A 72,089-nucleotide genomic window follows, 5' to 3' on the forward strand; every position below is an offset into this window, starting at 1 on the left:
CGTTTCGATCAATAAATCATTAAAAATTTCACATTTCATTTAGGTCGAGCGCGATAAAGCACACACTCGCCTAGAATACTCGTTTTGGAAATCATTGAAAGCACTTAACACATTGTCAAACAATAGCACAAGCCATGAAGTCAAGGAAAATATAACAAACAAGGAACACTCACCTATTTAAGCAAAATAACGTCCAAAGTATGCTTTCGGATAACACCCTCAATCACCAAGGAACCCTAATATAATCAAAAGAACACATTATGCTTCAACCATCAAGGATTTAAGTGATTCAAAGAAAATTCGAATACGTACTAGTACAAAGTATAAATATGGTTTTGGTAGTGAAAAGAGTACATTGAAACCAAAGGACATAAGTAAAATATTTGTAAAACTTAGACTCACATGTAAAACTTTAAAATCGCTATTTGAGTCGAAGTGGCAAAGAAAACGTAAATACCCTAGATGGTTCACGTGGTATTCGCTCTCAAGCCTTACTCAAGTCGCAAGTATATCGACCTAGTTCTCGAGCGTAAATTTGGGCAGCACGCCCTTTGTATTTACCTATTTTCCAGCCATTTATGGCTTCATTATTTTCCTCCATCAATCCCAAAGTCACACACAAAATCATCTCATTTCAATAGCCATTCCATAGGCTCCAAGTCATACAAGTACAAACGCAAGCTAGGAACATGTGCGGAAATGAAGGTTGAGTCAAGAAACAAAAGACAGATTTAACGTTGTTTTACGTAACGGACACAACCGAAGCTACGCTTATCGGATTGGGGTGAAATTTATACTGTTTCGAAGCTAAGACAAAGACCTACAACTTTTATGAATACCACTCAGTCCAATTTGTAGTGTAACTAAGTCAAAATCTCAAATAACAGAACCAGAATCTCACATTCGGGCTTGTTAACCGCCTTATGCGTAAACGACAATAACTCAGGTTACCGAAGTCCAAACGAGGTGATTCTGGGGGCGTTGGAAAGATAAGACATAGAAATAAAACTTTCATGTTTTGGCTGAAAGCTAGTTCAGTACGTATCAAGGTGAAAAGATACGATCAGTTTGGTGAAACGTTGCAAATGTCCACTGGTCCAAACCTGTGGTAGTCAGGGGTATTTCAGTCTTTTCATAAGATACGTTGCTCAGATTGAATTGAAATTTTGTAGAAAGCTATAAAACATCATTCTATACAACTTTCATGTTTCGTTCTAAGCCTAATTTAGCCTCTAACATGGGGAAATAGAACCGAGCAGAACTAAAGCTTCAATTTCCAGAAATCTGGAATTTTGCTACATCAAGCTATAATTCACATTTTTACCTTAAAACCACCACTACTTTCTCCTTTACAAGATTATATACCATATATATACACCATATAACACCTAACCAACAAGAATTATAAGTGAATAAATCAAAACCCTAACTCAAAATTCATCCCTCCAATCATCAAAACCATTTCAAACAAGCATCACAAGCACAATTCTAACATTAATACCCAACTTAATCATGATTAATGGAAAAGAAAGGGTGATCAGCCATTATACCTCAAGACAAGGCCTTGCAAGAGTGATCCTCCACTACTCCTTGAAATTTTTGGTTCCTTAAGCTTCCCAAGCTCTCAAACTATTGATTAATCGGTTTAGCTTTCTTGTTTTCTCACTGAAGTGGATCAAACTCAAGATGGATTATGGTTTCTTTCTCTTGGCTTTTCCTTCTCTTTCTCACGGTTCATATGGCAGAAATGGAGGCTGAAATAAAGTACAATTGAAGCTTCAAGAAGGTTAAAAGGATAGGAATTGATTTGGGTCAAAGTTGACAAGTGTCACAAGTTGATTGGTAGTCAATTTTTTTTTCTTTTCTCCCTTATTTTGGTCTACAATTTTGGCTGACTTGAGCTGGTTTAAGGGCTGATATTTTGCACTAATATCAAGGATATTTTATGATAAGAAAGTGGTAGTCAAGTGGGGTGTTCAATCGGTAGTGAACGGTACCCGTCGGTTCAACCCGTTTTTCCTTAAATCGCGTATACTAGGGTTTTATCTTCTAATTCACTAACTTATTATTACCAATTCTAATCACACATTATTTTTCATCTAAAACTCACTCTAAATCATCAAATTTAGTACACACCCCATACCGGTTAATCACACTACGAAAAGACGTGAAAACCCTAATTCGCACTAACTTAAAAATGGAAAGGGAAATCCTTTACTTTCATGTTCATTTGCACTTATTGTGGGGTGATTGGGTGGTAGGGCTATTATAAAATCATAAGTTCCAAATAAAAGGGAATTTTTAAGAAAAACGTGAGGGGTTTTACAATTCCATAAATTGAATTTAGGGTTTCGGTTGAAATTTGAGAAATTTGAGAAAACGGTCAGTCACAAGTGAAAGTAGGGTTTTGATTAGATTTTTAGAGTTTCTAGTCTTTTGAAACAAAAATAAGGTTTTAAATCAAATCCAAAGAAATAACTTTAGTATCTTCTTTAAAACAAAATAATGTTTTAAAATAAAAATAAACTAAAGAAACCGTAATATCCTCTTTGAGACTAAACAAAAGATGATCCTAAAAGTTGGGGTATCACAATCTCCCCTCCTTCAAAGAATTTCATCCTCGAAATTCATACATTTATTCGTAAATTCATATATTTATTTGTAAATAAGTATAAACAAAATAAAATAGCTATAAGGTTCAATAAAAGTATTTTCAAATCATAAAATGAAAATTAATAAAACACATTGAAAATAACACACTTTATTTGGATATATCATAGCAATTCACACATCCTACGAGACATTAACTCTAGGTATTGCTCAGGCATTACACTCAATCAAAACTTGAAGAAGTATAACCAAGTACGTACACTTGCATGCTAAGGGTTCCAATTCTCACTAATATCTTCAATATATCCCAAGTCCAGATTATTTGCATTCCCCATGCCTTGGCTTTCGCCATCCAACCTTATCCTAATAGTACTCGAGATATCGATTTATCATAAAGGTATCACTCTTTGGTACTTGGGTACAGGAATCCAAAAATATGATCATTCCTCACCCGAGTTAGCTACGCTCAAGAGGAAATCAACCACTTTTGAGATTCCTACCCAACATACATATTTAAGGTCCCCAACAATAGACATTTGTTTCACACTTAACAAGCCAATCCCCACAGTCCGAGAACCTTCTCCCGGCACGAGCTCGATAGGAGCTTTGATACCAACTGTGACAGCCCCACCTCCCTCTAAGGCGAACCAAAGGGTTCGGCGGACCGCCTGCCCAACTCTCGCCGGGACTCAGTCGTTCACTTCAACCCTAAAAAAAAACCAGAATAAACCCACAAGAATAAATATAACGACGATCCAAAACTTATGTACATTACTATCTCAAAAGGGAGTACAAACATCGAATATACAAAGGTTCTCAATTCACCACACATCCAGCCCGTGCCAAGCACTAGGGCGAGAACCATTACAAAATCAAAGAACTAGACTAGGCTAGTCTATACAGAGCTCTCGTCCTGCTCGCCGTCCCCTGTTAAGGAAAACAAAACTAAAGGAATGAACTAAAAGCTCAGTGAGGTTCCGAACACATAATCAAACAATCAATCCAATACATTAATCACAGAGTATCAATAGTTCAAGAAACATTTACAATGGAAAGCGATAATAACACATTCATTAAAAGGATACGGGCTCACAGGGAGCTATTCGTTCGTTCATTCGTTCGTTCGTTCGTTCATTCTCCTGTCATTCCCCTTATTCCTCCAATCGTTTTTAAAATGCATTTCGATAAGTAAAACCCTCGTTCGTTCATTTATTTCATTCACCCCCTCCTGGACGTTGACCAGGCTCCACCCGACAACAAGGTAATACTCGAGTATACCAAATATTCACCCAGGGTCACCATATCGCCCGACCGAGTCCGCTTCTGGCTCGAGTCGATCGGTAACGAAGGGCAGGACCCAGTTCAGCCAAAAGACTTACATCCATGCACATGTAACGTTTCAATCATTAAATCATTAAATCATTAAAAATTTCACATTTCATTTAGGTCGAGCGCGATAAAGTACACACTCGGTAAACCCGAGGGTATCGGCGGGACGCCTGCCCATCTCTCGCCGGGACTCACTCACTCACTACAGTTCTCAAATGAATTACAAGATAAATCCCAAATATTACATCTAATTCTCCAAAAATTACATATCATGAGTACCAGAAAGTAAACCCTAGAAAAGTTGATAACTACAACCACCACGACAACTGTATACATCTTACTCGTCAACTTATAATAAGTACAAGTTCAACTTATCTATAATCAAAACACTAAATTGTAACGGCCCCACCTCCCCCTAAGGCGAACCAGAGGGTTCGGCGGGCCGTCTGCCCAGCTCTCGCCGGGACTCAGTCGTTCACTAAAGTCCTCAAATAAATTGCAATATAAATCTCAAATATTACATCACATTCTCCAATAAATACATGTCAAAAGCAAAGCGGAAATAATTCTCAACTATACATAAAATGATTTCTAAATCCAAATTGTACAAAACATAGGCCATCCAGTCACGTGCACAAGCACTACAAGTCCTTTCAAAATTCGGACAGCACTTCCCCTGAATTTGCTAACTCTTTTAGCCATCATGGCTTCATTATTTCCTCATTCCAACCCAAAGGTACACACACAACAACAAGTTCATCCAATAGCCATTCAGCAAGCTCCAAGTAGTACTAGTACAAGTCAAGCTAGGAAAAAGTCCGGAAATGAAAGTTAAGCTCAAAACCAGAAAAACAGTTTTGACGTCATTTTGCGGTAATGGTACCAAAGGCGCTACGATTGTCGTATGAAGGTGCAAGATACACCATTTCGAAGCTAAAAGACAGGGCTACAACATTGCAGAAGGTTACTCAACCCAGTTTCGAGTGTAACCAGGTCAAAAATGCAAGATACCATACCAGAATCACAAAAACAGATTCACAGAATGCATTCTAGCGGAAACATCATAAAGCAGGCTATCCAAGTCCAAATCCAGAAATTCCAATACCAACTGAAAGCTAAGAAACAGAGATAAATTTCATCAGAAGACCTCAACAACCAATTCAGAAGAAATTCCAGCCAAAACAACCAATTAGAGGCGCAATTCTTACATTCAGGTAAAACCAGAACAGCAATAGTAATTTCGAATTTTCTCATTCTACACTACTCCGATTGACCTGAAATTTTGTAGGCACCTCCAAAATGTCATTACCTACAACTTTCATGTTTTAAGCCAAGGCCAATTCGGCCTATAACTAGGAGCTACAAATTCGGGCAGAATGAAGAACATCAAACCCTAACTTTCCAAGATTTCTTCCAAAACAGAAATTGTTTGCAATTATGTGACGTCCCGAAAAAAATGAGTTTGAGAACCCGAAAATTTTCTAATTTTCTAGGATTTATTTTATTTAATCGCCCGCCTTTTCTACATTTTCTTTATTAGAAAAATTCCCCAGATAAAGTTTATGAGCAAAAATAGTTTTAAAATGATTTTTCTAGTATCGGTTAGTTTTTGAGAAATTAAGAGCGTATTTTGGACGTGGGACCCGCTAGTGCGGTAAATGCATTATATTTTTTGACAACTTGTTGGAATTTTGTATTAAGTGATATTATTTTACAAAGTGTTAAGATATTTGTATTGGAGAGACAAAAAGATAAGTTTTGAACCAAAAGGGTGACAAGTGTCACATTCCTATTCAACCTTGACTTTGACCATTATTTCTTACCTTTATTAATACTCAATTTTGACCCAAAAATCACCTAAATTTCTGCAGGCTTGGCCGAACCTCTTGGAGCAAAAATACAAGAAGAAAGCCTTCAACTCCAACTCCATTTCTTGCTCAATCTTGTGAATCAACCGTTAAACTTTCGAATTCCTCCACAAAAGTCACTTGTTTAGGAAGATTGAAGGTAGTGGTGGAGTGATTAGAGAAGGCAAAGGACTAAGCCATCAACTTTCTTGCTATTTCAAGGTTCATGTCTAGCAATCCTTTCTTTGTTCTTGATTATGCTAAATTAGTGACTTGTGATGGCTAAAGAGATGGTTTGATGGATTATATTTTGAGTTGTGGTTGGATGGATGAACTTTTAATATTTTTGGGGATTTTTCTGTTTTAATATGAGTATGATTATGTGGTTATGTATGATGATTGGAAATGATGTTTAACGATTCTAGAAGGTGGAAAAGTGGACAATTGCAATCAATTTCTGTTTTGGAAGAAATTCTGGAAAAATTAGGGTTCTTGGTTCTTCATTCTGTCCGAAATTTTTGGTCCTACATAGAGGCCGAATTGGCCTTAACTCAAAACATGAAAGTTGTATGGAATGACATTTTAAAGGTGCCTACAAAATTTCAGGTCAATTGGAGTAGTGTAGAATGAGATAAGCCGAAATTACTGTTGCTGTTCTGGGTTCATCAGGATGTTAGAACTGTGTCTGAAATGGGTTGTTTTGACTGGAATTGTTTTGGATTTGGTTGTTGAGGTCTTCTGATGAAATGTAGCTTGATGTCTTAGCTATCGAATGCCTTTGGAATTTCTGCATTTGGACCTGTATAGACTGAGTTGGACTAATTACAGCATAGTGTAATTTGTAAACCTGCAATTACGGTTCTGGTTTGTTATTTGGCATATTTGACTTAGTTGTGCTGGGATTTGGACTGAGTGACCTTCTACATTGTTGTAGACCTGTTCCTTAGCTTCGAAACGGTGGGTCTTGCACCTTCATCCGACCATCGTAGTGCTTTTGGCACCATTACCGCAAAATGACGTCAAAACTGTTTTTCTGATTTTGAGCTTAACTTTCATTTCCTGTCTTTTCCCTAGCTTGACTTGTCTTTGTACTACTTGGAGTTTGCTGAATGGCTATTGGATGAACTTGTTGTTGTGTGTGTACCTTTGGGTTGGAATGAGGAAATCATGAAGCCATGACGGCTGGAAAAGTAAGCAAATTCAGGGGAAGTGCTGTCCGAACTTTTAAAGGACTTGGTTGCGTTGAGTTTGTGATTTAGGACTTGGATTTGAGCAAGGCAATGTTATATGATGGATGATTTCTGAGCCATGGAGGTGAGTGACCCTAAACTATTTCCAAAGTACTTGTGAAACGTTTCTTGCATTATTTACTTTTGAACTGTTTCCAAAGTTACTTCTGAACTGTTTCCAAAGCTACTTTTGAACTGTTTTCTTGCATATCATGCATGCTTATATGAAAGTGTTCCTTGTTTGATATATTTCCTTGACTTCATGACTTGTATTATTGATTGATAACGTGTTACGTGCTTTGAATGATTTCCAAAACGAGCTTTCTAGGCGAGTGTGTATTTTATCGCACTCGACCTAAATCAATGTGAAATTTTCATGATAAATGATTAAATGCTACTTGCGCATGAATGTAAGCCTTTTGGGCTGAACTGACCATTGCCCCTTGTTACCGGTCGTCTTGAGCCAGAAACGGACTCGGTCGAGCGATTAGGGACCTGGGTGAACGTTTGGTATACTCGAGTATTACCTTTGTAGGTTGGTGGAGGTTGGTGGAAAATGATGCAATGTCAAATGAAAAAAAAAGGAAATGACTGGAGAACGAACGTATCTTTTCATGAATGTTACTATTGCTTTCCATTGTACATGTTTCTTGAATTATGGATACTCCATATTTAATGTTTTGTAAATGTTGTAATCGTTTCTGGACTTATCATTTGATTTATGACATCATTGAAAAGAAATATTGTTAAACCGATTTGATTACTGATTTTCTGGTTACTCGCTGAGCTTTTAGCTCACCCCAAAAATATTTTATTCCCCTCCACAGGGCTCAAGGCGAAGGAAGGCTTGTTGTGCTTATTCACGTGAATGGATGGCCTTTATGTTGTACAATTTGGATTTGGAATCATTTTATGTATAGTTGGGAATTGTTTCCGCTGCATTTGTGACATGTAATTATTGGAGACTTGGATGTATATTTGTGGACCATGTGATGTATATTTGAGGTTTATTCTTGTAATTCATTTGAGGACTTTAGTGAACGACTGAGTCCCGGCGAGAGCCGGGCAGGCGGCCCGCCGAACCCTCTGGTTCGCCTTAGGGGGAGGTGGGGCCGTCACAGTTGGTATCAGAGCTTAGGCTTCAAATCTCTGTAGTGTATCCTAGGCTTGAAGTTTAGGATGCCGGACTGTGGGTTTGGTTTTTAGTGATTCTTGCGGGATGTCTCGACTTGATTGGTACAAGATGGAATGTCGAGGACGACATTCTTTTAAGGAGGGGAGATTGTGACGCCCCGAAAAAAATGAGTTTGAGAACCCGAAAATTTTCTAATTTTCTAGGGTTTATTTTATTTAATCGCCCGCCTTTTCTACATTTTCTTTATTAGAAAAATTCCCCGGATAAAGTTTATGAGCAAAAATAGTTTTAAAATGATTTTTCTAGTATCGGTTAGTTTTTGAGAAATTAAGAGCGTATTTTGGACGTGGGACCCGCTAGTGCGGTAAATGCATTATATTTTTTGACAACTTGTTGGAATTTTGTATTAAGTGATATTATTTTACAAAGTGTTAAGATATTTGTATTAGAGAGACAAAAAGATAAGTTTTGAACCAAAAGGGTGACAAGTGTCACATTCCTATTCAACCTTGACTTTGACCATTATTTCTTACCTTTATTAATACTCAATTTTGACCCAAAAATCACCTAAATTTCTGCAAGCTTGGCCGAACCTCTTGGAGCAAAAATACAAGAAGAAAGCCTTCAACTCCAACTCCATTTCTTGCTCAATCTTGTGAATCAACCGTTAAACTTTCGAATTCCTCCACAAAAGTCACTTGTTTAGGAAGATTGAAGGTAGTGGTGGAGTGATTAGAGAAGGCAAAGGACTAAGCCATCAACTTTCTTGCTATTTCAAGGTTCATGTCTAGCAATCCTTTCTTTGTTCTTGATTATGCTAAATTAGTGACTTGTGATGGCTAAAGAGATGGTTTGATGGATTATATTTTGAGTTGTGGTTGGATGGATGAACTTTTAATATTTTTGGGGATTTTTCTGTTTTAATATGAGTATGATTATGTGGTTATGTATGATGATTGGAAATGATGTTTAATGATTCTAGAAGGTGGAAAAGTGGACAATTGCAATCAATTTCTGTTTTGGAAGAAATTCTGGAAAAATTAGGGTTCTTGGTTCTTCATTCTGTCCGAAATTTTTGGTCCTACATAGAGGCCGAATTGGCCTTAACTCAAAACATGAAAGTTGTATGGAATGACATTTTAAAGGTGCCTACAAAATTTCAGGTCAATTGGAGTAGTGTAGAATGAGATAAGCCGAAATTACTGTTGCTGTTCTGGGTTCATCAGGATGTTAGAACTGTGTCTGAAATGGGTTGTTTTGACTGGAATTGTTTTGGATTTGGTTGTTGAGGTCTTCTGATGAAATGTAGCTTGATGTCTTAGCTATCGAATGCCTTTGGAATTTCTGCATTTGGACCTGTATAGACTGAGTTGGACTAATTACAGCATAGTGTAATTTGTAAACCTGCAATTACGGTTCTGGTTTGTTATTTGGCATATTTGACTTAGTTGTGCTGGGATTTGGACTGAGTGACCTTCTACATTGTTGTAGACCTGTTCCTTAGCTTCGAAACGGTGGGTCTTGCACCTTCATCCGACCATCGTAGTGCTTTTGGCACCATTACCGCAAAATGACGTCAAAACTGTTTTTCTGATTTTGAGCTTAACATTCATTTCCTGTCTTTTCCCTAGCTTGACTTGTCTTTGTACTACTTGGAATTTGCTGAATGGCTATTGGATGAACTTGTTGTTGTGTGTGTACCTTTGGGTTGGAATGAGGAAATCATGAAGCCATGACGGCTGGAAAAGTAAGCAAATTCAGGGGAAGTGCTGTCCGAACTTTTAAAGGACTTGGTTGCGTTGAGTTTGTGATTTAGGACTTGGATTTGAGCAAGGCAATGTTATATGATGGATGATTTCTGAGCCATGGAGGTGAGTGACCCTAAACTATTTCCAAAGTACTTGTGAAACGTTTCTTGCATTATTTACTTTTGAACTGTTTCCAAAGTTACTTCTGAACTGTTTCCAAAGCTACTTTTGAACTGTTTTCTTGCATATCATGCATGCTTATATGAAAGTGTTCCTTGTTTGATATATTTCCTTGACTTCATGACTTGTATTATTGATTGATAACGTGTTACGTGCTTTGAATGATTTCCAAAACGAGCTTTCTAGGCGAGTGTGTATTTTATCGCACTCGACCTAAATCAATGTGAAATTTTCATGATAAATGATTAAATGCTACTTGCGCATGAATGTAAGCCTTTTGGGCTGAACTGGCCATTGCCCCTTGTTACCGGTCGTCTTGAGCCAGAAACGGACTCGGTCGGGCGATTAGGGACTTGGGTGAACGTTTGGTATACTCGAGTATTACCTTTGTAGGTTGGTGGAGGTTGGTGGAAAATGATGCAATGTCAAATGAAAAAAAAAAGGAAATGACTGGAGAACGAACGTATCTTTTCATGAATGTTACTATTGCTTTCCATTGTACATGTTTCTTGAATTATGGATACTCCATATTTAATGTTTTGTAAATGTTGTAATCGTTTCTGGACTTATCATTTGATTTATGACATCATTGAAAAGAAATATTGTTAAACCGATTTGATTACTGATTTTCTGGTTACTCGCTGAGCTTTTAGCTCACCCCAAAAATATTTTATTCCCCTCCACAGGGCTCAAGGCGAAGGAAGGCTTGTTGTGCTTATTAACGTGAATAGATGGCCTTTATGTTGTACAATTTGGATTTGGAATCATTTTATGTATAGTTGGGAATTGTTTCCGCTGCATTTGTGACATGTAATTATTGGAGACTTGGATGTATATTTGTGGACCATGTGATGTATATTTGAGGTTTATTCTTGTAATTCATTTGAGGACTTTAGTGAACGACTGAGTCCCGGCGAGAGCCGGGCAGGCGGCCCGCCGAACCCTCTGGTTCGCCTTAGGGGGAGGTGGGGCCGTCACAAATTAACCACTTTTTCCACCTCATAGAGTCCTTAAATATCATTTCCAATCATCATATATAACCACACAATCATATCCATATGAAAACAGAAAAATCCCCAATAATTATAAAACTTCATCAAGTCAACCAGAAATCAAGAAATAATCCATAAAAGTGCATCTTATACCACCACCAATCATGAATTGAACATCATTAGAGGAAGGAGATGGGTCCTTCACAACTCACCTTAGCAATACAAGAGATAGAGCAACTAGTCACCTTAGCTTTCCAAACAACTCCACAAAACACCTCAAGACCACTTAGCAAAGAGATTTTATGGAATGATTTGGAGTTTTATTGGTTGGATTTGAAGATTGAGCAAGAAATAGAAGGAAGAAATTGAGAGCTTTTCTTTCTTTCTTGAGCAAGAACATTTGGCCAAGAAGCTTGCAAAATGAAGCTTATTTCGATCAATTTTTTTGTATTTATTTGGTAAAGGTAAAGGTAAAATCAAATGGTCAAAGTCCAAGATTAAATTAGATGGTGACACTTGTCACCTTTAGGTTTAAAACTTATCTTTTTGTCTCTCCAATACAAATATCTTAACACTTTGTAAAATAATATCACTTAATACAAAATTCCAACAAGTTGTCAAAAATATAATGCATTTACCGCACTTGCGGGTCCCACGTTCAAAATACGCTCTTAATTTCTCAAAAACTAACCGATACTAGAAAAATCATTTTCAAACTATCTTTGCTCATAAAATTTATCTGGGGAATTTTTCTAATAAAGAAAATGTAGAAAAGGCGGACGATTAAATAAAATAAACCCTTGAAAATTAGAAAATTTTCGGGTTCTCACACTCATACTTTTCGGGCCGTCACATAAATACCTTCCCAAGCGATCCCCGCGTCGGCCCCCTGCTAAGGAAAACAAATAGAATGGGGTAAACTATATGCTTAGTGAATAACCAGGGGTAAAAATGTAAACTCACATAATTAAACAAGTAAATCAGGATATTTCACATCAATAACAAAAAAGTAACATCACAATGGTAGGATACAGGTGGCTCCAAAGCCAGTTCAATTCCCCGAGCTTGAACGCCTGTTGACACTCCGTCAACCAAAGTACTCATGGTCCGTAGACTCCACTTAACTTTCCCCGTTCACCTTATCAACCCCCGCTGGCCAGTCAACAGCACACAGCAGCTCGAGCGAAACAAAATAACTTAGCTTTCGTCAAAGCTTTAACAAAGAACTAAATCCCAAGTTTAGCATGGAACTATCTTCGACCAAGCCCTGACTGGCTCGAATAGTTCGTCTACCCTTGGAACAGGGTTGGAACCAAGCCTTGAGATATCCGATCTCTCAATAGATGGTATCTCTCAACAAAGTACACAACAAAATACTTACCCCAAACAGCACACAGCAAATGGGGTTCAATTCAAGTCATGTAATCACCCCCATCAGCACACAGCAAAAGGGTGATACTCAAGTCATGTAATCACCCTCATCAGCACACAGCAAAAGGGTGATACTCAACATAAGGCATGTATTCTCACATAGAAAATCAAAACAAAGGATGGGCTTAGGTCGAGTGAGATAAAATACACCCTCGCCTAAGTACCCATTTAACATATACAAAGCACTTTAACAATTTCACATCAATAACAACCCAATTACTCACTTGATAAAGCTCGACATGAAAAACGATCCAATTCACTGAGCTTGACCGTCACCGTCAAAAGCCTCACAGTCTGAATTGACAGATTATATACACACATAAGTGAAACGGCCATACAATAGCAGTTTATAGCGTAAACGGTCGAAAACGGTAAAAAACGGTCAAAATAATAAAAGACGGTCAAAAATGACGTTAAGGCCAAGAGAATGTCGAAATTGGCCGAAACGGCTGGAATGGTAACAAAATAACAAAAATAATCCTAAACGGTCCAAAATGGCAAAAACGGTTGAGAAATGCACGTGCGCGTGCGCGGAAATGAAAATGGTACAAAATGGGTTACACGATTTATGACCATAACTGGAGCTGTGGTTATCAAATCAAAATGTACTAGGTAGTGTCTCAAAACTTAAACAAAAGGTTACAACTTCCATGAAGACACCTCGACCCAGTTTTTAGTGTATTCCAGTCACATTTGCAAAATATAGAACTAGAACTCCAAAGGTTAGGTTAGTCCTCTAGTGAAACTTTGGCAGCATGTCCCTTTGTATTCACCTATTTTCCAGCCATTTATGGCTTCATTATTTTCCTCAATAAATCCCAAAGTCACACACAAAATTATCTCATTTCAATAGCCATTCCATAGGCTCCAAGTCATACAAGTACAAAAGCAAGCTAGGAACATGTGCGGAAATGAAGGTTGAGTCAAGAAACAAAAGATAGATTTGACGTTGTTTTGCGTAACGGACACAACCGAAGCTACTCTTATCGAATTGGGGTGAAATTTATACCGTTTCGAAGCTAAGACAAAGACCTACAACTTTTATGAATACCACTTAGTCCAATTTGTAGTGTAACTAAGTCAAAATCTCAAATAACAGAACCAGAATCTCACATTCGGGCTTGTTAACCGCCTTATGCATAAACGACAATAACTCAGGCTACCGAAGTCCAAACGAGGTGATTCTTGGGGCGTTGGAAAGATAAGACATAGAAATAAAACTTTCATATTTTGGCTGAAAGCTAGTTCAGTACGTATCAAGGTTAAAAGATACGATCAGTTTGGTGAAATGTTGCAAATGTCCACGGGTCCAAACCTAAGGTAGTCAGGGGTATTTCAGTCTTTTCACAAGATACGTTTCTCAGATTGAATTGAAATTTTGTAGAAAGCTATAAAACATCATTCTATACAACTTTCATGTTTCGTTCTAAGCCTAATTTAGCCTCTAACATGGGGAAATAGAACCGAGCAGAACTAAAGCTTCAATTTCCAGAAATCTGGAATTTTGCTACATCAAGCTATAATTCACATTTTTACCTTAAAACCACCACTACTTTCTCCTTTACAAGATTATATACCATATATATACACCATATAACACCTAACCAACAAGAATTATAAGTGAATAAATCAAAACCCTAACTCAAAATTCATCCCTCCAATCATCAAAACCATTTCAAACAAGCATCACAAGCACAATTCTAACATTAATACCCAACTTAATCATGATTAATGGAAAAGAAAGGGTGATCAGCCATTATACCTCAAGACAAGGCCTTGCAAGAGTGATCCTCCACTACTCCTTGAAATTTTTGGTTCCTTAAGCTTCCCAAGCTCTCAAACTATTGATTAATCGGTTTAGCTTTCTTGTTTTCTCACTGAAGTGGACCAAACTCAAGATGGATTATGGTTTCTTTCTCTTGGCTTTTCCTTCTCTTTCTCACGGTTCATATGGCAGAAATGGACGCTGAAATAAAGTGCAATTGAAGCTTCAAGAAGGTTAAAAGGATAGGAATTGATTTGGGTCAAAGTTGACAAGTGTCACAAGTTGATTGGTAGTCAAATTTTTTTTCTTTTCTCCCTTATTTTGGTCTACAATTTCGGCTGACTTGAGCTGGTTTAATGGCTGGTATTTTGCACTAATATTAAGGATATTTTATGATAAGAAAGTGGTAGTCAAGTGGGGTGTTCAATCGGTAGTGAACGGTACTCGTCGGTTCAACCCGTTTTTCCTTAAATCGCGTATACTAGGGTTTTATCTTCTAATTCACTAACTTATTATTACCAATTCTAATCACACATTATTTTTCATCTAAAACTCACTCTAAATCATCAAATTTAGTACACACCCCGTACCGGTTAATCACACTACGAAAAGACGTGAAAACCCTAATTCGCGCTAACTTAAAAATGGAAAGGGAAAACCTTTACTTTCATGTTTATTTGCACTTATTGTGGGGTGATTGGGTGGTAGGGCTATTATAAAACCATAAGTTCCAAATAAAAGGGAATTTTTAAGAAAAACGTGAGGGGTTTTTCAATTCCATAAATTGAATTTAGGGTTTCGGTTGAAATTTGAGAAAACGGTCAGTCACAAGTGAAACTAGGGTTTTGATTAGACTTTTAGAGTTTCTAGTCTTTTGAAACAAAAACAAGGTTTTAAATCAAACCCAAAGAAATAACTTTAGTATCTTCTTTAAAACAAAATAATGTTTTAAAATAAAAATAAACTAAAGAAACCGTAATATCCTCTTTGAGACTAAACAAAAGATGATCCTAAAAGTTGGGGTATCACATGCCGTCTTTCAGTTTGAGGACCTGCTCGGGCGTGGTGGAATATTATTAGGGCAAAATGGGAGGGAGAACAGACGGCATGGACTTGGGTAAATTTTATGAGAGAATTTAATGAGAAATACTTCTCACCTCTGGTCCAAGAGAAGAGGGAGGATGATTTTATTAAGTTACGCCAGGGAACTCTGAGTGTGGCCGAATATGAAACATAATTCACTAAATTGTCCAAATTTGCTCCAGAATTGGTGGTTACGAAGCAGAGGAGGGTGAGACGGTTTATACAGGGGTTGAATTTGGAGATCCAAGAAACTTTAGTAGCAGTTCAAGTTAATACTTTTACTGAAACTCTTGAGAAGGCTCAAAGGATTGAGAATGCAAAGACACAAGTAAAATCTTTTCACGCACACAAAAGGAGTGCACCTAGTAGTACACATGGGGAACTTAGAGAAAATGCAACGTCTTCCAAAGTAAAAAGAGCAAACCATTCACCCTATCCATCATGGACACTAGGAACACTAGAAGAATGTTCTACAAGGGGAAGTCAAGTGAAAAAAGGGCAACAAGAGGGCATTCCTGAAGAAAGCCAAAAGATGGCTTCTCGTTTGACCTATGGATACTGCGGAAAGACAAATCACACTAAGGATGATTATTGGAGGAAGGGGCGAAAGTACTTAGTTTGTGGGGATACCGACCATAAAATTAGCAATTGCCCGAAGAAGCAGCAACGAGGGAATAATGCTCAACGAGGGGATAAAACTAACCCTAGACAAGCTAATGACAGAGGAAACAGAACAAGAGTGCCAGCGCAGGTATACATCATAGATAAGCAACAGACTCTAGAGTCATCTAAAGCAATGGAAAGTAAAAAAAAAAAAAAAATTTCGAGGACGAAATTTTCTTAAGGGAGAAAGTGTGTGAGGACTTGAAAATTTGCTTATATTTTCTTATAAGTCTCTTTTATTTTGAATAAGTTAATTTATGATTTATTTAATACTAATTACTTCCCTTAATAGGTGTAATAAATAATAGCGTCGAGAGTTTTAATTTTACTTTTAAAGTTAGTGTAAGTTAGGGTTTTGGTGCATTGTGGTAGTGTGATCAATTGGTGAAGTGTGTGTACTAAATTTAGTGGATAAGAGCGGGTATTAAGTAGGAGGAAGTATGTGATTAAAAGTGTTAAGAGGATATTAGTGAATCATAAGTTAAAATAAAAGTACAAGAGAGGCAAAGAAATAGGCTTGAATAGACTCGCGCCATTTGTTATCGGTCGAAGACACCACTTGACCAAGATTTTCTTTCCCTAAATCTTCTTATTTCTCTTTCATTTTTCCTTCCCTAAATTTTTAGGGGTCTTGGCCGAAATTTTTGACCATAAAAAGAGAGGAAAAGCAGGCAAAGCAAAGGAAAAAAAATGAATGATGGATTGCCAAGTGTTGGCTATCAAGACATTCTTTGACTAAGACCACCTCTAGTCTTTATCAAATTTCAGCAATAATTCTTCATTCTTGCACCTTCTTGGCCGAGAGAGGAAAACAAGAAAAGAGAGAAAAACTTCTTTAACTTCACCTTGATTCCAAGCTAGAAGTAGTAGGAAATCAACCTCAAACCTTAAACCAATCCATGGAAGGGAGCAACAAGGAAGGAAGAGACTTTTGTGTGATGTGATTTTTGGGAAGAAAGCTGTAGGCTACTAGTCTCTTCTTTGTGAATCCTGCCTTCATGTGTGGTATTGATGTGAATCCCATTAAATTATCCTATGACTTGGAGGTTAAAACACCCACTGGGGATCAAAGTTTAATTACCAACATGGTTTATAAAAATTGTGAGATTTGGGTAGGAGAACGGAAGTTGGTGGTAGACTTGATAAGTTTAGACCTCAAGGGGTATGACATGATTATAGGCATGGATTGGTGGGCCCGTTATAATGCTCAGTTAAACTGCAAGACTAAGGTGGTGGAGTTTTGCATACCCGGAGAAACGACTCTAAGATTGGATGTGCGAGGTAGACTAGTCTCATCTGCACTTGTTTCGAGAATTCGAGCCAGGAAATTATTGAATAAAGGAGCGCAGGGTTACTTAGCTTTCTTGATTAATACTCCTAGAGATAAGATGAAACTGAAGGATGTGTTAGTGGTAAATAAATTTTTCGATGTTTTCCCTGACGAGTTGAAGTCGATGTCGCTAGAGAGGGAAATAGAATTTAAAATTGATTTGGTGCCTGGAACCACTCCTATTGCGAAAACACTATATCAAATGGCCCCCGCCAAACTTAAGGAACTAAAATTGCAGTTACAAAATTTGTTACAGCGTGGGTTTATTCGAGAGAGTGAATCACCTTGGGGAGCGCCTGTTCTATTTGTTAAAAAGAATGATAGTTTTGCAGACCTTGAGCGAACATCAGTTATATGCCAAGTTTAGCAAGTGTGAGTTTTGGTTGGAGCAAATTTCTTTTCTAGGACATATATGTGAGGATCCAAAAAAAATTTACTTATTTTAAACTCATATTACTGGCTTATTTAAATAATTAATTACCCATTTTCTCCGAATAATTTATTTCAACCCTTTTAAAACCATTTACATGGAACTATGACTTGCATATATTTTTAAAATGTCCCGTTAATAAATTTAATTTTTGGAAGCTCGTTTAGCGAGATTTAGTGAATACGCGTTTGGAGGCAATAGTCGATTTGAGAGTACAGTGACCTTGGAGACTTGAGGACTCATGTGTTAGTCTTAAAATAGGTATTTTTATGATCAATTACCCTAGTATTAGTTAGTTATATCATCGTTACAAGAATTTCTTAGAAATTGTGCTTTATCACGCACTAGTCGGAAGTTCGTGTTCTCACGCGCGTGACTAATTGAAGGACTTTAGAAAATTATTGTTAGACTACTAAGAGTGAATAATAATAGTGTTAAAGGAAGTGCATTAGAGGTTTAGTACACAAGTGAAATGAACCCGAGAGAAAACGGGCACGAAACGCGCGTTCAAAGTTGACTTTTGTGCCAAACTTAAACCACCAACTACCAAACTTCCAAGAGAAGCTTCACCATCAGCCTTTACACTCTCTCTCTTCACTCCATTGGTGGCCAAAAATCCAAGGAGGAAGAAGGAGCAAAGTTCATCTCATTTCACTTCAAATTCACCACACAACTTCCACTTGGACTTGGAGATTCACTTCCAAGAGAAGATTCCACTTCACTCCAAAAATCACTTGATTTGGTTGAGGAAAAAATCGAGTTTTGGTAGGAACAAAACTGGAAAATCGTATAACAGGAGCTCTCTGGCAGTAAACTTTTAACGATCATAACTCTTTGCTCAGATGTCGAAATCAAGTGCCGTTAGTGGCATTTGATAGACATCTGTAGTTTTCTAACTGTGATGCCCCCACTTCTCCCTAAGGCGAACCAAAGGGTATCTGTGGGACGCCTGCCCAACTCTCGCCAGGACTCGATACAATCCACAATTCAAGACTAGGAATACTTCAAATAACTTCAATACAGAACTAAAGTACTCCAAAATATCTCACACTTACAATTATGTAGCTTTCAAGCTTAAATACAACCCAACGGAAAAGGGTACAATAGCCATCCGTTATAATATAACTTGAAGTCTTCAAAAGAAAACAATCTAGTATTACTCACGAGCACCCTTGGTCTCGAACCCTATAAAAGAAAACCACAACGTGGGATGAGCTACACAGCCCAGTGAGGTTCCAAGACACTCTAACAGTTCAAATAAATCAAATAAGTTGGGCATATCATATGCATGGTTCAAGGTTACACAATGGCATGTTATCATGAGGTGATAATCATTATACGGGTAATTTGAGACATTCATCATAAGACAGTTATCATGGTTCAAGACATTGGCATGTATAGTTCACGAGTGATTGGAGCTTATTACAGGTGCGAGTAATTAAGCATGTTACAGGTATGGAGCATTAACATGAAACATGTATCATGATATGAGTACATTGGACAGGTAACAGGTATGGAGCATATCACAGGCATGGCTCAGGATTTCATGTTGACATTTTAACATGAAACAATTATCATGATACAAGGTAAACATATACTGTAGGATACGGTGTTCCAGTGGAACTCTGTCGGTCATCTGCACCTTATGACTTCCGGATCCCCTCGGTTTGACTGGCCATCACCTTATCCCTCCAATGGTAATACTCGAGCATACCGAAACGGTGGCCCAGGGTTCCAACCTACCCGACCGAGCCCAGTCCTGGCTCGAGTAGGTCAGTAACCAAGGGCAGGGCCCAAGTTCAGCTTAGAGCTTACAACATGCGCAGGTAACCAAGTAATTCGATAAAAGGTAAAATTTATCATTTGAGTAGGTCGAGTGAGGTAAAGTACACACTCGCCTAACAATGATGAACAGCTTCATATAACATGTGATTCATGATAATCAAGTAATCAAGTGGATACTTAGCACGTAAGCACGTAAGCACGTAAGCAATACAAGTTGATTTCATGGAAGCATGTAATTCACGGATATCGAATAGTCACGTAGATTGGAAATCATGTGAGCAAATAGTCAAGTAATCAGGTAGTCATGTGGGTTGGTAAACGGTTAACGGTTAACGATTGAGTAGTGACGGTTATTTGACAGGCATTTGCCATATTGATAGGCCATCATTGGCCGTTATCCCGTTTTTACCATGTGAGAGTCGAGGAAATTCACTCCAACGACGTATGCAACCATAGCATACCAAGTCATGTTATTCAAGCATTTCCAAACATGAGTTATTCATCTCAAAAGAGAACAAGTGTGATAAAGTACACACTCGACCCCATTTTTCAAAACCAAGTAGGCTAAGCAAGCAATCTAGTAAGTTAAGCATGAATCGAGTTCATATGGTCCTTTGATATGGTTAATCATTTAACCAATTCATGTCGATATGCAATGCAAGTATACATTATTTATATAGGCATGAGTATGGTAAATACTTAACACATAGTACCTAACACTTAATAATCATGAAATGAGCATGTCCTAGACTTATTCAATTACGTATTCCTATATGGAGCACTCACCTAATCCAAAATAAGCGAGTGGTTCTCAACAACCGTTTAGGCGTCCGCTCCGAGTTCCTCTTGGAGATCCCCTCGAGTGCCTGAGCAAACAATAATCAACTACCACTCAATATCACTACGAATCTTTAATTATCGAGGAAGATTGTACGCTAGTGCAATCTAAGGAAATCTTATGAAAATGAACCTCAATTACTCGTAAATCGAGGTTCAAGTGGAGTTTCTTAAAGTACATGAGCAATCGAGTTTTCATTTTGGAAATTAAGTATAAAATGTTCAAGTAATATCGAAAGAATAAGGAGTACTTGAAAACTCCCTTCCCTTGGAATTCAGAAAATTTTCAGGTTTGATACGATACTTTGAAAAATTGTATCTCACACTACAAAAAAAAATATTTCTAGTGACAACAATCTTTGTCAAGAAAAGTTGCGTATGTTGTTAGGAAAAGTTTTCGTGACGCTCATGTCGTCAGAGAAGATTGGTCACCTATACGCCGTCGGCAAAAGGTTTTCCTGACAACTAGTGGATTTCTCGTCAGGAAAAGTTCCATTTTCTGTGACGTGTCATCAAGAAAGGTAATCGTGACGATTCGGTCGTCAGGAAAAGTCCTCATATTCTTGACGAACCTTTGTCAGGAAAGACCCTGAACTTTGTCACTAAATTTTCGATTGTCAAGAAAAGTCATGCATTGAAACTTGCTGGACGTACTTTAATGACAATTCAATGTCATTTTTCCTGACGACAGCTGCATCACTATAATATATTAGTTTCTAATTTCACCATGTAGCATTTTTAAGCCTAGCAATTTTAGTGACAACAAAGTAATAATATCATCTACTAAAACACTCCACCCAATCAAAATATAAAAGTATGCAAGCAAAATATCAACCAAAACTTCACAAATTTCATTAGTAGGCAACCATAATATGTCAAACCACAAAAGTTAACCATGTCAAACATGAACATATCATTACATTCCATGATTTGAAACCAATATAAATATTGCTATTTCTCCCTAGATAACTGCCATATACCTAACATGTGCTAAAATCAAAAGATGGACTTCAATTCCATGGTCAACAAAATACTAGAGATGGATGATATCAAAATAGAGGAATTCTTCAGTATGAGCTAAAAGCAGTCCAAAAGCCAAAAGCAGTCCATAATGTTGAGTTTATCCCAAACTCAAAAGCCAAAAGTCAAAAGCAGTCCCAAACGTTCATCCCAAACCTGTACAATAAAACCAAGAAAAATCTGCAATCAGAGAAACAATAGAATGTCATGGAAAAGATGTATTTTTGTTATGATGCATGGATGATCACTACAAATTGCTTAGGGACCACCTAATCATGAGGACAAGCAATACAAGAATAATTACTATGCTGAAGTAACCAAGTTGTTCCACAATAGTAAGTAACTGCACATAAATGCATTTGTTTCGAATAAAGATCTACAAACTCACCATTACTAGGAAGAACCTCCACACTGCTTCTGTTTCCAAATGAGGAATTCTTGCAGCATTTCTTGTATCCCTTGCTGGCTTTGTACAAGATTTTGGATTTGGGTATCTTGTGCTTGAATTCGCTCCTCATAGCATTGAAGCTTCTCCTTGCACTGTTTTAGTTCTTCAAGTAGTGCTCTATTAGCTGAAGATTCGGGTTTGCGAGAAGATTGGGGTGGTATGACCCCCATACCCAACCCTTTGGCACGACCAGCCCTCTTTCCTAGGACATTTTCCATAATTTTAACTTCATTGACAATTTCTCCATTCTCGATGCATTGCCTTCTCTCTTCTTTTAACTCATCCTGTACATATTAGATTCACATAACTCAAAGAGTCATTAAATGTATAATATATATGTAAATGTCATGTTACTAATAAAAAACAAAGTTCTAGAATCAGCCGACTATAGTGAAAATTACATCGAGAGATTTTGCAGTATTATTCACAAATTGGCCATCCTTTTTTATGTGAGCAGCAGTCCAGGCATCAATTGCACTTGGTGGAACCTATTTTATAGCATAAAAGATCACGAGTTAGCTCTAGTTTTCTTCCTAGTATAAATATAAGCCAAAATGGAAATAAAAAATCAGTAATATACCATCTCTTGTGCTCGAACATGATTTGATTTTGAACCGCCAGTGTGCGGATAGGGTAACATGGCACGGTTCTTTGTATTGGCTTCTGATTTTTTCTATTAAATACCAAAAAGATAGTTAGACAAAACATAAAAGGCAACAAAAGAATTAAGATCATGCAAGTAAACAAAACTAGAACCAATCACCTTGAATATAGGATCTTCGAACCAATCACACATACTTTTCCACTCATCTTGCTCAATCCAGTCATAAGGACATGAGGTAAGTGGATCTTTTCCAGCTGCCTTCAACATCTTATAATCTATGTGAATAGTATTCCTCCACTGCCTATAGCTATTCTGAAGCATGTCATCCACATACTTTTCCACATTAGGATCAGTTTCCCAATCTTTGAAGTCAAACCATCCCTATAAATTACCATTAAGAAATAGATCATTTTTAGAATTGGTCAAGTCAGCAAAATAAATATTAACACTCTAAATGTCATTATAAAAGACAACGGTGTAATCTGGTACCATCAAGCCACCATATAGGTTCTGTTTTATCTCATTTGGTATGTCATCATGTGTGCGTATGTCCTTCAGTGAAGAGAGGTGCCTTACAACATAACCTATACCACTAGCAAGTTGAGCAGCATACTTGATTGGTTTGCAACATCCTTCAGGAAAGACAATTTCCAATGGCTTGCCTCCCTAATATTAACAAATGAAACATCATTCAGGTATACCACTAGACAGTAATATTACATATGTACACATCTTAGTACTGAATGGCATTTACATTAGCTCGTATCATCTTCTCGATAACTTTTCCCGTGGTTGGGCCCCTGCCTTTTTTTTGCTTTCTTTGTTCTGAGAACAATTGTTAAACATTCTAGTTGATGCTTATTATGAATTATCACAAAAAGGATGCATACATTGAATGGTAATAAGTAAATCATTATTCAGCATTTTCACTTACCATTCGCCAATGCTTGAGTAGGATTACTATTATTTGAATTAATCTGGATATCATCCCCTGTGGTAGCTGATTGATGCTCCAAAGTTGAGTTTGAAGTTGGTGGTTGTTCAGATTGCAAGTTGGTATTGGGTGGGCCGTTTCTCTTCAACCGTTTCCCGGAAGGTGCCATCTGCAATAACAAAGTATATGATAAAAAAGGAGTCAAATTAGTAAAATTTTGATGTCAAATTATAAACAGAGATCAAAATTTAAGTTATACCAAAAACTTAACAAAGAGTTAAAACAATGAAAAAGATATCAATTTGATCAATATTGGGTAAAACCACAAAAAGTAACACTTTCTTCTACAATGCCAAAAACCTTTTCACTTGACACTTCTATGCTATTTCTTAAGCACTATCTAAATCTATATCCATGTCAATGGTTTCATCACTATCAGAAGATTCAATAAGCATGCCATCTTCTTTAAAAACATTGTCTTCTTCACCATACTCTTTTTCATCAGTGGAAGTATGCAAAGGATTCTCCAGAACAACTTCAATTTCAACACCTTGTCTGCTTAAGAGGCCTAGTTCATCATCTTCGACAATAGGCAGAACAGTTCTTGTTTCATTTTGCTGCAATAATTCATCTAAAAAACTTGTATCTGCATTGAGCACATCTCCATCGTTCTCTTCCAAATCTGGTAGGTTCCACAAATGCCTATGTTGAACACGTTGTACAATTCGCCAATGTCTCCCCAACTTTGTATCACCAATATAGAAGACTTGCTGGACTTGATTTGGTAAAACAAATGGATCATTTTGATACCAACGTGATCTAATATCGATGGTCACAAAGTGCCTATCACTCTTTATTGTGTTTGTGCTACCTGTGTTATACCATTCACATTGAAGCAAGACTACCTTGTATGCATGAAAAAAGGTCAGCTCAACCACAGCCTTAACAAAGCCATAAAAGTCAATGTGTTTTCCTTTATGGTCACCCTCAACAACTAAGCCACTATTCTGTGTTGTACGGCAATCATCCCGATCTCTTGTGTGGAAACAAACTTCATTTACAATGCATCCTGAGTAATGCTTTGTCATGAAAGGTATAGGACCATTTGCTAATGCCCACAGCTCTTCAGAAACATCCAATGATTTATCAATGTGTAACTGATTTATCTATAAAATAGAAAACGAGTCTCTATTAGTCAGTTTTCAGTAACTAATAAACTTATTTTAATAATATGTATAACTTACATGATCTTTGAACCACTCTGTGAATTGATCTTCATGTCTGCTATCAACATTTTCAGGATGAATCCTTTGCAGCATCTCTTTATGCTTACTGAAATTCAGATTGTATTACCAATATAAAGTAAAATAAACCACAAGAAGTAATAACGAAAATATAAAATTGAAATACATATTGCACTTACATTCTGTACTCTGCTATTTCATCACAGTTATTCAATATAAATTTATGAGCCACATCTAGTTCAACTTGAGATAATTTAGTAGGAGGTGTAACAAGTCCAAATGGGCGAACACTTAGTGAGAAAACCACCAGCTCCTCTGCCTTATCCTGATTATAGTCATAGTTGCGTCTCTTGCGGGTGAATTTTGTTTCAATGCCATGGAGATATTTGGACATGAATGTTAGGCACTCATTTGCAATATATCCTTCTGCAATCGAGCCTTCAGGACGAGCACGATTACGGACATACTTTTTAAGGGATCCAAGATACCTTTTCAAAAGCATGAGTTAATTTTCTATCCAAAACAGAATGTTAAGTAAAATAACAAAATTTGTAGTCAAACAAATAAGGAAGAAGTACCTTTCAAATGGAAACATCCACCTAGGATGTACTGGCCCACCAAGTTTTGCTTCCTTTGGCAAGTGAACAATCAAATGGATCATAATGTCAAAGAAGGCAGGAGGAAAGATTTTTTCCAACTTACATAATATTAACGGAGCATTTTTCTCCAACCTTTCCAAGTCATCCATCTTAAGGGTTTTAGAACACAAATCTCGAAAAAACTCACTTAACTCAAAAGTTGCCTCATTGACTTCTTTGCACAAATACCCACGAATGCCCGCTGGAATAAGTCGTTGCAAGAGGACATGGTAGTCATGTGTTTTAAGTCCCATCAGTTTACCATCTTTAACACACTTGGAAATGTTGGCAGCATACCCATCAGGAAACTTAATTGACCTCAAAAAATCACAAAATCCTTTTCTCTCACTTGAAGACATCACATACAAGGCTGGAGGCTTTGTTTTCCTTGTACCATCATCATGTAAGTGTAGTTCGTGCCTTATTCCCATGTCAAGTAGATCATCACGAGTTTTATTAGTATCTTTTGTCTTATCAGGAATGTTCAACAATGTTGCTACTAAACTTTCACATGTATTTTTAAGGATATGCATCACATCCAGACAATGTCTCATGGAGAGTTTTTCCCAATATGGTGACTCAAAAAATATACTTTTTTTCCTCCAATTACCCTGAATTTTATCAACTCCTTTTTTCCGAGTAACTGGGTTCTTACCAAACTCACCAAAGACACCAGCCAAGGAATTTAAATGTCTTAAAACCTGTTCTCCAGAAAATTCCTTTGGCCTGGAGCGTGTTTCAATAGTTCCATCAAAATGAGCTTTTTGTTTTCGCCAACGGTGGTCATGGTTCAAAAAGCGACGATGTCCCATGAAACATATTTTGCCTCTTAGTCTTTGTGAAGCAGTATCATCAAGACAACATGGACATGCTTTATACCCACTGGTGCTCCATCCAGACAAATAGCCATATGCAGGGAAATCTGATATAGTCCATAAAATTGCTGCACGCATTTGAAAGTTTTGTCCACTATATGCATCATAAGTGCTGATTCCATGAAATAAATCTTTCAAATCATCTATTGCTGGCCTTAAGAACACATCTAACTCCTTTCCAGGGGCACGTAGACCAGGAATAAGAAGTGATAGTATAAGAAATTCCTTTCTCATAAACTTATATGCAGGCAAATTGTAAGGTACAAGAATAACTGGCCACATGCTATATGAGTTGCTTGTGAGGCCCCAGTTCGTACTACGTTGATATATTCATTAATTTGGCGGTAACGTTTGGTTTTGGGAGTATTTCGAAAACCCTAAGTAGGAATTACGATTTAAACCCTAAGTTCCGGTTAAGATTGAAAACCCGTTTTTTTCTACATTTTCTTTATTAGAAAATTCCCCAGATAATTTTTATGAGTAAATATAGTTTTTAGATGATTTTTCTAGTATTAGTTAGTTTTTGAGAAATTAAGAACGTATATCGGACGTGGGACCCACTAGTGCGAAAAGTTCGGAAAAATTCGGCCAGTTAGGTTAAATTCCGGATACTGTGTAAAATTTATCGGGTGTTAAGAGATAAGTAGAGAGTGAGATATGATTGATGTGAGAGAGAAAAGAAAGGATAGGAATGCATTAATGGTGGTGACAAGTGTCACCATTTCATTGGAGAAGACTTAAGAATTACTATTCACTTTCTTGACTTTTTTGACCAAAAGATTAAATATCCAAAAATTGCTCAAAAATCACCATTTTCTTCCTTGTGTTGGCCGGCCCTTTCTCTCTCAAAGAAGAAGGAAATTCTTCAACTTTCAAGCTTCCAATTGGACCAAAATCCACCAAATCAAGAGTTTAAGTTAGTTTTACTCCATACAATCTTTCCTTTTGGTGATATTGGTTGGTTTATTGAAGCTTTTTGGAAGAGCTAAGGTGTCCATCATCTTCCTCTCTCTTGTTATTAGGTGAGTGATGCTTCAACCTTTCCCCTACACCTAATGATGGTTATATTATGCTTAGAAGTGGCTTGAGTGTTGGAAAATGTGATTTATTTCTTGATTTGAAGAGTTTTGGTGAAGTTTTCCATTTTATGATGAATTTTCTGGTTTCATATGATTTTGATGTTTTGGACTAGTATGATGGTTGGTAATAAGGGGCTTTGGCTCTAGTAGGTGTGGATTGTTGTTAAATGCAACCAATTTTGGAATTGGAATGAAATGTGAAAAGTTAGGGTTCTTGAACCCCTATTCTGTCCGAAATTTTAGGTCATAGATAGAGGCCGAATTGGACTTTGCTCAAAACATGAAAGTTGTAGGTATTGATGAGTTTAGTGTGCCTACAAAATTTCAGGGCAATTGGACTAGTGTAGAGTGAGTTATGCCGTTTTTACTGTTGCTGTTTTTGGTGCACAGAATGTCCGAACTGCGATAGTAATTGCCTGTTTTGACTGGAATTGGTTTGGATTTTGAAGTTGATGTCTTCTGAGGAAATGTATCTGGATGTCTTAGCTAACTTATGCCTTTGGAATTTCGGCATTTTGACCTGTGTAGGCTGAGATTGACGTATTACAGTTTTGTGTGTTTTGCAAACCTGTTTTGGTAATTCTGGTTTCGTATTTTGCATATTTGACCTAGTTGTGCTAGGATTTGGACTGAGTGGACTTCTACATTGTTGTAGCCCTGTTTCATAGCTTCGAAACGGTGGGTCTTACACCCCCATCCGATAATCGTAGTGCCTTTGGTGTCATTACCGCAAAATGACGTCAAAACCTGTTTTTCTGGTTTTGAGCTTAACTTTCATTTCCGGACTTTTCCCTAGCTTGACTTGTACTAGTACTACTTGGAGCTTGCTGAATGGCTATTGGATGAACTTGTTGTTGTGTGTGTACCTTTGGGATTGGCTGAGGAAATAATGAAGCCATGATGGCTGGAAAAGTTAGCAAATTCAGGGGAAGTGCTGTCCGAACTTTGAAGGGATTTGTTTGCATTGAGTTTGTGATCTAAGACTTGGATTTGAGCAAGGCAATGTTATATGATGGATGATTTCTGAGCCATGGAGGTGAGTGACCCTAAACTATTTCCAAAGTACTTGTGAAATGTTTCTTGCATTAATTATTCGATTGCATATCATGCGTGCTTACATGTGAATTCATGACATGATTTGGCTTCAATGAGTTCTGGGAAAGTCTTGTGCTGGACACCAACGTCTCCACCTTGTTTATGGTTCATGTTCATGGTTATCTGGAGCACCGATGTTGCTCCCACTTTCGTGAGTTCGTGAGTTAATGTTAAATTAAATATTTGAGCGTTGGGTGTTCAAGTGCTATGATTTCCCTGGCTCACGAGAGCACTAAACGAACATTTGATCTCTGAATCATGACATCATCGAAATGATCGAAATGCAACATTGTGAAATATATTTGTTTAATGATTTTACTGGTTACTCGCTGAGCTTCTAGCTCACCCCAAAAATATTTTATTCCCCTCCACAGGGCTCAAGGCGAAGGAAGGACTTGTTGTGCTTATTCACGTGAATGGATGGCCTTTATGTTTTACAATTTGGATTTGGAATCATTTGATGTATAGTTGGGAATTTGTTTCCGCTGCATTTATGACATGTAATTATTGGAGACTTGGATGTATATTTGTGGACCATGGATGTAAATTTGAGATTTATCTTGCAATTTATTTGAGGACCGTAGTGAACGACTGAGTCCCGACGAGAGCCGGGCAGGCGACCCGCCGAACCCTCTGGTTCGCCTTAGGGGGAGGTGGGGTCGTCACAGTTGGTATCAGAGCTTAGGCTTTCGATCTCTGTAGTGTATCCTAGGCTTGAAGTTTAGGATGCCGGACTGTGGGATACTTGGCTATTAAGGTAAATATTGAATGCTAAGATTTGGATATTGACTTTTGTAAATTTCCATAAGGCAAAGTGGGGATTGAGTTGATTGCACTTGGAGATGGCCAGTCCCAGTGTGAATCGATTTGGTTCTTACTTAATATTGAAGTTAGCTATTTGGACCTATTCTTTAGGTTTGCACCCTAGGGCCGCCGGGGCGGTGCTGGTGGATTAGGTAGGTTCCGTAGGGGAGGCGTGTAGGACCGTTGATGGAATTTCCTTTTGACTATCTGATATGTTTAATTTGTTATATCTGCCATGTTTATTTTGTTATAACCAGTATGCCTGGCTTCTTTTGTTACCCAGTGATTGACTACATTTTTGGAGCCGTAGTGCTCACGTAAATAATGGATTTTGCACCGACCGGATGTCGGATAACTTGTATATTTTTAGTGTGACTTTGTAAAAATATGTATATTTGACTATAATCTTTTGAGCTTATTTGTTTGAACCCGGCTTTTGAACTTATTCGTACTTGTGTGGTTGTAGACCGGCTACTACTCGAGTGGTTGAACTTTTGAGGCATTGCCTGTTGTGTACTTGACTGCTTTTGAGGATTATTTGATCTGATTAGTGCAAGTTGGAATTTCGAGGACGAAATTCTTTTAAGGAGGGGAGATTGTGAGGCCCCAGTTCGTACTACGTTGATATATTCATTAATTTGGCGGTAACGTTTGGTTTTGGGAGTATTTCGAAAACCCTAAGTAGGAATTACGATTTAAACCCTAAGTTCCGGTTAAGATTGAAAACCCGTTTTTTTCTACATTTTCTTTATTAGAAAATTCCCCAGATAATTTTTATGAGTAAATATAGTTTTTAGATGATTTTTCTAGTATTAGTTAGTTTTTGAGAAATTAAGAACGTATATCGGACGTGGGACCCACTAGTGCGAAAAGTTCGGAAAAATTCGGCCAGTTAGGTTAAATTCCGGATACTGTGTAAAATTTATCGGGTGTTAAGAGATAAGTAGAGAGTGAGATATGATTGATGTGAGAGAGAAAAGAAAGGATAGGAATGCATTAATGGTGGTGACAAGTGTCACCATTTCATTGGAGAAGACTTAAGAATTACTATTCACTTTCTTGACTTTTTTGACCAAAAGATTAAATATCCAAAAATTGCTCAAAAATCACCATTTTCTTCCTTGTGTTGGCCGGCCCTTTCTCTCTCAAAGAAGAAGGAAATTCTTCAACTTTCAAGCTTCCAATTGGACCAAAATCCACCAAATCAAGAGTTTAAGTTAGTTTTACTCCATACAATCTTTCCTTTTGGTGATATTGGTTGGTTTATTGAAGCTTTTTGGAAGAGCTAAGGTGTCCATCATCTTCCTCTCTCTTGTTATTAGGTGAGTGATGCTTCAACCTTTCCCCTACACCTAATCTTGAGTGTTGGAAAATGTGATTTATTTCTTGATTTGAAGAGTTTTGGTGAAGTTTTCCATTTTATGATGAATTTTCTGGTTTCATATGATTTTGATGTTTTGGACTAGTATGATGGTTGGTAATAAGGGGCTTTGGCTCTAGTAGGTGTGGATTGTTGTTAAATGCAACCAATTTTGGAATTGGAATGAAATGTGAAAAGTTAGGGTTCTTGAACCCCTATTCTGTCCGAAATTTTAGGTCATAGATAGAGGCCGAATTGGACTTTGCTCAAAACATGAAAGTTGTAGGTATTGATGAGTTTAGTGTGTCTACAAAATTTCAGGGCAATTGGACTAGTGTAGAGTGAGTTATGCCGTTTTTACTGTTGCTGTTTTTGGTGCACAGAATGTCCGAACTGCGATAGTAATTGCCTGTTTTGACTGGAATTGGTTTGCATTTTGAAGTTGGTGTCTTCTGATGAAATGTAGCTGGATGTCTTAGCTAACTTATGCCTTTGGAATTTCGGCATTTGGACCTGTGTAGGCTGAGATTGACGTATTACAGTTTTGTGTGTTTTGCAAACCTGTTTTGGTAATTCTGGTTTCGTATTTTGCATATTTGACCTAGTTTTGCTAGGATTTGGACTGAGTGGCCTTCTACATTGTTGTATCCCTGTTTCATAGCTTCGAAACGGTGGGTCTTACACCCCCATCCGATAATCGTAGTGCCTTTGGTGTCATTACCGCAAAATGACGTCAAAACCTATTTTTCTGGTTTTGAGCTTAACTTTCATTTCCGGACTTTTCCCTAGCTTGACTTGTACTAGTACTACTTGGAGCTTGCTGAATGGCTATTGGATGAACTTGTTGTTGTGTGTGTACCTTTGGGATTGGCTGAGGAAATAATGAAGCCATGATGGCTGGAAAAGTTAGCAAATTCAGGGGAAGTGCTGTCCGAACTTTGAAGGGATTTGTTTGCATTGAGTTTGTGATCTAAGACTTGGATTTGAGCAAGGCAATGTTATATGATGGATGATTTCTGAGCCATGGAGGTGAGTGACCCTAAACTATTTCCAAAGTACTTGTGAAATGTTTCTTGCATTAATTATTCGATTGCATATCATGCGTGCTTACATGTGAATTCATGACATGATTTGGCTTCAATGAGTTCTGGGAAAGTCTTGTGCTGGACACCAACGTCTCCACCTTGTTTATGGTTCATGTTCATGGTTATCTGGAGCACCGATGTTGCTCCCACTTTCGTGAGTTCGTGAGTTAATGTTAAATGAAATATTTGAGCGTTGGGTGTTCAAGTGCTATGATTTCCCTGGCTCACGAGAGCACTAAACGAACATTTGATCTCTGAATCATGACATCATCGAAATGATCGAAATGCAACATTGTGAAATATATTTGTTTAATGATTTTACTGGTTACTCGCTGAGCTTCTAGCTCACCCCAAAAATATTTTATTCCCCTCCACAGGGCTCAAGGCGAAGGAAGGACTTGTTGTGCTTATTCACGTGAATGGATGGCCTTTATGTTTTACAATTTGGATTTGGAATCATTTGATGTATAGTTGGGAATTTGTTTCCGCTGCATTTATGACATGTAATTATTGGAGACTTGGATGTATATTTGTGGACCATGGATGTAAATTTGAGATTTATCTTGCAATTTATTTGAGGACCGTAGTGAACGACTGAGTCCCGGCGAGAGCCGGGCAGGCGACCCGCCGAACCCTCTGGTTCGCCTTAGGGGGAGGTGGGGTCGTCACATTGCTCATGTTACCAAATGGATTGAATCCGTCCGTGGCCAATCCAAGTCTTACATTTCGAGAATCTTTAGCAAAATCAGGATATTGCTTATCAAAATCCTTCCAAGCAATAGAATCAGCCGGATGTCTCATGATACCTTCCTCTTTAACCCGTTTCTCCTCATGCCATCTCATGTCTTCAGCAGTTTTAGAAGACATAAAAAGTCTTTGCAACCTAGCTTTTAATGGAAAGTACCACATCACCTTCTGTGGAACTTTTTTTTTCTTGCCATTATTGACTTTCCATCGTGATTCTTTACAAATAGGACACTTGTCCATCTTTTCATTTTCTTTCCAAAACAATGCACAATCAAATTTGCAGACATCAATTTTTTGATACCCCAAACCTATACCAGATAGAATTTTCATGGCCCCATAAAAACTAGATGGAAGTATTTCTCCTTCTGGTAACACATCTTTTAAAAATTCTAGCATCATGTCAAATGCCTTGTTAGTCATATGGTTCATCACTTTGATATGGAGAAAGGAAACAATGAAACGCAGCAGGGAGTATTTTTTGCATCCCGGGTAAAGTTCTCTTTGTGCATCATTTAACAATTTGTCAAAATTTTTTGAATCCCATTCACTCGATGTCCCTGATTCATGTGCATTTCTTATCTCATCCAATAAATCAGGTAACTCATCAGATTCACCATTTTCATTCATATAAAAGTCATTATATACTGTTTCATTGATGAAATCTGTCTCACCTCCAACACCATTCTCATCAAGGTTATTGTTCTTTCCACTTGACATATAAGATTGTGCAGAAAATGGTTCCCCATGGAAGACCCAATTTTTATAATACATACAAAAGCCTTTTTCTGACAAATCTAATTCAACTTGAGAAATGCTTTTTCTCTTTGAATTCCTACATCTCCTACAGGGACAAAATAATTTTCCATCCAATCCCATACCATTGGTCTTAGCAAATTCAATAAAATCCTTAAGACCAGACTTATAATGACTTGACAAAATATTTGGATCATTTATCCAGCTCTTATCCATTTCCGATACCTAGAATAAGAAAAGTCTTAACTTACTAAACTCAAGGCATTGTTAAGATGAATAACTCAAAAAGGAGGAAAGACAATTTCTAGCTATAAAAAGATAAAGGAGGCAAAAAGACATAGAATTATTCACAATTTACCTACTTTTTATGGCTTAGTTATGAATTCCAAGCTACTTAGATTATTCACTGATTACATCAAATGCGATACTACTCAATAAAACTGAAAACACATTAGATTATTCACTGATTACACCAAATGGTATACTACTCAATAAAACTAAAAACACATTCCTGATTGTACTATTCTCCTATTGTTTAATTGTATATGCTCTTATATAGTATATAGAAAACATTAAACATCATAACCCATAACTTGATTTACACAAATAAGGATGTAAACCATAACATAATTTGCAAGAAACTAGCAGTCATGATAAACACTTTTCATTCTTTAAGGTAAGCTACCAAATAACCACATACCTCAAATTATGCAATCTTTTCTCTGGTTGTTCCTTATCTTCTCTATCAAGGTAGTGAGAAAGCAGGTCTGTTCTGCTGAATATGAAGAAATGCGAAATTAGATATTTCTCTGCTGAGGTAGACTGAAAACTATTTTATTGTGAACAGGATTGACTTTGGATAAGGATCCACATTAAATCATCAAGATTTCTTCTGAAACTTAGAACATTCAAAGATCCATTCCAACTAGCTAGCTAGGTTACTTGGGTTCAGTAATTGATGGCGGGCTAGTTTTTTTTGGAACATGTCAAGTTATGGATTAGGAACTATAGCAAGGAAGACAAACAGTAGTGGTTCAGTCACATTCTATCACTTTTTGTCCAATAGGAGTAATAATCAAGTTGTCACACTAGATAAAGAATTTGCAAGTGCTGCACTTCTTTACGTTTCCCTTCTTTTTCCTGCCTACTAATGCTAACTGAAAACTGGCATAAAAAACCTATGGTATAAAACTTGCAAGGATATTATAGTACTTCAGAAAACCAGAAAGAGCTAATGATTGTGAAACTATTTTTTTTTTGGATGTTACTCCCTACATTTCTTGCATGGATTTAGTTGGACACGTGGATGTATAGCCGTCCTCTTAACAAAAAGAACCAAAAGCTCCCATTCCAACCAAACCTCTAAAACCAGATGGTCCATTTTCACCATAGACTCCAAATACCCAAATCAATAGATAAAAGCCCCTAACAATATAGGCCAGTTGCTGATGCATTTTTCGTCTGGTACAAATTTTTAATGCTCTCCATGACATAATATCAAACTAGCCAACTTCACCATAAATATTTATCCATGAGATCAGCTCCAAATTTATAAGTAGGGGCCCTTAGCCAAAAAATCTAAAATACACTTGACTGTGTCGCATTATTGCGTGAATTGCTCCCACGTCCTATATTAAATTAGACCTGTGCCAATCTGTCAATGTGACTATTCCCATATTAAAACCCAAACCTCCCAAATTCTGCGAATCTTGAACTAAAAACTGAATTTCAAGTGTATCTGTATCAGAGAAAACAATTTCACTTTTAATCCAAGTTTCCCCTTTTAATCCAATCAGATAAATGATGAATAGAAGGCACTGTAAAAATCAAGCCAACGGCTGGAAAATGCTCTTGATATGGGAACTTACAGTCATAGTTAGCCCATCCAATCCTTTGGCCAGCCAAATCATAAACAACAATCTTGTCTTTCAGAACAAGGTCTGCATGAAAGGAAACAAATAATGAAGAAAAATAGGAAACAAATTCCAGTTTCATTCAGACACTTTCATGACAAAACAAGAGGACAAACCAGAAACACTGAACATGAATCTCTGCCATCACATTGAAGGATCATACTAAATGATCAATCAGAGATGAATCCTTAACAAGGTTTCAGACATTGAAAAATCAAAGAAAATTGTAGTAGATAAAATTGTTGAAAGCCGGTTGCCCATCACATGTATGACAAAAAACTGAAAGACAAATAACAAGGATAAATCAGGAAAAATGTTCGACACAAGACAAGCGTCTAGCACACCTAGATGTGAACATTGCACCATAAGTTTGGATCTACTCTGGAGTTAATCCAAAATATAGGACCCATTTTGCTCATATAGTAATATTTCATTTTGCAATTTACAAGTCATATCTGCCCAATGGGAACTGAACCTGTCAAGGACTCACCTCCAAGAATAGTCAATCCTTGACCCTGAATTTTCCGAAAGCTGATGCACCAGACTGCTGCACCATTCTGCCAAAAATGAGCTGGCAAATCAATTTTATATGTACATGTGCAGAATTCTCAACTCTTCACACGCAAGAACAAGTTTTCCAAGAACCGTTCCTTTGTGAACATCAGGGAGATGGGAGCCTATCAAATTTGCACTAAATTCCTCATTCTCAACCAAAATAATGAAAATAATCAAATTTGAAACTTTAAGGGGCCAAATGAGGTTCTCCAAAACAATTTCTGAAAACTTAGATCACAAATGAGTCAATTTTTATGCAGAGAAAATATTTGACACCAAACTTGAACTGATGATCTGTAGGACCGTCATTTCACAGTCAATTAAGGACAAAATTGAAGGGGGATTCGGAGAAAGGGAGCTGATTCAAGACAAAATTGAAGGATTATTTGATTTTTACATCACCTTAGACCATCGTGTTGTCTCTCTTGTTGAAAGAGATGAAGACAAGTTCGGAGGAGTTTGTTGTTGTTCTCTGTTGTTGGAGATGAAGACAAGCTGAAGATTTGGAGAAAGTGTACTTTGTTGTTGTTGTTCCAAAAGTAGAGATTTGGGAAAAGTGCTTCTTGAATTTCCCGGTGTCTATGTCATAAGGACAAGATGTCCTTCTAAATTCCTTTTCGGTCCAAGAGGGGAAAAAAATTGGTGGGAAAGAAATGGAGGGAGAATGAAAACTTTTCCTGACGAATTGATGTGGGGAAAGTAACTTTAGACAATGAAATAAATAGAAAAACACGTTTAAAGTAGCAGCACCTTTTGAAGGATATTTACTTGACGGGTTGTCATAAAAAGCATGATTTTCCTAACGAAAAGGTTTCTTGTCATGAAAAATTTGTCACGAAAGAAATAATTTTTTGTAGTGTCACATTCTACATGTTAAAAATTGAAAAACTTGGCACCATTGAAACCTCTTTGAAAGTACTAAAAGTTCTTAGAAGACACTTTTCCATGATTCTAAATGGAAGATAGTCAAAAATGGGCTCAAAGTTACTGTCTCAGAGTACTTAAGGTTGTGTCGGGGTTGGTTTTTCGCTAAATTTGGAAATTTGGAAAAATTCACACGTTGCAAACCAACCTCTAAAATTTGTAACTCAATTAGAGTTGCAAGTAAGGTTTAGAACAGAACAAGCGGATCAAGAATCGGAGTTTCGAGCACCGAGATACGGTAGCTCAAAGTTGGGGAAAATTCGAAACTGTTGAACAAATTTCCAGATTTGAGTTTCCGACTTTGGGACTTTAGTTAGGTATCGAAACGGACTTGGATGGGTACAAAATTTGGTAATACAACACTCCTATATAAAGGGTATCCCTCTACCAAATTTCATGGAAAAATACCTTCGGGAAGGTACTCAACTAACCAACTAAAGTTTCGAAAAATTCCTAAGGCAAAGCTGCCTTAAGATTTTCATTCTTCATTTCCAAACATTTGGCCCAGAAAATCCTTCAAACTTGGTTCATTTGTGTAGGCAAAGCCTAAGGAACATTCATGGTACATTTGGTAAGTGTTTAACTCCAAGAAATTCAATTGACAAGTTCACACCAAACTTAGTATCAAATCTGCCCAGAATTTAGGGTTTTCAAGAACAGGGCAGGTTTCGTATTTTGATCACAAATCACTCAATTCAACTTGGAATTGAGAATGGTTGGTGGCGTTGGAAAGCACATTCATAAAGATTCAATTTCTCAGAAAAATTGTTTTGAAATTCAGCACACAACTAGCTCAAATTCGAGCCTCAAGTTGCAGCTTCTGAACTTCGTTCCAGGAAAACAGAGAAACAGGACAGTCATCTTTAAATGGTTGGTACGGGCTGCTCGGGTGGAATCTGGGGTTGAATTTTATACCGTTGTAAATTTGGGAATATCTAGTTTCAAATGCCACTGACGGCACTCGATTTTGACATGGGAGTACAGAGTTATGAACGAAACAAGCAAGCTGTCTGAGCATTACGGGAACAGTTCCCAGGTTCACTAGCTTCACGAAAATAATTCATTTGACCAACCAAACCTCAATATTTTTCAATGAAATTTTATACACCATCTATACAACATATAAACATCTATACAAGCCATTAAACCCCCAAAATTCTGCAGAAAAGGGTACGATCAAAGCAGGGGCAAAATCAGAACTTTTTACTCCATGCACTCCTTGAAGTTTCTACTAGTTATACACCATTAATCTACCATTTTGATCACTAAACCAACATTAAATCCATCATCAAGCATGAGATCAGTCCCCAAGACAAAGGTGGGAGTTCATAGAGCCCACCCATTTCATTTTACACCATAAACAAGCTAACCAATGGCATAAATGAACTTAACTAGGTAAGATAACCTCCAAATGACAAGTTTCTAAGGTTGGATCATCACTCACTTGGTTGGAGGTTCAAAAGCAGAATTTCGGTCACTCTTTGCTCCAGAAAACCGTGGCTTTTCAGCTCCCTTTTGCAGCTCAAAATACTCTTCAAGTGTTAAGCTAAGTGTGGTGAAATTTTGGTAGGATTTGAGTGAAGATTTGGTGAGGTTTTGTGAAGTAAAAATTGAGAGAGCAATGGTGGTTTGAGAGAGAGGGATGGCCGGCTGAAATGGTGAGTGGAGGGAGAAAAGAGTGATCAGATTTTTGTGAGAACCCGTACTTCCCCTAATATTTTCCTAGGGTTTTTCCCCTTAATTGTATGTTTTCTGCATTTTCTGGCTTAGGAAAATTTTCTTGGTGGATTTTATGAGTAATTATAGTTGTTAGATGATTTTTCTAGCATTGGGTAGTTTTTGAAAAATTACGGATATATAATGGACGTGGGCCCCACTAGTGCGAAAAGTTCGGAAAAATTCGGCCAATAAAGTTAAGTTTCGGATACTGGGTGAAATTTATCGGGTGTTAAGAGATAAGTGGAGGATGAGATGTGATTGATGTGAGAGGAAACAAAAGGATAGAAATGCATTTAATGGAGTGACAAGTGTCACACTTCCATTGGTTGGAGCCTAAGACAACTATTCACCTTTTTGACTTTTTTTTTTACCATTTGATTAAATATCTCAAAATTGACTAAAAATTCACTCTTTCTTTCTCCATGTTGGCCGGTCATCTTGAGCTTAAGAGGGAAGAAAACTCTTCAAACTTTTAGCTACCATCTAGTGCAAATCATCCAAACCAATTGCTGAAATTTGTTTCTACTCCATAAAATCCTTCCATTTGGTGCTAGTAAGTGCTTTTGTGGAAGTGTTCAAGGAAGCTAAGGTGTCCTACAACTCTCCCTCTCTTGTGTTCTAGGTAAGTGGTGTTTGAACTTCCTCCTACACTTAATGATGCTTAATTTGTGCCTAGTGGTGGCTAAAGTGCTGAAATTTGTGGTTTATTTCTTGGTTTGAGATGAATTGGTGAAGTTTTCAATTTATCGAGGAATTTTCTGGTTTAATGTGATCATGATGTTGTGGTTATCTCTGATGGTTGGTAATGAAGGGTAATGACTCTAGTAGGTGTAAATGATTGGTAATTACAACCAATTTTGGATTTGGAAGGAAATGTGAAAAGTTAGGGTTTCATAACCCCCTTTCTGTCCGGTTTTGTATCATATGGTTAGAGGCCGAGTTGGCCTTTTCTTAAAACATGAAAGTTGTAGGTATTGATGTGTTTGAGGTACCTGTAAAATTTCAGGTCTTTTGGAGTAGTGTAGAGTGAGAAATGTCGATTTTACTGTTGCTGTTCTGGGTTCGTCAGGATGGCCGAACTGCGTTTGTAATTGGCTATTTTGACTGGAATTGCGTTGGATCTGGTGGTTGAGGTCTTCTGATGAAATGTAGCTTGATTTCCTATCTATCATATTCCTTTGGAATTTCTGCATTCGGACCTTTATAGACTGAGTTGGACTAATTACAGCATAGTGTAATTTGTAAACCTGCAATTAAGGTTCTGGTTTGGTATTTTGCATATTTGACCTAGTTGTGCTAGGATTTGGACTGAGTGGCCTTCTACATTGTTGTAGCCCAGTCTTTTAGCTTCGAGATGGTGGGTCTTGCACCCTCATCCGATAAGCGTAGCGCAATTTGTACCATTACCGCAAACTGAGGACAAAACTGTTTTTATCCGAAAATGTTTCTAGCTTGCTTTTCGTATTTATTTTGTATTGATATGACTTGTAAGCCTAGTGAATGGCTTTTGGATGAGATTCTTCTATATGAGATGAATGGTAATATCTTTTCTCTTGTTTAATATTAGGTTTTATTGGTGACTGAGGGGAATACCCGGTGGGGTATTTTGAACGTTGTTTTGCATAACTAGGTGAGTGTTCCTTGTTTGTTACGTTTCATGATTATATGGCTTGTTTGAATGATTGATAACATGTTAAATGCTTTCAATGATTGCTAAACGAGTTTTCGAGGTGAGTGTGTACTTTATCGCACTTAGCCTAAATGATTGTGAAATTTTAATGATTGAGCGATTGAAATGTTAATTGTGCATGAATGTAAGCCTTTTGGGCTGAACTGGCCATTGCCCCTTGTTACCGGTCGTCTCGAGCCAGAAACGGACTCAGTCGGGCGATTAGGGACTTGGGTGAACGTTTCGGTAAACTCGAGTATTACCTTGTAGGTTGGTGGAGCCTGGCCAAAAGCCAGGGACGGGGTGAATGAATGAATGAACGAATGTATGAACGAGGGGTTTTATTTATACAAAATGCAATTTCAAATGAGTGAAGGTAGGGGGAATGAAAGGAGAATGAACGAATGAATGAATGAACGAATGGCTCCTTGTGAGGCCGTATCCTTTTAACGAATGTGTTTATCGCTTTCACTTATACTTGTATCTGGAATTCTTGGTTATCTGTACTGAATGCATGGAACTGCTTGTTTGTCTATGTGATCGGAACCTCACTGAGCTTTCCAGCTCATCCCTTTAGTTTTGTTTTCCTTAACAGGGGAAGGCGTGCAAGGACGAGAGCCTGTATAGACTAGCTGGGTCTAGCTCTTGATTTTCTTTTGTTATGGTTCTCGCCCTAGCTTTTGGCAAGGGTCGGATGTATGAAGTATCGAGAACTTTTGTACCCCTTTGTTTTTTTGTAAGTCCTTTGAGATTGGAATGTATATAAGTTCTACTTTAAGTTTTGGATTCGTGTCCTATGTACTCCTGTAGTAATGAATTGGATCCTGGTTTGCTCTCTATTGAGGTTTGATTTCTGATTTGTTTGAATGAACAACTGAGTCCCGGCGAGAGCTGGGCAGGCGGCCCGCTGAACCCTCTGGTTCGCCTTAGGGGGAGGTGGGGCTGTTACAATTTTAGCTTCCAAGAGAAGCTTCAAGTGTGTGGCCCATTTGTGCAAAAGTCAACTCTACTACCGCGTGCACTCGCGCGCGTTTCGTGCTCGATTCCTCTCGCATTTGTTTCACTCGTGCACTAAACTTCTAATGCACTAATATTCATATAAATATTATTCACTCTCAATTGTCCCAAAATAAGGGTCTAACGTTCCTCAATTTAAATCGCGCGTGTGAAAACGCGTATCTCCAATTTAAGCGCGATAACGCGAAACTTCCGAGAAATTCTTATAACGACAGTACTAATAACTATCACTTCAGTATTTAAACATTAAAATACCTAATTTAGGTCCATTACACAAATCTTCAATATTCCAAACTTATTGTACTCTCAATCAGTCAAGATTTCCAAAGACGTGTTCACTATTTTCTCTAAACGAGCTTCCGGAAATTAATTTTTGAAACAAATCACTTAAAAAATTTTAATGGAGTTATAATTCCATGTAATTAGGGTTAATAGGGCTAGAAAATAATATTCGGAGAAATCGGGTGAGTAAATACTTATTTGAGGCAGTAAAATAAATAAAATAAGCAAAATTTTCGGGTCCTCACACTAACGGTATAAAATTCATCCCCTGATTTGAAGTGAGTGAGTCGTACTAGTTCACCAAAGTTACCTGTTCTGTTTTATTGCTTTGCTCGAGGGTCAGTGATGAGCTGAGGATTGTTGCTTGAATTTGAGCTAGTTATGAATTGAATTTTAAAACGATTGCTTTTGATGAATTGTAGCCTGTTGAATGTAGTTTCCAATTCCACCAACCATATATGCTTAATTTCAAGTTGAATTGAATGAGATGTGGTCAAATTACCGAACTGCATCAGTGATAGAAAACCCTAATTTTGACTAGCAGAATGGCCTAGCTTGACTTGGGACTTGTTGTTTTGCAAATTTTGATGTCAATCACCTACCAAATGTATATTGGATATTTCTTAGACTTTTGTTTCATAAATGAGCCAGATTTAAGTCGTTTGCATTGGACAAAATGTTTGAAAAGGGAGAAGAAAGCAAAAGACAGATTGGTCTTGGGATTTTCTTGAACTTTGGTAGTTTGGTTCACTACCTTCCCGTGTGAATTTTCAAATTAAATTTGGTAGAGGAGTAGTCCTCATATGAAAATTGAGTTGTACCAATTTTGGTGTCAATCCAAGACCATTTCGATACCTAAATGATGGGCCAAAGTCGTGTTTTCAAATCTGGAAAATGTTCAATCTATCCTTATTTTAGCTAACTTTGAGCTATTATATCTTGATGCTCGAAACTCCGATTGTAGTTCCGCTTGTTGTGTTTTAAACCTTGATTGGAATTCTAATTGAGGTACAAATTTCAGAGGGTAGTTCACTTTCTGTGAATTTTACCGAATTTCCAAAGTTCATCGAAAACTAAGGCTGAAACTGTCTTGGGAGTCCAAGACAGCCCTTTTAGGCCAAAATTTGAGTGTCTTCCATTTTGAATCATAGAAAAGTGTCTTCTACGAACCTTTAGTACTTTGAAACTAGTTTCCAACGGTACCAAGTTTTTCAATTTTGGACCTACGGAATGCAAGATATGATTTTTCAAAGATTGCTCCTTAAAACTGAAATTTTTGAACTTGGTGGGAATCGAGTTTTTGGAGACTCTTCCCTATCCTTCAATACTAATTGACCATTTTGGACTTACCTTGTGAGAACCCGTACATTTTCTTATTTTCTAGGTTTTATGTTAATTAATTGCATGTTATTCTGCATTTTCTTTATTAGGAAAATTTTCTAGATAATTTTTATGAGTAACTATAGTTCTAGAATTATTTTTCTAGTATTAATTAGTTTTTGAGAAATTAAGAGCGTATACCGGTTGTGGGACCCACTAGTGCGGTAAGTTGATAAAATTCGGCCAATTAGGTTAAGTTTTGTATACCGGGATTAATGTACTAGGTGATAAGAGGTAATTAGAGGTTACTTAGTTGTATTATTGTTGGATTAGCATTGGAGGGAAAAAGGATAAGCTTTAGGGCCAAAAGGTGATAAGTGTCACCATGCCATTTATTCTTGGACTTTGACTAACTTTCCTACTTTACCATTTAATCAAAATTTGACCAAAAATTCATCACATTTTGCTCCCCTTTGGTCGAACCTCTTGCTCAAGAAAAGAAAAAAATCCTCCAACTTCCTACTTCATAATCTTGCTCCAATCTTCAAATCAAACCGATAAAACTTCAAATCACTCCATAAAATCCCTTTGCTAAGTGGTCTTGAGGTAGTTGGTGAAGTGGTTTGAGAAACAAAGGTGCTTAGTTGGCTCTTCTCTTGAGTTGCAAGGTGAGTAGCTAAGGAGTTCATTCTTTGGTCTTGCTAATGTTAAATTGGTAGCTTGTGTTAGTCAAAGATGTGATTTGGTGAAAGATTTCATGACTTTTGGTTGAGATTGGTGAATTTTTCTATTTATTCATGATTTTTCTGTTTTTATATGTTTAATATTGATTGGCCATGGATGATGGTTGGGAATAATCTAGAATGAAGCTAGGGTGCGTAAATTGTGGCTATTTGCGGAAAATTTCCACTTTGAAAGGAAATTTCGGAATTAGGGTTTCAATTAACCCCATTCTTCCTGGTACTATTTCTCCTAGTTAAAGGCTGAATTAGTAGAGAATGATGTTTTATAGTTCCCTACAAAATTTCAACCCAATCAGAGCAACGTAGCCTATGAAAAGACCGAAATACCCCTGCTGCCCTGTTTCTGTCCGAAACTGATAATCCGCTTCTGTAATTGGTTAGTTTGACCAGGAATACTACTGATTAGGTTGTCGATGTCTTATTAAGAAATATAGCCTGGTATCTTAGCTTTCAGATGGTTTTGAAATCACTTGAATTGGAGTTGTATGTGCTGAGATATGATTGAATGAATCAGGACTGCTAGTTGAACTGCGAACTGGAAAATCTGGGGTTGTTTTGGTAAATTTGACCTAGATACATTGCAAACTGGACTGAGTGGCCTTCTTCAACATTGTAGACCTTTCTCTTAGTTTCGAAACGGAGTAAATTTCACCTCAATCCGACTAGTGTCGCTTCAGTTGTGTTAGTTCCGCTAAGCAACAGCAAATCTGCCTTTTGTTTTCCAACCTAAACGTCATTTCCGCACATGTCCTAGCTTGATTTGGTAATCATATGACATTGAGCCTATTGAGTGGCTATTTATGTTGTGTGTAATGTTGGGATTGATTGAGGAAAACAATGAAGCCATAAATGGCTGGGAAATAGGTAAATACAAAGGGCGTGCTGCCCAAATTTTCGCTCGAGGGCTAAGTTTCTATTTGAACTTGTATATTTTTCGTTTGGCAAATACTATGACCGTTTTCCATCTTAAAACATGATCCTTCTTCAATTGGAAACTCCAAATGTGTACTTACTCTTACCCAAATAAAGAGGAGTGGTTTAGGGTTTTCCTGGGTATTTTGACCTCTTTTTTTTCATGAATTTCATTAAGACCTTTAGTGTATAATATCTACTTGAATATGAGATGATTTTGAACCATATAAACGATTCTGAAAACAGTATTTCTTAGCCTATCTAGTTGGATTCCGACTTGTCTTTAGTTTGGTTTTACGTTTGGTCTACGAAACCCTAATTATTCTTGTCCACGGGTCCAAATGTCCTCGTTTCACTTTAAAGTCTTTTTATACATTCTACTCATCAATTGTTGAGTTTCTTTGATTTCACCTAATTGTTTGTGCTAGATGAGCTGTAATATTCTTTCTCGTTTAATCTTAGGTTTTCTCGGTGACTAAGGATAATATCCGGCAGAATATTTTGCACGTTGTTTTGCGTACATAGGTGGGTGTTCCTTGTTTGTTATATTCTCCTTGACTTCATGACTTGTTGTTATTGTTTGATAATGTGTTAAGTGTTTCCAATGATTTCCAAAACGAATTTTCTAGGCGAGCGTGTACTTTATCACGCTCGACCTAAACGAAACGTGAAATTTTCAACGATTTAATGATTGATACATTAGTTGTGCATGATGTAAGCCTTTTGGCTGAACTGGGCCCTGCCCTTCGTTACCGATCGACTCGAGCCAGAAGCGGACTCGGTCGGGTGATATGATGACCCTGCGTGTGAACGTTGGTATACTCGAGTATTACCTTATAGGTTGGTGGAGCCTGGCCAACGTCCAGGAAGGGGTGAATGAAATGAACGATCGAACGAGGGTTTTACTTACAAAAATGCATTTTCAAATGATTGGAGGAATAAGGGGAATGACAGGAGAACGAACGAACGAACAAATGGCTCCCTGTGAGCCCGTATCCTTTTAATGGATGTGTTATTATCGCTTTCCATTGTAAATGTTTCTTGAATTATTGATTATCGATGGTTAATGTATTGGCTTTGTTGTTGAATATGTGTTCGGAACCTCACTGAGCTGTTAGCTCACCCCTTTAGTTTTGTTTTCCTTAATAGGGGGATGCGAGCAAGGACGAGAGCCCAGTGTAGGTTAGCCTAGTCTAGTTTTTTTGTTTGGTAATGGTTCTCGCCCTAGTGCTTGGCACGGGCTGGATGTATGACGAATTGAGAACCTTTGTATATTCGATATTTGTACTTCCTTTTGAGATAAAAATGTATACAAGTTTCGCTTTAAGTTTTGGATTGTTATTTCGTTTGATCTTATGGTTTTATTTCGGATTTGATTGAGGTTCGACTGAGTCCCGGCGAGAGCTGGGCAGGCGGTCCGCCGAACCCTCTGGTTCACCTTAGGGGGAGGTGGGGCTGTCACATGCCTTCATGAAGGAAATCAGTTTGTCCTTGTGTTGTTAAACACCACTTTTGAACCTTGAATTTTGAGCAAGTAAAGCTCTATTTCATGACATTTTCTTAGATTGTACAAGTGTACAATCTCTCTCTTGTTAATAAGGGGTTTAAAAGTGATAGTGTGTAATTGTAAATTATTTGCTCAGGCACTCAAGGAGACCTTCAAGAGGATTTCACAAGGGACACCTAAACACTTGATTGTGCACCATTCTCTTATTTTGACTAGGTGAGTGTCAAGTGCATGTTTTGTTGCAATTATGTGAATTGGTGCTTCTGGACCGAAAATTTATAACTACTGAGTTGTGTACTTTATTTGCACTCGTTCTCCTTTAACTGAATCAAAATGTAATTGCCTGAATTGAATTGAATTACCAGAATTGAATTGAACTGAATTATATGATATGGCTGCATATGTCGTTGGAGTGAATTTCCTCGACCTTTAACTGAACTGTATATATATCGTTGGAGTGAATCTCCTCGATACACAACTGAACTGGGGGATGGCCAAACTCATCGGCCGACCTTGCGACTCAAGCCAGCAAGGGCTTGGTCGGGAAGCGCGATGAGCCCTGAGAAAAACTAAAACCTTGATCTATTGGAGAGATCTTACTTGGCCTACTCGTATAGTAGTTCCTTTATAGAAGTTCGGGCCCGGTGGGGTATGTATGGTGGACAGAGAACGGGTAAGTGGAGTTTCTACGGACTAAATACCGACCCGGATGACGGAGTGTCATCGCGGGGAGGTAATTGATCGAGCATTGACAAAGCAAGTGGAACTTAGCTCCTGAGAGCTTTCATATCCTTGAATTGTGTCTGTTTAATTTTCTCACTCGAATTGTAATTACTTGAATATTACTGTTTTACTTGCTAAATTGGGATTGCCACTTGAACTATGTGCCTGCATGTGTGTTTCTTGGCCTCACAAGCAATCGCTCACCTCATAGATTTGTTTTCCTTAACAGGTGGATTGGAAGATTTTGGAAAAGCCAACTAGGTTATACTTTTGATTGGAATCTTGGTTGTAAATGTTTAGTCGACTTTTAATGGTTGTATTTTGAAACTTGATGTATCTTTTGAGAACATGATGTAAGATTTGGATACTCAGTTAAGGAAGTGACTTTTCTTCATTTTAGACTTGTATTATTTGGTTTGTATCTTTAACTTTGAATTGAATTGTTTTGAGTCCTGGTGAGAGTTGGACAGGCATCCCGCAGATACCCTTGGGTTCGCCCTTGGGAGAAGTGGGGGCGTCACAATATAATATCCAAAGATGGCATTTCTATGGATCCAATGAAAGTAGAAGTCGTATCTGAGTGGAAGCAGCCAGAAACCCCAACTGAGGTTCGTAGTTTCCTAGGTTTAGCCAGGTACTACCGTCGGTTCATCAAAGTTTTCTCCAAATTAGCTGGCCCTTTAACCGATCTGACGAAAAAGGATGGTCAATTTGTTTGGGGTTCTAAATATGAAGCTAGTTTTCGAGAATTAAAGAAACGGTTAACGTCGGCGCTAGTCTTTGCCTTACCAAATGAAAAGGACAGTTTCTCTGTATATACTGACGCCTCGAGAGAAGGATTGGGATGTGTTCTAATGCAGAATGAAAATGTGATTGCCTATGCCTCTAAGAAATTAAAACCCCATGAGCGGAATTACCCGACTCACGACTTGGAATTGGCCACTGTAGTCTTTGCCTTAAAGAAGTGGAGGCTATACTTATACGGGGTGACTTTTGAAGTTTATACCGACCATAAGAGATTGAAATATTTATTCTCTCAGAAGGAACTAAAATTGAGACAGCGTTGGTGGGTGGAATTTCTTGAGGATTATGACTGCACAATTAACTACCACCCAGGGAAGGCCAATGTTGTAGCGGATACCTTAAGTCGGAAAGTTCAAGTAGCCGGATTAATGATCAATGAGTGAAATTTGTTGGAAAAAGTGAGTGAATGGAATCCACGGTTGGACCGACAGAGAGTAATCTTGGGCAATATTACGGTGAGATCTGATCTATTGGACCGAATTAAAGAAACTCAGAAGAATGACCAGATAGTGTAAAAATGGGTAGAAAAAGTGCAAAAGGGGGAAATCTCAGACTTTAATGTGAGTTCCGAGGGTATTTTGAAATTTTGAAATCGGATAGTGGTGCCGCAAGATGAAGTGATAAAAAGAGAGATTTTGGAAGAGGCATATCGATCTAAGTATATAGTACATCCCGGAAGCAGTAAAATGTACCAGGATTTGAGGAGACTGTATTGGTAGGATAAAATGAAAAAGGGAATTGTTCAGTTTGTCCAAAAGTGTTTAGTGTGCCAACAAGTGAAAGTTGAACATCAGAAACCCTCAGGTCTTCTACAGCCTCTTGAAATCTCTGAGTGAAAATGGGAACATATTACCATGGATTTTGTGTCAGGATTACCCCGTACTTAAATAGGTCATGATGCAGTTTGCGTAATAGTTGATAGGTTGACGAAATCCGCTCATTTTTTGCCTATAAATATGAGATACTCTTTCGAAAAATTGGCCCAACTGTACATGGATGAGATAGTCAGATTGCATGGGATCCCAGTAAGCATTGTTTCTGACAGAGATCCGCAGTTTGTGTCTCGTTTCTGGCAATAGTTACAAGGAGCCTTGGGGACCAAGTTGAACTTTAGTACTACGTATCATCCCCAAACTGATGGACAGTCAGAAAGAACCATTCAAACATTGGATGACATGCTAGGGACTTGTATCTTGGATTTTGGTAGAAGTTGGGGACAGTATATGGCGTTAGTCGAATTTGCGTATAATAATAGTTATCATTCCTCCATACAAATGGCACCGTACGAAGCTCTCTATGGAAGAAAGTGCCGATCACCAATATACTGGGATGAAGTAAGGGAAAGAAGGGTTTTAGACCCAATTGCAGTACCATGGATCGAAGATGCCTATGAGAAGGTGAAGGTGATACGTCAGAGGCTTCAAACAGCACAAAGTCGACAGAAGAGTTATGCAGATAATCGACGAAAGGACTTGGAGTTTGAAGTTGGGAACAAGGTATTTCTAAAGGTTACACCACTTCGAAATCTCACGGCGGGAAAAGGAAAGAAACTTCAACCGAGATACGTAGGACCATTCAAAATTCTTCAACGAGTAGGGAACGTGGCATACCGGTTGGAGTTACCCGCGAGTCTATCCAGGATCCATGACATATTTTACGTTTCTATGTTGAAAAAGTATCATCCAGACCCCACTCATGTACTGAAGGCAGAAGAAATTGACATTGACGAATCTCTGACTTACGAAGAAAGACCAGTACAGATCTTAGACCGAAAAGTAAAGGAATTAAGGACCCTTGGTAAAGGTTTTGTGGAGAAATCATGAGGTAGAAGAGGCTACTTGGGAAGTGGAAGAAGACATTCGTGCAAAGTATCCTGAGCTATTCAATGATCAAGGTGAGAATTTCGAGGACGAAATTCTTTAAGGGGGAGAGAGTGCGAGAACCCTCACTTAAAAGTAATATTTTACCTAATTCACTTGCCTTACCCTATGATTAAATCACTTAAATTATGTCCTTGCATTGCATTCTACATGCATTATAACAATTCCCTTGTATTGCATTTCATTGCCTTTTATTTGAATTAAAACATTTCCTTGACTTGATATTATTTTATTTCACCACATACTCTATGTCCAAATATTCTTTTATTGTGGTTGGGACTTTATATGATAGTTTAGGGGTGTTAATAAGACAATGGAAACATTTGGAGGATAGAAACATGATTTGGCAAAGATTAGAGAGACAATGGACAAGATTGAGATAAGTGGCCAAACCTTAGCCATCCAACCTTTGACCAAAGAAACTAGAGGAATTTAAACCATTCTTGGCTCTTTTTTTTTTCACTTTGGCCGGCCCTCTTAGCTTCCAAGATAAGGAGAGAAAACTCCATTTTTATGCTTTCTAAACCTAGTTTGATCTTTAGAGAAAAATCAAAAGTGAAGGACTTGAGTTAGTGAGTGAACTACTTCCAACCCTAGTGTGTGATTTGCAAGCTTGAAGCTTTTGGTTTGGTGGTTGTTTTGGGTGACTCAAGCTTCTTACAAGAGAGGTATATGATCCTTAATCCTTGGTTTTATGGTGTTATATCAAATATTTAAATCTTTGAGGGTAAACTAGAAGTTGTATGGATGTTACTTGTGGTTAAATTTCTTGAACTAATCAAGTGGTAGTTGCGTTGGTTGGTTAGCCTACCATGTGTTTGATCAATTGTTAAAGCTTTGTTTATGGTTTACTTGATGTATTAACATGTTTTGAATCCTTTTTGAGTTAAGGATAACACTTGGTATGATGTTTAAGTTAGTCTTCATGAAAGGATGAAAGTTGGTGAAACAAGTGAACTAGTGGACTGTTTTCCTTTCCCTTGGCTGACTGGTTTTGGAAGGGGAGATTTCTCCTTGATTTTGTGAGTTCATTTGCACCCTAATTAAGCCTAAGAGACTTGGCTAAACACTGGTTAAGTTTATGTGTGAGTTAAGATGGAAATGAAGCAACAAAAGTGGTGGTTTTGGACAACTAGTGCACTGTTTTGGTTCTTGTTGTTGGCTAGAATGTTTTGGTTCACTTGATCATTATGTGTGTTGCATTTTGAGCTCCAATGGTATTAGGTAACATGATCCCCTGTATATGAATCATAGGAGTTTGAATTGGTTGAAATTGAGCCAAAACAAGGGAAGTTAGCATCAAGAACTAGAGTAACTTTGCTAGGGTTTTAGAGCTGATCAGAACTGGAAAATCAGCCAAATTTTCTGAGCTACTGTATTGATAGGAGAGGAAATAGAGTATGAATTTGGTACCGTTCGAGTCTAGATTCCAACGCCGCTAACGGCACTTGATTCCGACCTTCCTACAGTGAGAAATGGTCGTTTTTCCGAGAATGTGCGGGCGCGACTGTTTTACCCGCGAAGAAGACTTTGAACTTGAATGAAAATTTTCTTTTGCCCAACTTTCTTGCACTTGTCAAACTTGTTTTCTCATGAAATTTTACTGCATTTTGGTCCTAACTTGCATGGTTAATTGAGTAGATTTGACCACTCACTTGGTCACTTAATGAGCTCACATTTGGGTTGGAAACGAACCTAGATTGTTAACGATTTCACTCGTTGCCCTAGGATTGGGAAACGGAGGTGATCGTAACCGAAGGACTTGACGGTTGATCACTGCATTGCTTGATAGGTGAGTGTTCCACTATCTGTTAACTGTCTATGTGAAATATCTGAATACTTGATTTGTGATTGTTTGAGCCAAACATTGTTTTGATAAAAATTGAGGCGAGCGTGTACTTTATCCCACTCGATCTCCCTCGTTTCCGCTGAAGCTCTATATACTGCTATTATGAGATGTGATTTCTCTATATTTGACTATATGTGAGTTGTTTGAGTGATATCTCATCAACTAATGTGACTGTTTGGGTACCCAACCTCATAGGTGAGTCGATTGTATCGAACCAGCAAGGGTTTGGTCAAGAAGGCCGATAAATCTTGAGGACTGTTTACTGAAAACTGGAAACCGGTATACTCGAGTATTACCTACTTACTATTTGAGGTGTTCGAGCTCGGTAAGGGGGTTGACTGGGGGACGGAAATTGGAGTAAATGGTGTTCTACGGACATTATATTCTTTGAACGCAAACATTGACGGAGAGTCAACGGATTCTTGTTATGATCAAGCTCAAGTGGATTTGGCTTTTGGAAGCCACCCGTATCTTTGAATTGAACTGTGATTTAATTGTTATAGTACAACACGGTGGTTACTTGTTTATATTACGCCTTTAATTGGCTATGTGCTTACATGTTTATTTGGAACCTCACTGAGTTTTAACTCATCCCACTCCTTTTGTTTTCCTTAACAGATCGGGGATGGAACCGTGGTCGAGAACTTCCATAGCTTTAACTTTTGTTTTGGACTTGTACTTTGGACTGTAACCTTTTGTTAGAAAACCTTACTTTTGACTCTTGTAAGCGGGAATTGTAAGTTCGACGTATATTATGTAAATTAAATGCGGAGTTGAAAGTTTGATACTTAGCTCTATATTCTAAGTTTTGGAAAGTGGTGTGGCAACTTATAATTCTTAAAGGGTTGTACCCTCTACTTTTGAAGATATTTCATTGGTTTTTGTGGATTTTTAGTACTTTACTCGACTGAGCCCCGGCGAGAGCTGGGCAGGCAGTCCACTGATACCTTGGGGTTCACACTAGGGAGAGGTGGGGCTGTCACACTAAATACTTGATGCAGTTCAAGAAGAAACTCAAGTTTCATCAAGTAACTCCATAATAGGAGAATACTCACTTTTATTAATTCATCTCTCAGAGTTTGTTGCTAAATGAATAAAACGTCACAAAGAGGCTGTACTTATAGCCTTACAAACAACAACCCTATTACAACTTGGAAAAGACTAAACACAACTTAGTTTCCTAAATAAACATGGCACTTGAATCGACTCAAGTAACACTTGACTGGCCAAATATTCTTCTAAATAAAATAACTAAATTACTACTAAAAAAACACTCTAAATAACACATCCAATCAGATTAAACATCAGCAAAGAATCGGACTAAGCCTGAAGCCGGATCACCCTCGCCTGAGCCGTCAACCTATTTCTTCACTTGGATGAGATGAACAAGCTTCCAATCATCATTCTCAAGTCCCTCAACATGTTTTGGGACAATTTCTTGACATCAAACCATGTGAACCAAAGGACTTCGGTATGTTAGGCATGCCTGCGTCTAACAATTTCTCGCTCATATCAATTCCCTCCTCTTGAAAAATTTGTTCTCAAATCTTGGGGGAAAATGGTGATGAACGTGCAGCATATATACTTTACCTTTTGTATTGCTATTGGAATTTTCCATGTTGTCAATCCTAATGAGCAAGAGTTGGATTTTAGTTTGTAACCTTGCCGGACAAATTTGTTTTGAACGTTGGACTCAAGAATTTAAAGCTGAAACTAATGTGTCCTAGATGAAAATTTCCTACTCTATGTACACTTAGCAACTTAGACTCGAACCCAACCGATGTTAATGCAAAAAATGCTGGAAAACAATTTCTTAAAGTTATGTCTAAAGACTACTAGAAAAGATAGCTAACTAATGACATAAAGAAACTACTTGACTCAACGCAAGGATAAGTGACACAAAGAGATTCGATTCTAATTTCTTGTCTTATTTGTGACTGGTGCGATTTGGAAAACTGATTCAGACGGTACAACTTGGAACAAAATCTAGATTAAACCCCTTTTCCCACTGGTGTAATGATTTCAAAGTTGGTTTCATGGTTTATATAACAAGAATGGTTCAAAACAAATTTCGGATTCAAGACAGCTTGTAATCCAACTTGGGTTTGGATTTCGATTTGTATTTGCTAGTGTTTTGGTTGTTTTCTGTTCAGCCAACTTGTGAGCTTTCAAAACACCAATTTGGGGGATTTCTAGTGTGTTAATTGATCAGGTTTTGTGGCTCAAATTCTGGTATGAATCAAACCAGTCAAGAACTCAAGAACAAGAGGCTTAGCTACTGGAATTTTTGTAGATTTGGATATGAATAGGCTTCGGCCCCAAAAACCCAGAAATTTTCTGGAACTTTGCACAAGATTATGTGTAGATGTTCCAGAATTCAAGAACAAAGCAGCATTTAAAGATTCAGCCACAAATAATGTGACAGCCCCACCTTACCCTAAGGCGAACCAAAGGGTTCGGCGAACCGCCTGCCGAACTCTCACCGGGACTCAGTCATTCACCTCAAGGAATTGAAGATAAAATTCACAAAACAAGCGAATAACGATCCCAAACTTAGAGCATAAACTTATATACATTCCTATCTCCAAAGGAATTACAAAATTCAAATATACAAAGGTTCCCAATTCCTCATATATCCAACCCTTGCCAAGTGCTAGGGCGAGAACCCTTACAAAAGAATCAAAAGAACTAGACTAAGCTAGTCTATACAGAGCACTCGTCCATACTCGCATCCCCTGTTAAGGAAAACAAAACTAACGGAATGAACTAAAAGCTCAGTGAGGTTCCAAACACATAAACGAACAATGAGTTCAATACATTAACCATAGATAGCAAGTAAATCAAGAAACATGACAATATAAAGCAATAATAACATTCATTCAAAGGATACGTGCTCACATGGAGCCATTCATTCATTCTCCTTTCATTTCCTTATTCCTCCAATCATTTGAAAATGCATTTTGTTAAGTAAAACCCTTCGTTTACATTGACATTCGTTCATTCATTTCATTTCACCCCCTCCTGGACTTTGGCCTGGCTCCACCAGACTACAAGGTAATACTTGAGTAAATCAAACGTTCACCTAGGGTCACTAAATCGCCCGACCGAATCCGCTTCTGGCTCGAGTCAATCAGTAATGAAGGGCAGGGCCCAGTTCAGCCAAGAGGCTTACATTCATGCACATATAATCATTCAATCATTGAAAATTTCACATTCATTTAGGTCGAGTGCAATAAAGTACACACTCGCCTAGAAAACTCATTTTAAACAATCATTGAAAACATTCAACATGTTATCATTCATTCATACCAAGTAATATAATCAAGAACAAGCCACATAGTCAATGAAAATATAACAAACAAGGAACACTCACCTATTTACGCAAAATAACGTCCAAAGTATCCTTTCGGATAACACCCTCAATCACCAAGGAACCCTAATATAATCAAAAGAACACATTATGCTTCAACCATCAAAGATTTAAGTGATTCAAAGAAAATTCGAATACGTACTAGTACAAAGTATAAATATGGTTTTGGTAGTGAAAAGAGTACATTTAAACCAAAGGACATAAGCAAAATATTTGTAAAACTTATGCTTACTTGTAAAACTTTAAAATCGCTATTTGAGTCGAAGTGGCAAAGAAAACGTATTTCTAGTAGTCGTAAATTTCATTTTTCCAAGGGTACAAGTTTCGGCCGAATTCTAACTTATATACCTTGATAAAAGATGATGGGAATACCCTAGATGGTTCACGTGGTATTCGCTCTCAAGCCTTACTCAAGTCACAAGTATATCTACCTAGTTCTCGAGTGTAAGTTTGGGCAGCACGCCCTTTGTATTTACCTATTTTCCAGCCATTTATGGCTTCATTATTTTCCTCAATCAATCCCAAAGTCATACACAAAATCATCTCATTTCAATAGCCGTTCAATAAGCTCAAAGTCATACAAGTACAAAATCAAGCTAGGAGCATGTGCGAAAATGAAGGTTGAGTCAAGAAACAAAAGACAGATTTGACGTTGTTTTGCGTAACGGACACAACCGAGGCTACGCTTATCGGATTGAGGTGAAATTTATACCGTTTTGAAGCTAAGATGGAGGGATACAATTTTTATGAAGACCACTCAGTCCATTTTGCAATGTATCCAAGTCAAATTCCCAAATTACAGTACCAGATTCCTACCGACAGGCCAGCTAACCGTACTATGTTTCAATGGCCATAATTCAGGCTACCGAAGTCCAAACGAGGTGATTTCAGGGGCGTTAGAAAGCTAGGACATAGAAATAAACTTTCATGTTTTTGGTAAATGCTAATTCAGTACACAGCAGGGTGAACAGACACGGTTAGTGTTGTGAAATATCAAAATTGTCCATTGGACTAAACCTATGAGAGTCAGGGGTATTTTTGTCTTTTCACAGGATACATTGCTCCGATTGAGATGAAATTATGGATAAAACTATAAAACATCATTCTATACAACTTTCATGTTTTATGCTAAGCCTAATTCGGCCTCTAACATGGTGAACTAGAACCGGGCAGAACAGGGCACTAAGGATTTTCACTTCTGGAATTTTGCTGCATTCAAGGTATAATTCACATTTCTAGCTTAAAACCATTACTACCACCTCATATACAAACTTGTATACATCATATACCATCCACCCAATAAGAACTAGGGCTGAACAATACAAAACCCTACCTTACTAATGCACCCAAAATCATCACAACTACTTGTATAGTGTGAGAACCCGTAATTTTTCCCATTTTCTAGGTTTTATTATTTTTCATGGCTTGTTTTCTGCATTTTCGTGATTAGAAAAAAATTCTAGATATTGTTAAGGAGCAGATATAATTTTTGGATGATTTTTCTAGTATCGGATAGTTTTTGAGAAATTAAGAGCGTATACCGGACGTGGGACCCACTAGTGCGAAAAGTTCGGAAAGATTCGACCAACTAGGTTAAGTTTTGGATACTGGAATTAATTTACCGGGTGTTAAGAGATAAGTAGAGGATGCTAAGTGGATTGGTATAAGAGAGACAAAAGTTAGGCAAGCATTAATGAAGGTGACAAGTGTCACCATAGGATTGGGTCTTAAGTAAGACCACTATTCACCTTTTCTAATTGACCAAATAAATCACAAAATATTGCCAAAATTTTCCATTTTCTTCTCTTCAAGTGGCCGGCCCTCTCTCTCAAGAAGAAAGAAAAAAACCTCTCCAATTTCTTGAAGTCCTCTTGCTCAAATCCAATCACACAATCATCTACTCTTGTTTTTGTTCCATAGAAATCCTTAAGGAAGTGTTGGTGAGTTGTTTGGTGAAGTTGTTTGGCAAGCTAAGGTGGTTACTTGCTCTCTCTCTTGTTTTACCAAGGTGAGTGATGGATTACTCCTTTCCTCCCTCTAATGATGCTTAATTTGTGATTAGTGGTAGTATAAGGTGCAATATTATGGATTACATCTTGAATTGTGGTTGAATTAGTGAAGTTTTCTATTTATTGGTGATTTTTCTGTTTTAATATGAACATGATTGTGTGGCTATCTATGATGATCGGAAATGGTATATAATGACTCTAGGAGGTGGAAAAAGTGGGTAATTACAACCAATTTCTGTTTGGAAGAAAAATTGACAAGTTAGGGTTTTTGTGAATAACATTCTGCCCGGTTTTGTAGCTCCTAGTTAGAGGCCGAATTGGCCTTGTATTAAAACATAAAAGTTGTATGGAATTACATTTTAGAGGTGCCTACAAAATCTCAGGTCAATCGGAGTAGCGTAGAATGCGAAAAGTCGAAATTATCCTTGCTGTCCTGGTTTTATCCGAATGTAAGAATTGCGCCTGTAATTGGTTGTTTTGGCAGGAATTTCTATGGAATTGGTGGTTGAGGTCTTGTGATGAAATGTATCCCTGTTTCTAAGCTTTCGAGTGGCTTTGGAATTTCTGGATTTGGACTTAGGTAGCCTGTTTTATGATGTTTGCACCAGAATGCGATTTGTGAATGTGTTTTTCCGGTTCTGGTGTAGTATTTTGCATTTTTGACCTGGTTGCACCCGAAACTGGACAGAGTTTCCTTCTGGAACATTGTAGCCCTATTTCTTAGCTTCGAAACGCTGGGTTTTACACCTTCATCCGACAATCGTAGTGCCTTTGGTGCCATTACCGCAAAATGAGGTCAAAAACTATTTTTTTCAGGGGTAAAGCTAAATCTTTTCCGGATTTTTCTGGTTTCCTCTAATGCTTATGTATGCTTATGGAACCCTCTTTCGGTAGTATTTGGCATTGGTTTATGACTTGTATTCGAGTCTTATTGTGCTTATGGGAATATTTTAGGGCTTGACTTTTATTTCCGGTCATTTTCCTAGCTAAATCCCGTACTTGAATGACTTTAAGCCTAGTGAACGGCTTTTGGAAATGAGATTATTTTGTGTAAGATGTTGGGACTGATTTGAGGAAATAATGAAGCCATTAATGGCTGGAAAATAGGTAAAAACAAGGGATTTGCTGCCGAAATTTTTACTTGAAGGCTAGTTTTGGTCCAAGTGCTTTTTGCCGCAAAATTTTATAACCCTTTTAGTTTAGCTTTGCGTTTGGTTTATGAAACCCTAGATATTTCCGTCCATCAGTCCAAATGCCCCGTTTCGCTTTAAAGTCATTTTTATGCGTTTTACTCATCATTTATTGGGTTTCTTCGATTTCACCTAATTGGCTGTGCTATATTCTTTCTCGTTGAATCTTAGGTTTTCTCGGTGATTAAGGATTCTATCCAGAAGGATATTTTGCACGTTATTTTGCATAGTTAGGTGAGTGTTCCTTGTTTGTTAAATGCTCCTTGACTTCATAACTTGTATTCTTGAGTGATAACGTGTTAAGTGCTTTTAATGATTTCCAATTTCCAAAATGAGCTTTATAGGCGAGTGTGTACTTTATCGCACTCGACCTAAATAACTGTGCAATTTTCAAGGATTTAATGATTGAAATACTAGTTGCGCATGAATGTAAGCCTTTTTGGCTGAACTGGCCATTGCCCCTTGTTACCGATCGACTCGAGCCAGAAGCGGACTCGGTCGGGCGATTAGGTGACCTGGGTGAACGTTTTGGTATACTCGAGTATTACCTTGAAGTCCGGTGGAGCCCGGCCAATGGCTGGGAAGGGGGTGAATGAAATGAATGAATAAATGAAGCGCGGGTTTTATTTAAAAAAAAAAAAAATGCATTTTTAAAAGATTGAAGGAAGGAGGAAATGTCAGGGGAACGAGCGAGCGCGGGAATATTTGGCTCCTTGTGAGCCCGTATCCTTTTAATGTATGTGTTCTTATTGTTTTCCATGCTAAATGTTTCTTGAATTATTGATTATTGATGGTTTATGTATTGACGTTGTTGTTTAATTACCTGTTCGGAACCTCACTGAGCTTTTAGCTCATCCCTTTAGTTTTGATTTCCTTAACAGGGGAAGGCGAGCAAGGACGAGAGCTCTGTATAGACTAGCTGGTCTAGCTTTTGATTTTTCTTGTAATGGTTCTCGCCTTAGTGCTTGGCACGGGCTGGTTGTATGGTGGATTTGGAACCTTTGTATATTCGACGGTTGTACTTCTTTTGAGATCGTAATGTATATAAGTTTCGTTTAAGTTTTTGGATCATTGCTATATTTTTCGTATGGGCTGGATCTGGTTTTTGCTCGAGGATGGAAGTGATCTACTGAGTCCCGGCGAGAGCTGGGCAGGCGGTCCGCCGAACCCTTTGGTTCGCCTTAGGGGGAGGTGGGGCTGTCACAGTTGGTATCAGAACCAGCTTCGCGTGGTCTCTGCGCGGAGTGAGCCTGGACTGAGTGGTGAATAGGCATGACGGACTAAGTGCTCGTTTGAGCATAAGCTTTGAATTGTGAATGTTATAGGCCTTAAATCTCTCTTGTGGTACCTAAGGGCCATAGATAGGTACGTCCGGTAGGAATTTCGAGTGTAAATAGTTTACTCTTGGGACTGGCCAGCTCGAGATGTGAATTGTCTTATTTCGGATTGTTGTGCCCGAGTACTCTAGAGTTGAGGCGGTGTTCAGGATGTGAGAATTGCATTTTGGGAACATGAATAGGCTTTGTTCGGCTGGAATGAGTATAAGAGGTTAGAATCTAGTTTGGATAGTAAGTGACGTGAGAGATCGGACGGGGTTATTTTAATTGGGTATGGGACGATATCGCCTTTACTCTTGATTTGCTTTGATGCCGCTATGACATGACATTGGCTTGAGTATTGTGCATATGATTATTTGTCTAATTTGACATGTATTGGTGTATTCGATTGTCTACCATCTTGATACATGGTGTGTATATGTGCATATGTCTTTGGTGTAATTGGTGTGCTAGAATTAGATTACTTTTGTCACTTTATTGTATTTATTCACTGAATTACCTTTATGGGAGGGGGAAACAAAGAGAGGGAAAAAATATATATATTTATGGAGGGAAGACGTGGTCGCGGACGTGGTAGTGGCCGTGGTGTTAAGCGAGCCCAGGAACCAAGGGCAGAAAGGGAAACATCGGCGGAGCCTGTACCAGGACCAAGGGTTGAAGCCGGAGACCAGGTGGCGACGGCCATTCAACAAATGACCAATATTCTAGCACGGTTGGTGGACCAACAAGGTCAAATGCCCGTGCATCAACCCCAAAACCCTGAAATAGGAGAAGATCGGGCCCTTGAGAGGTTTCAAAAGTTTGCACCTCCAAAATTCGCTGGAGGGCCTGATCCGGACATCGCTGAACAGTGGTTAGAGGTCATGGTGAATATATTCACAGTTTTGAACTACACTGAACAGAGACAAGTGAACTTTGCAGTGTTTCAATTTGAAGGACCGGCCCGATCATGGTGGAACGTAATTAGAGCAAAGTGGGAAAGAGAGCAGACTCTTTGGTCGTGGGCGAACTTCATAAGGGAATTTAATGAAAAGTACCTCCCACCATTAGTCCAAGAAAAGAGGGAGGACGAATTTATTGGACTACGCCAGGGGGCCTTAAGTGTGGCTGAATACGAAACCAAATTTACCAAACTATCCAAGTTCACTTCCGAATTAGTAGCCACGGAACCGAGAAGAGTAAGGCGGTTCATACAGGGATTGAACTTGGACATCCAGGAGGCGTTGGCGGCGGCGCAAGTGAACACATTTACGGAGGCCCTTGAGAAGGCTTAACGAATCGAGAATGCAAAGGCGCAGGTGAAGGCTTCCCAAATACGGAAATGGGGTGCAGTGTGTAGCGTGAGTGAGGAACTTAGCGAATCAGTAGCACCCTCTAAAGTACAGAAAGTGAACCAGTTATTCCGGCCGCCATGGACATTGGGGGCGGTAGATGAAAGATTTATCAAAGGAAGCCAAACCGGACAGGGGAAGACTTCTCCAGAAAGCAAAAAGATGGCTTCCCACTTGACTTGTGACTATTGCGGAAAGGCCAATCACACTGAGAACGATTGTTGGCGGAAGGGGCGGAAGTGTTTGATTTGCGGAAGTAGTGATCATCAAGTTAGTAACTGTCCATGGAGACAGTCACGTGAAAGTGGTACTCAGCGACTCGAGGGCACTACATCAAAACAAGCGAATGAAAGGGGGAACCGAACAAAAGTACCGGCAAGGGTATATGCTTTAGACAACCAACAAGCTCCTGAGCCATCTGAAGGTAAAATTTCGAGGACGAAATTTTTTTAAGGGGAAGAGAGTGTGAGAACCCGTAATTTTTCCCATTTTCTAGGTTTTATTATTTTTCATGGCTTGTTTTCTGCATTTTCGTGATTAGAAAAAAATTCTAGATATTGTTAAGGAGCAGATATAATTTTTGGATGATTTTTCTAGTATCGGATAGTTTTTGAGAAATTAAGAGCGTATACCGGACGTGGGACCCACTAGTGCGAAAAGTTCGGAAAGATTCGACCAACTAGGTTAAGTTTTGGATAGTGGAATTAATTTACCGGGTGTTAAGAGATAAGTAGAGGATGCTAAGTGAATTGGTATAAGAGAGACAAAAGTTAGGCAAGCATTAATGAAGGTGACAAGTGTCACCATAGGATTGGGTCTTAAGTAAGACCACTATTCACCTTTTCTAATTGACCAAATAAATCACAAAATATTACCAAAATTTCCCATTTTCTTCTCTTCAAGTGGCCGGCCCTCTCTCTCAAGAAGAAAGAAAAAAAACCTCTCCAATTTCTTGAAGTCCTCTTGCTCAAATCCAATCACACAATCATCTACTCTTGTTTTTGTTCCATAGAAATCCTTAAGGAAGTGTTGGTGAGTTGTTTGGTGAAGTTGTTTGGCAAGCTAAGGTGGTTACTTGCTCTCTCTCTTGTTTTACCAAGGTGAGTGATGGATTACTCCTTTCCTCCCTCTAATGATGCTTAATTTGCGATTAGTGGTAGTATAAGGTGCAATATTATGGATTACATCTTGATTTGTGGTTGAATTAGTGAAGTTTTCTATTTATTGGTGATTTTTCTGTTTTAATATGAACATGATTGTGTGGCTATCTATGATGATCAGAAATGGTATATAATGACTCTAGGAGGTGGAAAAAGTGGGTAATTACAACCAATTTCTGTTTGGAAGAAAAATTGACAAGTTAGGGATTTTGTGAATAACATTCTGCCCGGTTTTGTAGCTCCTAGTTAGAGGCCGAATTGGCCTTGTATTAAAACATGAAAGTTGTAGGGAATTACATTTTATAGGTGCCTACAAAATCTCAGGTCAATCGGAGTAGCGTAGAATGTGAAAAGTCGAAATTACCCTTGCTGTCCTGGTTTTATCCGAATGTAAGAATTGCGCTTGTAATTGGTTGTTTTGGCTGGAATTGCTATGGAATTTGTAACAGCCCCACTTTCCCCTAAGGCGAACCAAAGGGGTGAGCGGACTGCCTGCCTAGCTCTCGCCAGGACTCACGATGCAGACTAGAACCATCTATAGCGATCCGGAACTTACGAACGAGCGTAAACGAGTCAAAATGGTAAAATAACCCAAAATTTTAAAAAATTGAAATCCGAAGTCGGCCATGAATAGTGACCGACCCGTCAGAACCCAACCGAAATAGCCAACAACATTCACATCTGAACTTTAGCGTTTACAAATCAAAATGACATACAAAAGTTTTCAAAAGTTAATATATACACACGGTTTGCCAAATCAAAAGAGAAAACGCCCCAAAAGTACACTTAGGGTTTTAATACATGAGCTATACAAAAGATATGTTCAACTAGCTCAATTTGGCAGCCATTTGTCAAATCCAGACCAAAAGGGTTTATTTTCCTGTAAGGAAAACAAAAGGAACGGAAAGGGGTGAGCTTGCGCTCAATGAGGTACCAAACAGATAGCATTAAAATCATGGCATTTCACATTTAACAAATCAGATACACATGTCAGATGTAAAGCAAAGGAACCAATGATTCAAATCAGAAGGATACGGGTGGCTCTCAGGAGCCAAATTTCCAGCGCAATACTTGATCCAAACCGGTTGACTCTCCGTCAACGTATATAGAACCAATGCGTCCGTAGACCCCTCTTATCACCGAATTCCGTCCACCAAACACCCCTTTACCGGGCCCGCTCACCTCAAACGAACAAAATGGTAATACTCGAGTATACCCGGAATCAAGGGTCTCAATACCCAAAATCCCCGAACAGACTACCGTGGTTCGTTATCTAATCGTCCAGGCCCTTGCCGGCCCGACTCGAATAACTTAGCCACAGGATTGAGCTCATAGGTCATAGAAATCCGAACAGATGCGGACACAGATAACAGATTCAAATTTTGCATAGTAAATTGGCATATGAACAGACTAGAGAACGAGTGTGATAAAGTACACCCTCGTCTCGAACAAATAAACAGATTGCAGAGCAGAAATCAAGTTAAATAGCAATGGAGGGGAGTGGTACACTCACCGGCTCAACTTCAAAAGTTTTTACTTCAGATTGGCCTTAATCGCCAAGAAACCCTAAAATAATCAAAATAAACCAATTGAAGGTTTCATATCCAAAATCGAGTAAACGGAATGCACAAGTGAGGCTCGACTACACGTCGTACGCCTTGCCCAAAAATACTAATGCAAGAGTGCAAAAACATGATTTTCTTGGAAACAGAAGATAACATGAAGACCTAGGGTCAACAACCCAAAAGCCCTTCATTTCCATCAAAAGGCAAATCCAACTTAAAGAACCAAACGGCCTAGAAAATCGGACAGCATTTCCCCCAAATTTCTTACTTTTCCAGCCATTAAGGCTTCATGATTTCCTCAAATCAGTCCCAAAACCTCACACAAAAGTCATCTTATTTCCCAAAAGCCGTTCACTAGGCTCAAAGCAATACAAGTACAAAAGTTAGTTAGGAAATGACCGGAATAAGAGTAAGCCTTAAAACATGCAAACAAGTACAATGAGACTCGATAACGAATCATAAAGCCATGCCAATCACAACCCCAATAGGGTTTCATATACATATATAAGCATAATAGCAAACCAGAAAATCAGAAAATATAACTCATTTGATCAATCAACAAAAACAGGTTTGGCCTCCGTATGCGGTAATGGCACAAAATGCGCTACGCTTATCGGATGAGGGCGTAAGACCCACCATCTCGAAGCTAAAAGACAGGGCTACAACAATGTAGAAGGCCTCTCAGTCCAAATCCTAGCACAACTAGGTCAAATGTGCCAAATACTAAACCAGAATTACCAAAACAGGTTTGCAAAACACACAAAACTGTAATGAACACAACTCAGTCTATACAAGTCCAAATGCCGAAATTCCAAAGGCATAAGCTAGCTAAGACATCCAGATACATTTCATCAGAAGACACCAACTTCAAAATCCAAACCAATGCCAGTCAAAATAGACAATTACTATCGCAGTTCGTACATTCTGTTCACCCAGAACAGCAACAGTAAAAACGGCATAACTCACTCTACACTACTCCAAATGCCCTGAAATTTTGTAGGCACTTCAAACTCATCAATACCTACAACTTTCATGTTTTGAGAAAAGTCCAATTCGGCCTCTATCTATGACCTAAAATTTCGGACAGAATGTTCAACCAAGAACCCTAATTTTCCAGAAATTCTTCCAAATTCAAAATTGATTGCAATTTCCTATCATATGCACCTACTAGAGCTAAAGCCCCTTATTACCAACCATCAAAAACAACCACACCATCAAGATCATATGAAACCAGAAAATTCATCATAAAATTGAAAACTCCACCAAAACACTTCAAATCAAGAAACAAGTCACATAATCCATCACTTTAGGTCCCATTAAGCACCATATAAGCATCAATAAGTGTAGTAGAATGTTTAATCATTACTTACCTAAGAAATAAGAGAAGAGGAGTTGTAGACCACCCTAGCTCTTCAAGAAAACTTCACCAAACAACCTCTATCACCAACTAGAAAGAGTTTTATGGAGTAGAAATGGATGTAAGCAAATGTTTTTGGGTGATTTGCACCAAGTAGTAGCTAGAACTTGAAGAGTTTCTTCTTCCTTCCTTGCACAAGAGGTTCGGCCAACAAGAGGTAAGAAATGGTAATTTTTTTGTGCATTTTTGAGATATTTAACCAATTTTTGGTCAAAAGTCAAAATAGTGAATAGTAACTCTTAAGTCAAAACCAATGTAGTGGTGACACTTGTCACCTACATTAATGCAATCTTATCTTTCTTTTTCCTCTCACCTCAATCAATCTCACTCTCTACTTATCTCTTAACACCCGATAAATTTTACACAGTATCCGAAACTTAACCTTATTGGCCGAATTTTTCTGAACTTTTCGCACTAGCGGGTCCCACGTCCAATATATATTCTTAATTTTCTAAAAACTCTCCAATACTAGAAAAATTATCTAAAAACTATAATTGCTCATAAAATTTATCTCGAAAATTTTCCGGATACAGAAAGTGCAGAAAACAAGCCATGAAAAATGCGAAAACCTAGAAAATGCAAATTACGGGTTCTCACAGAATTGGTGGTTGAGGTCTTGTGATGAAATGTATCCCTGTTTCGAAGCTTTCGAGTGGCTTTGGAATTTCTGGATTTGGACTTAGGTAGCCTGTTTTATGATGTTTGCACCAGAATGCGATTTGTGAATGTGTTTTTCCGGTTCTGGTGTAGTATTTTGCATTTTTGACCTGGTTGCACCCGAAACTGGACAGATTTTCCTTCTGGAACATTGTAGCCCTATTTCTTAGCTTCGAAACACTGGGTTTTACACCTTCATCCGACAATCGTAGTGCCTTTGGTGCCATTACCGCAAAATGAGGTCAAAAACTGTTTTTTTCAAGGGTAAAGCTAAATCTTTTCCGGATTTTTCTGGTTTCCTCTAATGCTTACGTATGCTTATGGAACCCTCTTTCGGTAGTATTTGGCATTGGTTTATGACTTGTATTCGAGTCTTATTGTGCTTATGGAAATATTTTAGGGCTTGACTTTTATTTCCGGTCATTTTCCTAGCTAAATCCCGTACTTGAATGACTTTAAGCCTAGTGAACGGCTTTTGGAAATGAGATTATTTTGTGTAAGATGTTGGGACTGATTTGAGGAAATAATGAAGCCATTATTGGCTGGAAAATAGGTAAACACAAGGGATTTGCTGCCGAAATTTTTACTTGAAGGCTAGTTTTGGTCCAAGTGCTTTTTGCCGCAAAATTTTATAGCCCTTTTAGTTTAGCTTTGCGTTTGGTTTATGAAACCCTAGATATTTCCGTCCATCAGTCCAAATGCCCCGTTTCGCTTTAAAGTCATTTTTATGTGTTTTACTCATCATTTATTAGGTTTCTTCGATTTCACCTAATTGGCTGTGCTATATTCTTTCTCGTTGAATCTTAGGTTTTCTCGGTGATTAAGGATTCTATCCAGAAGGATATTTTGCACGTTATTTTGCATAGTTAGGTGAGTGTTCCTTGTTTGTTAAATGCTCCTTGACTTCATAACTTGTATTCTTGAGTGATAACGTGTTAAGTGCTTTTAATGATTTCCAATTTCCAAAATGAGCTTTATAGGCGAGTGTGTACTTTATCGCACTCGACCTAAATAACTGTGCAATTTTCAAGGATTTAATGATTGAAATACTAGTTGCGCATGAATGTAAGCCTTTTTGGCTGAACTGGCCATTGCCCCTTGTTACCGATCGACTCGAACCAGAAGCGGATTCGGTCGGGCGATTAGGTGACCTGGGTGAACGTTTTGGTATACTCGAGTATTACCTTGAAGTCCGGTGGAGCCCGGCCAATGGCTGGGAAGGGGGTGAATGAAATGAATGAATAAATGAAGCGCGGGTTTTATTTAAAAAAAATGCATTTTTAAAAGATTGAAGGAAGGAGGAAATGTCAGGGGAACGAGCGAGCGCGGGAATATTTGGCTCCTTGTGAGCCCGTATCCTTTTAATGTATGTGTTCTTATTGTTTTCCATGCTAAATGTTTCTTGAATTATTGATTATTGATGGTTTATGTATTGACGTTGTTGTTTAATTACCTGTTCGGAACCTCACTGAGCTTTTAGCTCATCCCTTTAGTTTTGATTTCCTTAACAGGGGAAGGCGAGCAAGGACGAGAGCTCTGTATAGACTAGCTGGTCTAGCTTTTGATTTTTCTTGTAATGGTTCTCGCCTTAGTGCTTGGCACAGGCTGGTTGTATGGTGGATTTGGAACCTTTGTATATTCGACGGTTGTACTTCTTTTGAGATCGTAATGTATATAAGTTTCGTTTAAGTTTTTGGATCATTGCTATATTTTTCGTATGGACTGGATCTGGTTTTTGCTCGAGGATGGAAGTGATCGACTGAGTCCCGGCGAGAGCTGGGCAGGCGGTCCGCCGAACCCTTTGGTTCGCCTTAGGGGGAGGTGGGGCTGTCACAGTTGGTATCAGAACCAGCTTCGCGTGGTCTCTGCGCGGAGTGAGCCTGGACTGAGTGGTGAATAGGCATGACGGACTAAGTGCTCGTTTGAGCATAAGCTTTGAATTGTGAATGTTATAGGCCTTAAATCACTCTTGTGGTACCTAAGGGCCATAGATAGGTACGTCCGGTAGGAATTTCGAGTGTAGATAGTTTACTCTTGGGACTGGCCAGCTCGAGATGTGAATTGTCTTATTTCGGATTGTTGTGCCTGAGTACTCTAGAGTTGAGGCGGTGTTCAGGATGTGAGAATTGCATTTTGGGAACATGAATAGGCTTTGTTCGGCTGGAATGAGTATAAGAGGTTAGAATCTAGTTTGGATAGTAAGTGACGTGAGAGATTGGACGGGGTTATTTTAATTGGGTATGGGACGATATCGCATTTACTCTTGATTTGCTTTGATGCCGCTATGACATGACATTGGCTTGAGTATTGTGCATATGATTATTTGTCTAATTTGACATGTATTGGTGTATTCGATTGTCTACCATCTTGATACATGGTGTGTATATGTGTATATGTCTTTGGTGTAATTGGTGTGCTAGAATTCGATTACTTTTGTCACTTTACTGTATTTATTCACTGAATTACCTTTTTGGGGGGAGGAAACAAAGAGAGGGAAAAAAAACATATATATGGAGGGAAGACGTGGTCGCGGACGTGGTAGTGGCCGTGGTGTTAAGCGAGCCCAGGAACCATGGGCAGAAAGGGAAACATCGGCGGAGCCTGTACCAGGACCAAGGGTTGAAGCCGGAGACCAGGTGGCGACGGCCATTCAACAAATGACCAATATTCTAGCACGGTTGGTGGACCAACAAGGTCAAATGCCCGTGCATCAACCCCAAAACCCTGAAATAGGAGAAGATCGGGCCCTTGAGAGGTTTCAAAAGTTTGCACCTCCAAAATTCGCTGGAGGGCCTGATCCGGACATCGCTGAACAGTGGTTAGAGGTCATGGTGAATATATTCACAGTTTTGAACTACACTGAACAGAGACAAGTGATCTTTGCAGTGTTTCAATTTGAAGGACCGGCCCGATCATGGTGGAACGTAATTAGAGCAAAGTGGGAAAGAGAGCAGACTCTTTGGTCGTGGGCGAACTTCATAAGGGAATTTAATGAAAAGTACCTCCCACCATTAGTCCAAGAAAAGAGGGAGGACGAATTTGTTGGACTACGCCAGGGGGCCTTAAGTGTGGCTGAATACGAAACCAAATTTACCAAACTATCCAAGTTCGCTTCCGAATTAGTAGCCACGGAACCGAGAAGTGTAAGGCGGTTCATACAGGGATTGAACTTGGACATCCAGGAGGCGTTGGCGGCGGCGCAAGTGAACACATTTACGGAGGCCCTTGAGAAGGCTCAACGAATCGAGAATGCAAAGGCGCAGGTGAAGGCTTCCCAAATACGGAAAAGGGGTGCAGTGGGTAGCGTGAGTGAGGAACTTAGCGAATCAGTAGCACCCTCTATAGTACAGAAAGTGAACCAGTTATTCCGGCCGCCATGGACATTGGGGGCGGTAGATGAAAGATTTATCAACGGAAGCCAAACCGGACAGGGGAAGACTTCTCCAGAAAGCAAAAAGATGGCTTCCCACTTGACTTGTGACTATTGCGGAAAGGCCAATCACACTGAGAACGATTGTTGGCGGAAGGGGCGGAAGTGTTTGATTTGCGGAAGTAGTGATCATCAAGTTAGTAACTGTCCATGGAGACAGTCACGTGAAAGTGGTACTCAGCGACTCGAGGGCACTACATCAAAACAAGCGAATGAAAGGGGCAACCGAACAAAAGTACCGGCAAGGGTATATGCTTTAGACAACCAACAAGCTCCTGAGCCATCTGAAGGTAAAATTTCGAGGACGAAATTTTTTTAAGGGGAAGAGAGTGTGAGAACCCGTAATTTTTCCCATTTTCTAGGTTTTATTATTTTTCATGGCTTGTTTTCTGCATTTTCGTGATTAGAAAAAAATTCTAGATATTGTTAAGGAGCAGATATAATTTTTGGATGATATTTCTAGTATCGGATAGTTTTTGAGAAATTAAGAGCGTATACCGGATGTGGGACCCACTAGTGCGAAAAGTTCGGAAAGATTCGACCAACTAGGTTAAGTTTTGGATAGTGGAATTAATTTACCGGGTGTTAAGAGATAAGTAGAGGATGCTAAGTGGATTGGTATAAGAGAGACAAAAGTTAGGCAAGCATTAATGAAGGTGACAAGTGTCACCATAGGATTGGGTCTTAAGTAAGACCACTATTCACCTTTTCTAATTGACCAAATAAATCACAAAATATTGCCAAAATTTCCCATTTTCTTCTCTTCAAGTGGCCGGCCCTCTCTCTCAAGAAGAAAGAAAAAAAACCTCTCCAATTTCTTGAAGTCCTCTTGCTCAAATCCAATCACACAATCATCTACTCTTGTTTTTGTTCCATAGAAATCCTTAAGGAAGTGTTGGTGAGTTGTTTGGTGAAGTTGTTTGGCAAGCTAAGGTGGTTACTTGCTCTCTCTCTTGTTTTACCAAGGTGAGTGATGGATTACTCCTTTCCTCCCTCTAATGATGCTTAATTTGTGATTAGTGGTAGTATAAGGTGCAATATTATGGATTACATCTTGATTTGTGGTTGAATTAGTGAAGTTTTCTATTTATTGGTGATTTTTCTGTTTTAATATGAACATGATTGTGTGGCTATATATGATGATCGGAAATGGTATATAATGACTCTAGGAGGTGGAAAAAGTGGGTAATTACAACCAATTTCTGTTTGGAAGAAAAATTGACAAGTTAGGGTTTTTGTGAATAACATTCTGCCCGGTTTTGTAGCTCCTAGTTAGAGGCAGAATTGGCCTTGTATTAAAACATGAAAGTTGTAGTTAATGACATTTTAGAGGTTCCTGCAAAATCTCAGGTCAATCGGAGTATCGTAGAATGAGAAAAGTCGAAATTACCCTTGTTGTCCTGGTTTTATCCGAATGTAAGAATTGCGCCTGTAATTGGTTGTTTTGGCTGGAATTTCTATGGAATTGGTGGTTGAGGTCTTGTGATGAAATTTATCCCTGTTTCTAAGCTTTCAAGTGGCTTTGGAATTTCTGGATTTGGACTTAGGTAGCCTGTTTTATGATGTTTGCACCAGAATGCGATTTGTGAATGTGTTTTTCCGGTTCTGGTGTAGTATTTTACATTTTTGACCTGGTTGCACCCGAAACTGGACAGATTTTCCTTCTGGAACATTGTAGCCCTATTTCTTAACTTCGAAATGCTGGGTTTTACACCTTCATCCGACAATCGTAGTGCCTTTGGTGCCATTACCGCAAAATGAGGTCAAAAACTGTTTTTTTCAGGGGTAAAGCTAAATCTTTCCCGGTTTTTTCTGGTTTCCTCTAATGCTTACGTATGCTTATGGAACCCTCTTTCGGTAGTATTTGGCATCGGTTTATGAATTGTATTCGAGTCTTATTGTGCTTATGGAAATATTTTAGGGCTTGACTTTTATTTCCGGTCATTTTCCTAGCTAAATCCCGTACTTGAATGACTTTAAGCCTAGTGAACGGCTTTTGGAAATGAGATTATTTTGTGTAAGATGTTGGGACTGATTTGAGGAAATAATGAAGCCATTATTGGCTGGAAAATAGGTAAACACAAGGGATTTGCTGCCGAAATTTTTACTTGAAGGCTAGTTTTGGTCCAAGTGCTTTTTGCCGCAAAATTTTATAGCCCTTTTAGTTTAGCTTTGCGTTTGGTTTATGAAACCCTAGATATTTCCGTCCATCAGTCCAAATGCCCCGTTTCGCTTTAAAGTCATTTTTATGTGTTTTACTCATCATTTATTAGGTTTCTTCGATTTCACCTAATTGGCTGTGCTATATTCTTTCTCGTTGAATCTTAGGTTTTCTCGGTGATTAAGGATTCTATCCAGAAGGATATTTTGCACGTTATTTTGCATAGTTAGGTGAGTGTTCCTTGTTTGTTAAATGCTCCTTGACTTCATAACTTGTATTCTTGAGTGATAACGTGTTAAGTGCTTTTAATGATTTCCAAAACGAGCTTTCTAGGCGAGGGTGTACTTTATCGCACGCGACCTAAATAACTGTGCAATTTTCAAGGATTTACTAATTGAAATGCAATATTGTGAAATATATTTGATTACTGATTTTACTGGTTACTCGCTGAGCTTCTAGCTCACCCCAAAAATGTTTTATTCCCCTCCACAGGGCTCGAGGCGAAGGAAACGTTTGTATTAAAGTTCTCCGTGTGAATGGTTGGTATTAAAGTTCTCCATGTGAAAGGTTGGTATCAAGGATCAGAGTGGCGCAGCAGAAGCGTGGACGCTTCGCTTTTGATATGTAATTATTGGAAAATTTGATGTAATATTTGAGTTTTATCTTGTAATCTGTTTGAGAAATGTAGTGAACGACTGAGTCCCGGCGAGAGTTGGGCAGGCGGCCCGCCGAACCCTCTGGTTCGCCTTAGGGGGAGGTGGGGCTGTCACAGTTGGTATCAGAGCTTAGGCTTCAGATCTCTGTGGTGTATCCTAGGCTTGAAGTTTACGATGCCGGACTGTGGGTTTGGTTTGCAATATTAGTGATTTTTGCGGGATGTCTTGACTTGATTGGTACAAGATGGAATGTCGAGGACGACATTCTTTTAAGGAGGGGAGTTTGTGACGCCCTGAAAAGTATGAGTGTGAGAACCCGAAAAATTTTCAAATTTTCTAGGGTTTATTTTATTTAATCGCCCGCCTTTTCTACATTTTCTTTATTAGAAAAATTCCCCAGATAAAGTTTATGAGCAAAGATAGTTTTAAAATAATTTTTCTAGTATCGGTTAGTTTTTGAGAAATTAAGAGCGTATTTTGAACGTGGGACCCGCAAGTGCAGTAAATGCATTATATTTTTGACAACTTGTTGGAAATTTGTATTAAGTGATATTATTTTACAAAGTGTTAAGATATTTGTATTGGAGAGACAAAAAGATAAGTTTTAAACCTAAAGGTGACAAGTGTCACCATAAGATTTAGTCTTGAGTTTGACTACTATTCATAACTTTACCATTTAAGTAAAATTGGCCAAAAATCTCTTCATTTCTAACCTCTCTTGGCCGACTTTCTTGCTCAAAGAAAGAAAGAAAAGCTCTCAATTTTCTAGTCTCCAATCTTGCCCAATCTTTCAATTAAACCGATTAATCTTCCATTTACTCCATAAAACCTCTTAGTTTGGTGGAGTTGAGCTTGGTTGTGAAGTTGTTTGGAAAGTTAAGGTGACTAGTTGCTCTATCTCTTGTATTG

General features: G+C 38.3%; 3 protein-coding genes and 1 long non-coding RNA gene across 4 annotated transcripts; 1 reads left to right on the forward strand and 3 right to left on the reverse strand.

Annotated features, from left to right (window-relative positions):
* Positions 1 to 17,193: 17,193 nt before the first annotated feature.
* On the forward strand, positions 17,194 to 17,709 carry LOC140009861 (uncharacterized). Its single transcript, XM_072056194.1, has one exon. The coding sequence runs from the start codon at positions 17,194 to 17,196 to the stop codon at positions 17,707 to 17,709; it is 516 nt and encodes a 171-aa protein (XP_071912295.1).
* A 3,839-nt stretch (positions 17,710 to 21,548) lies between these two features.
* On the reverse strand, positions 21,549 to 22,737 carry LOC113696717 (uncharacterized). The gene is made up of 5 exons (XM_027216094.2): positions 22,626 to 22,737; positions 22,443 to 22,535; positions 22,264 to 22,350; positions 21,803 to 22,146; positions 21,549 to 21,570 (listed from the first exon to the last, which is right to left on the reverse strand). Exons 1-4 carry the CDS (start codon positions 22,731 to 22,733, stop codon positions 21,808 to 21,810), a joined length of 627 nt encoding a protein of 208 aa, XP_027071895.2. The 5' UTR covers positions 22,734 to 22,737; the 3' UTR covers positions 21,549 to 21,570; positions 21,803 to 21,807.
* Positions 22,738 to 23,615: 878 nt separating this feature from the next.
* LOC140009862 (uncharacterized) lies at positions 23,616 to 26,439 on the reverse strand. Its single transcript, XM_072056195.1, has 4 exons — positions 25,223 to 26,439; positions 24,824 to 25,132; positions 24,645 to 24,732; positions 23,616 to 24,566 (listed from the first exon to the last, which is right to left on the reverse strand). Exons 1-4 carry the CDS (start codon positions 26,437 to 26,439, stop codon positions 23,790 to 23,792), a joined length of 2,391 nt encoding a protein of 796 aa, XP_071912296.1. The 3' UTR covers positions 23,616 to 23,789.
* A 6,828-nt stretch (positions 26,440 to 33,267) lies between these two features.
* On the reverse strand, positions 33,268 to 36,322 carry LOC113694686 (uncharacterized). Its single transcript, XR_003449451.2, has 5 exons — positions 35,951 to 36,322; positions 35,484 to 35,550; positions 34,949 to 35,020; positions 33,781 to 33,855; positions 33,268 to 33,305 (listed from the first exon to the last, which is right to left on the reverse strand). It is a non-coding gene; the product is annotated as an uncharacterized lncRNA (long non-coding RNA).
* Positions 36,323 to 72,089: the final 35,767 nt, after the last annotated feature.

The sequence above is a fragment of the Coffea arabica genome, chromosome 6e (genome assembly GCF_036785885.1).
Source record: "Coffea arabica cultivar ET-39 chromosome 6e, Coffea Arabica ET-39 HiFi, whole genome shotgun sequence".
NCBI classification, from domain to species: Eukaryota; Viridiplantae; Streptophyta; class Magnoliopsida; order Gentianales; family Rubiaceae; genus Coffea; species Coffea arabica.

Excerpts from the sequence above, each read along its gene's own strand:
- LOC140009861 (XM_072056194.1), top strand. The coding sequence starts at position 17,194 with ATGGATTGGTGGGCCCGTTATAATGCTCAGTTAAACTGCAAGACTAAG.
- LOC113696717 (XM_027216094.2), bottom strand. The coding sequence starts at position 22,733 with ATGTTGAAGGCAGCTGGAAAAGATCCACTTACCTCATGTCCTTATGAC. Across the intron at positions 22,536-22,625 it reads TCGAAGATCCTATATTCAAG|AAAAAATCAGAAGCCAATAC; the intron begins GTGATTGGTTCT and ends GGTATTTAATAG. Across the intron at positions 22,147-22,263 it reads ATACTGCAAAATCTCTCGAT|GATGAGTTAAAAGAAGAGAG; the intron begins GTAATTTTCACT and ends TAATATGTACAG.
- LOC140009862 (XM_072056195.1), bottom strand. The coding sequence starts at position 26,439 with ATGTGGCCAGTTATTCTTGTACCTTACAATTTGCCTGCATATAAGTTT. Across the intron at positions 24,733-24,823 it reads GAAATAGCAGAGTACAGAAT|TAAGCATAAAGAGATGCTGC; the intron begins GTAAGTGCAATA and ends TCTGAATTTCAG. Across the intron at positions 24,567-24,644 it reads CAGAGTGGTTCAAAGATCAT|ATAAATCAGTTACACATTGA; the intron begins GTAAGTTATACA and ends TCTATTTTATAG.